The sequence below is a fragment of the Anabrus simplex genome, chromosome X (assembly GCF_040414725.1).
Source record: "Anabrus simplex isolate iqAnaSimp1 chromosome X, ASM4041472v1, whole genome shotgun sequence".
NCBI lineage: Eukaryota > Metazoa > Arthropoda > Insecta > Orthoptera > Tettigoniidae > Anabrus > Anabrus simplex.
The window spans coordinates 89,828,455-89,900,543 of NC_090279.1; positions in this window are offsets into that span (position 1 = coordinate 89,828,455).

Below are 72,089 nucleotides of genomic sequence, written 5' to 3' on the forward strand. Positions count from 1 at the left end.
CTCTGTGTATCACAAATGATGGATTGTCCTTATGCTCAACCGTCTGCTTCCACGTAGAAAATTCTGATTCCGATAGAAATTCGTGACTTTCTGTCTTGATTGTAATATCATGGGCCTCACACACATGCTCCTTGTAAATGTCAAGGTCATACCAATCTTGCTGGCAAATTGCACACTAAAACAGGCATGATACAGTTTCTACTGGATTATATTCACCTCCGGGATGAATATTAGAAATGTGTCTTTTTAAATTGAACGCTCATGGGGAAAGATTTGTCAAAAAATTGACAGCTAAACAGATTAACTGGCGGGTTCATTACAGGCCTAGTTTCTTGTGGATTATATTCCATTCCAGGATGAATTATAGAAATGTCTTCAGATTGTACATTCTGGGAAAAGTTTTGTCACAAATTCGGCAGCTGACGGGAGGTGGCATTTCGTTCACGGAATTTTACCTCAATACAAAGATAAAAATATCCATGCAGACACAATGGAGTGCTGTAAGAAACGCTACTTACCAACCCTGTGTCAAAATACAGAACACAATAAACACACACAGCGTACAAAGCACGAAATAAAAATACTTTCACTGCATTTTCCTACAAAAGAGGGAAAAAACTATGTTCAAAAGTCAGAACACATTGAGTACCTGCAACAGAAGAAAGCATCACTATACGTTAAATTACATAACTGGCACCTAATACGAGGCATTACAATCTCTGGATTTTACCGCAAAAAAGTTAAAACAACCACGCTCAGAACACGTGGAAAGGTGCGAGACGCTACTTCCACCATCTAAAAACAGGGATGATCAGAACACGTGGTGTAAAACTATACTCAAAACTTCACATTTACTTAATTTTACCAAAAATAAAAAAATAGGGCTTATAGTAGAGCACTTTAAATATACGAACCGTTCCTTGGCAAAAAATACGGTATGAAGTCTGCTCCCACTAACTACGAATTAAACACGGAAAACAGCGATATTCGAAAGTCATAACCTGCAACAGAAGAAAGCATCACTATGCGTTAAATTAAATAATGGCAGTAAACACGAGGCGGATTTAAAATAGCCCCGCTCAGAACATGTGGAGTGCAGTGAAACGCTACTGCCGAAAAATAAAAGCACTCGTTAGTACGAACTCTACCCAAAAATACAAAAATGAAAACAGGGATGGTCAGAACACGAGGTGTAAAAGAAATACTTACAAACACACATTTACAGAATTTTACCACAAATAAAATAAAAATTAGGCCTTCGTTCATAGAGCACTTGATCCAAATGAAGAAGCGTTACAGTGGACAAGGTTTCTTCTTCTTTATGATTTAATGCGCTTCGCTTCAGAAAATTTGAATTTTGCTCCCACTACCCCTCCACTACGGTCCACTACTGCGAATTTTGGCTCCTCCCCGTGGTCGGACTCCGCCCAAGTCGTCTTGATTCACTTCCACCAATCACGAACTCTGAAGCCACCCTAGAAGATAAAGACCGGTTATATTGGACTACATCACAGAACTTACATTGCTCGTGGGTAGAGGAGCAGGGGCTGCGAGTAACGTCACGTATCAAGAAGAATAAGAATAAGAATAAGTCTTAAGTAATACATCCTTTCCTAAATTCAGCCTGTTCTACCTTAGCCTACAAGGAATACAAAGCCTGCTCACTCGCAGTGCTCTCTTCAGAAACAGTGTCCGCCTGGCAGTGCGCGCCTTGACCACTGCAGCGCTAGTATACCACCTCAAATCAGCACTCACTAGCATTGCTAACGGGAGTTAAAACCATACTTCCTGTATATTATACACCTTACTGAACAGAATGAAGTAGAAAATAATAAATGTTCACCTTTTACCCCTAGGAGTTCAATTCAGCTGTGTATTTTAATTTCAGATAACACACATAACTGTCGAAATTTATGTCTGGCATTTAAAAGGATATAAGGTCTGCACTAGGTATTTTTACTTCCGCACCGTAGATTTTCACTGAAAAGGAACGACTTTAACCATTTTTCTTGATATTTTCTTCTCATAGATTGTTTTTCTTCTCAAGAAATATTCTCGGCGATACTCATCTGTCATGTCATTATCGTAGTTAGTGACAGAGGGGCCCACAAACTTGTGCAGTATTATTCTGCTTAGTTCCACAGGATGATCACTTTTCCCACACTGTAGAATATGATTTTTAGCAACATGGGGCAACAGTATTTCGGTTAATGTTTGTGCTATTTTTGACCGCCCAGCGTTACCGATATAATTTCGTCCGTTACTTTCCCCAGTTTCATCAGCAGTGAGACAACCCTTGGCTGTGGATACCTGAGACCACCTCTGTCTTTGTTTGTCCAACCCTTGTCCCGTTTCCCTACGGGGTCAGGTATGAGGTGAGATGAATTTGTCGTGGCGGTTTTTTATGACCGGATGCCCTTCCTGACGTCAACCTCATCAGAGGAGTTAATGAGAGATGAAATGAATGACGTGATATATGATAGTAGGGAGAGGGTGAAACCCGGTGCCGGCACATAGCCTACTCCTGTCGAATAGCACCAAGGGGTCTGCTCAAGGCTTAACGTCCCCATCCGACGGACGAATCACCATCAACAGCGTCATATGCCCTCACTCCATATGAGCACTGCGGAGAGGTTTGGAATTTAATCCAGGCTTTTGGCACGCAATCTAGTGATTAGAAATTGTATACCACCACCTCCCCTACCCTGCCGGCCAACATTCTGATGGTGAAAATTTTTTCGACCAACGGGACTCGAACCGGCTAACCTCGGTGTTAGACCGTTTTTAGACTTCAGCGCCTTAACGATCATGGCCACCAGGCGGGCTAAGAGACCACCTCTGTCTTTGATTTTTATTAATGACGTTAGTGGAGCTTGACTCTTGATACTACTAATTTCATCAACACACTCTTGACAAGGCATGTAATCTTTGACGACTTTTGCCAAATACCCTCCAACATATGCCATTGCAGCACTCTACATAGAAACTCATGGTGCTCCTTCGGCTTCCTTTTCGATGCTTTCCAGTTGTGTTTAAAAATATCTTGCTAACTCAGGATTCGTTGCTGCCGGTTCATCCGAGTGTGTGATTTGTTCATTAACTAACGGTTGCAAAAGTTGGAAAAGACACATTTTATTTATTTTGTTCCGAAAAATAAGACGAAAGCCATTTAGAAACTTATAGGATACCATTTATTCCTTTTCTGGTTGTTTTTCACGAAAAACTGAAAGGTAAAAAGGAACTACTTGTACAGTATATTGTGTCACTTTACGTTCCACAACTATTCCTTTCTTCCTCCTGCATAGACGAGCACATTAACTTACGCTCCATGATAAGAATGGGCAGCTGCACACTTCGAATATTCCAAGTTTCAAATCACAGTTTCGACACTGGCAATTCTCAGTGTGAGTTTTATGTAGAGTAAACCACGGAAATAATGGAAGCATGAGAGAGCCTTCAAGTCCGGGGTACCTACTCCAATATTTGTGCCAAATACGATGGCCATGACACCCTAGGAGTTTGGCATTGCTTATACCTTCCCAAATAATATGCTAATCAGGGGCGTATTCTCCTTGAATGCAAGGCATTCATTGCATGCGTTATGATAACACAAAGAACTGTCTGATTTACGATTTTAGGTTGTTTCAGGTCAAATATTAAAGATTTCATCTCTCAGAAGTTCAAAAGGTCCGCGCAACTGTACTAGTTCCGTTGCTTGCTTACGTGTGGTGCTGGTGTAGTCTCGCCGTCTACTCCACTCTCGGAAGAAAGAGACAGCAAATGGAGGAGTTAACGACGTAAGGCATTCAATCTTAAAATTGCATTCAGTGGCAGACGTAGTTCTGAAACCCTCCGAACGATGTCGCTGCAATTGAAACTTGGTCAGAATTTGTCACCCCATACCCGTGCTACCCTCTGCCATCTGTTAGCAACTTGGAGAAAGTCGACATGTTTACAGCGAACGGGACACACAGATTACCCCCTACCGAGAACCCAACGTGACGAAACCGACCAATGCCACTGGGGTGACTTACCTCCAGTGCTTGAGTTGTGGCTAACTAGTGAGTTAATTCATTGTGTGTTTTGCTGATTAGTGAGTTCATTCTGTGTGCGCTGTTCCTGTGGTATTCGTCGTTTTCGTTGTTTTATTATATTTTGCGCAATGTGGTAATAACGATGGATGAGTCTAAAACGGATATAATTGTAAATCAGTTTGAATGCAAATAGTTAAAGCCGCGAGACCTCTACCTTCCCTCGTAAATTTCTTCTTCTTCTTCTTCTTAATCTGCTTACCCTCCAGGGTTGGCTTTTCCCTCGGACTCAGCGAGGGATCCCTCCTCTACCGCCGCAAGGGCAGTGTCCTGGAGCTTCAGACTCTGGGTCGGGGGATACAACTGGGGAGGATGACAGTACCTCGCTCAGGCTGCCTCACCTGCTATGCTGAACAGGGGCCTTGCGGGGGATGGGAAGATTGGAAGGGATAGACAAGGAAGAGGGAAGGAAGCGGCCGTGGCCTGAAGTTAGGTACCATCCCGGCATTTGCCTGGAGTAGAAGTGGGAAAACACGGAAAACCACTTCGAGGATGGCTGAGGTGGGAATCGAACCCACCTCTACTCAGTTGACCTCCCGAGGCTGAGTGGACCCCGTTCCAGCTCTCGTACCACTTTTCAAATTTCGTGGCAGGGCCGGGAATCGAACCCGGGTCTCCGGGGGTGGCAGCTAATTACATTAACTACTACACCACAGAGGCGGACCCTCGTAAATTTAGAAAGAGAAAACAAGAATTGTATACGCACGTTCAATCCAGAAACTTACAGTAAAACTGTTTGGCTCGAGTTCACCTACATGTAATTAGGGTGAGTAGAATTGAAATTTACTTAATACATTGTGTTAACTGCATGGTTACTAGTTGCATGCCTCAGTGGAGATTCCAGGATACGCCACTGATGCTAATGTTGGCGGATCATGTAACTACTAAATACTTTCATTCCTCCCCTGAAGAGGAAGGTGGGCTTCCTAGACGGTGACACTGTCTCTCGAGCCAGGAGATGTATATCGAAGATAATATTATTATCATCAGAACAGGAGCAATAGCCTAATAATAAGTAACCTAACTTTTGCCGTCACATGGTCTGCGTATTTATTGTACCATACCTTGTCTGCTTATTGCTTTAACCCATAATTCCAGGCACTATATTTCTAGAGCCTTGTTTACAAAGCGGTACGCAACAGTACCGGTACACCATTGTCATATAATTGAGGTATTTTATCAATACGACGTCACCAGTAGGCAGACAACATGTAGAAATACCGCCAACCAAGGTATTGATGTGAGGTTGAATTGCGGCGAAGAATTTTTGGATAATTGTAACATTAAACTCTAACTTCTTTTGACTAGAGAGTCTTATGAGCTACTTAACTCGCATCATCCTCTAAATAACTGTAACTCAATCTCTTTGCTGTAACTTATGAAGACGTCACGTTCTCGACCTGTAACCCTAGTGTTTCTTGAGTGTTTCTACAAGTGTTCATCAACTCTATCAGTCATAAGTAAAACTCAGTATAAATTTCTATTGAAGATTAGTGATAAAATAAGTGTTGCGACTGGGTAATGGCTTTTTAGCAGCGCCCAAGAAAATCCCAAGATGTAGTAGAAGAAGAAGAATTGCGGCGACTCTAGCGGCAAATATAGCATCCACAGGGCGGACAGCTATGAGTGGCTATCGGGCAGGCTTTGTATTCCATTGTAGGCTAAGGTTCTACTGACTGTTAGAAATCAAATTTGTACTTCAAGGGTTTGTTTTAAGTGGTTGAACAACATTCAAATATCCGGTTTTGTTTCGAAGTGGCTGGTATGTTGTTATATTAGGCCAATTCTACAGCTTATTCCGTTAAGAAAGTTACGGATTTTCTTCAGTGAGGAATTGTGATTTATGTCTTTTTACACTGCGTCCACAACCTCTAACATATTGTCGGTAATGTTCAAGTTCGATAATGTACATTTGCTAAATGTATAGATCTCAAGTAAGAATATTAGAAGTTAATATTAATCCTTCTCAGTTTCAGCATTCTGCATATTTTTAATATTTAAAGTTATTAGTTTTCTTAAATTTTATTTTTAATTTAGCATTAAAAACGAATACGCATATAACTAGCATGCTTTTTAGAAAACTCCCAGCCTTTGCGTTGCAAGTGCCTGCAAGTTGTGTGTAGTAGCAATCTATCATGTATCTACATTTTGTGGAATGATTATATTTTTTTTTTTCTGAAGAGCATCGCAGATGAAGAAATGCGGATGGTAGTTAGACAAAAAATTGCAATATTTAGTGTGTAATTTTAATTACCGATATTGTTTTGCTGTGGTATTTACCTCTGTGTGCAATTTTATAGTGAGGCTGTGAATGTTGAGTTGTTCATTACTCTGTATGGTGCGACATATGGAAGTAGGGTTCAAATTCCTGAGAGGTTTCCATTTAGGATATCTGTATCTTATTTTATCAGTGTTGTTATGGAGATTTTTCTGTGTCACATCAATACCCCGCAGCAGCAATTTCTGGTATTTTTTTGTGATGTTTTAGGTTACTGTCGGCTGTCTTTCTGATTTATTGCTGTGTAAAAGATTTTCAGGAGTGAGTGGTGGTGAGATTGCGTGGGGTCAAATACTAATATCTGCAGCCCTGAAAAATGTTTCCGTGGTTTCCCCATTTTATCATTAATTAACCTTAATTAATGCCACTGCATACCTAATCTTAACCCTTTACCTTGGAGTTGTTAGTGCATTATTAAACTGCTTTCAGGAATGGAAGAACAATCTTCAGGAATAAATTCTGGCTGTAGAAACTGTAAACGGTAGTCAGAACAAGTAAACACGGCACATTTCAGTATTGTCCCCTACATTAAAATATACAAAATACAAATGATCATAGTTTCCTGAATAGATATGTGTTTACATAGAAATGTATTCCCTGGCAGTGTGTAAGAATCTACAAAATTAGCCACAGGAACGAAGCTTGTATTACCTGTAGGAGAAATTGTAGTATTCATTGTTTGTGCAGTATGTTTACATTTACAGTAAAATATCACAAAGTGACTAATGAGCACTGCAATTGGGTGAAATGAATTCTTTGGGGCACTACTCGAGGTATTCAACATATAAAGTTAAAAATTTCATGATTTTCCCATATTGAATAGAGAAACACACAATATTAAACAGAAGGAAGGATCCACCTTTCAATACTCCGTTGTTAAGTTGTGATCACTGTGTTAGTTTTTTTTAGACACTTATGACTTAATTCTTGCACTGCTTTGCTAATTGGCTGACACTTCAAATGTGTTGAAACCGGTCCCAAACGAACAAGTTGTAACCTCTATTTGGTTCAACTTAAAATTGAGTATTGAAAGGTGGATCCTTCCTTCTGTTTAATATTGTGTGTATTCAACATAGACAATTTTCGTACCACCTGCGAAAAATAAAAACTGCTTAACATTTAAACCACTCATTTGACATGGAACTCCCTACAAGGGGCTCTCTGTTAAACACCACTTGGTTGTGTCATTAGACATGACATGCATAGAAAAATAAAGAAAAGGCACTTAAGTAAAGTTTGCTGGCATTGTTCGAGGAAATGAGCTGATAGCAGTATTGTATAAACTTTTGTCTTCATTTCAACAGAATTTTTTTCATTTTCCATTTACAGTGTTCTGGGTAGAAATGTGAATCAAGAACCTCCTCAGTTTTTCTCTCTCCACCACTCCTTTCCTTCCTTGAATATTTTTTCTAATTTTACTCCACTCTTCTCTGTACTCTCCTTACCGTATCCATTCACCCCTTTCTGGGCATTCTCCGATGTCATTCTCCTATGACTTTCTCTGTAAATACTTACTGTGGAACTCTATTCTCTTCCTTTCTCATCATGTGTCCATACCATTTCAGCTTATGTGTCTCTATCTTGCCTTTCAGTTCAGGGAATCCAATTCACTCCCTCATTTCTATGTTTCTGACTTTATCCCTTTATGCCCTCCCTATTACTTCTCTAAATAATTTCATGTTGGCCTCTTGCATTCTGTGTTCATCATGTATTTTTGTTGTCCATGGTGTGTAATACATTGGGTGCAAAATTTTCTTGCATTCCGTTGGATGTCCCAGTTACATATACATCTCACACATTGGTAAAACTCATTGGCTTGTTCAAGTCTATCCAGTTTCTTAATTTATTTTCCCATCTTCTTCAATTATTCTCCCTGAATACTTGAAGCTTTCCACAACTTCTAATGGTCGTCCATTTACTTCAATATTCCCAATTCCTTCTCTATTACCTCTTGTCACCACTACTATCGTACTCTTTTCCACGCTGATTTTCGTTCCATATTCCTCCATCTCCTGATTCCTTACATTATCTTGTTCTTGTCCTTCCATTTCATCTTCTCCACATATTACTGTCTTATCTGCAAAGAGTGAGGCCTTTGCCTCCTTGGTTCCCATTTTTTTGTTGTATACTCTTATGGATTTCATCAATGATTGTAATTAAGATTGGAGGGGATAAAACACATCCATTTTGAAGTTCTGTTTCTACTTTGAACCAGTTTGTTTGTCCTATCTTAGTATTCATACTACTTACTCACTTTTCGTTCATGGCTTTTATAATATGTTCTTCACCTCTCCCTGCCTTCTTTTTTATCAATACATCCGAGACCACTTGCCATGGTACACTGACATATGCCTTCTCAATATCGATAATTATCATCACTGAATCCAGCCTAAATTCTCATCTGTTCAATATCATGTTCTTTAGGTTGAACAGATTGAAAACTTTTAAAATTATGTTTACACTGAGTAAGGAGTATGACACCGTATGGAAGTGAAACACAGATAATAACTGGTGCCAAGAAAAACAGAGTTTGAAGCGTTTAAATGCCGTGTTATCAGAAGTTCTTGAAGATCATTTTGATAGAACATGTCTCCAATAATGAGATAATGAATAAGCTTAATGAGAGGAGAATGGTTTGAGAGAATTTGATCCTGCGAAGGAAAATTTTGATAGAACACATCTCAAAGAACTGTGAACTTGTTCAGTTAGTTTTGAAGCCGATTGCAAAGGATAAAAATGGTAGGAAGATTCCAGTATATGGACCCCGGTGATCAGAGTGATATGCAAACCGTACAGTCACTGAATTTTCAAGAAAGGTCATCTTGTTGCGGTTTCAGTTGCATATAAAACTGTATGTTAGATAGCTACGATATAAGGTATCATGTAATACTATTTTTTTTTGCTATTGGCTTTACGTTGCACCAACACAGATATGTCTTATGGCAACGATGGGACAGAAAATGGCTGGGAGTGGGAAGGAAGCGGCCGTGGCCTTAATAAAGGTACAGCCCCAGCATTTGCCTGGTGTGAAAATGGGAAACCACGGAAAACCATCTTCAGGACTGCCAACAGTGGGGTTCAAACCCACTATCTCCCGAATACTGGATACTGTCCGCACTTATGCGACTGCAGCTATCAAGCTCGGTCATGTAATACCAGGGGTCCTTTGACTATGATCTTGATATTGACAGATAAGTTATATTATATTTCCTATGAAAGTGATCACTGTTTTAGAAATCATATAAAACTGCAGGTTTGATTGAAGTCCTATAGGTATGATCATAATATCAACTGTCATGTAAAATTTCAGGTTTTTTGGTATGATCATAATATTGATTGTCATATAAAATGACACGATTGTTGCTTAGTCTGTTGACAAACACCATAAGTATCAATGACATCAATAAGGTAATATATTTTTCTGGCTTATGTTTCAGTGTAAGGTCAGTGGAAGTAATCAACCATACCAGTGCCTTCTAACTACTTCAGTTTGCAGTGCAAAATGGACCTGGAAGCAAAGATCAAAGCGGAACCAGCCTGGCTTGAAGGAAAAACAACTGCATCACTTCTAAGTCTCATTCCAGATAACTTCATAGAGGTCAGAAATTAACCCTTAATAGCTGAATAAGTTTGGCAGGGGCATAGTTTTCTATGTGCTTCCTCAGTATTAACACCAGCAGTCACCAATTGCTGAATGAGCATCTATGCGTAGTACAACTCTGTTTTGCTTATTTGTCTGGGAATACACCACAACGCACTACACAAAGCTGCCAACTCTTAGGAACTTAAGGTTGGGCTTGGATTAGTCTGTACTTTTTACTGTCAGTATCGAAATTACTTTGGTTTAGGGGTTGCACTTTTTTATTTTTCCCTTCTGATTAAAATAGAGGATGGTTGGCCAATTGTACTTTAAAAAACTAATATCCTCCTACACTACTGCACCAGTATTAGCACCACATGTTAAAAATTATTACTCCTACCATAATTAGTGTAGAAGAAGTTAAATCACAAATCTTTCATTAGTGTTTTAGAGCCTGGATACACCAGTCTGCTAAACGAAATGTCAATACAGGTGTGATTATTCTGGGTTACCCTCACATCCACAATGTGCTGGAAGATATTATGTGTTTTAAGGAATGAGCAGATTTGCCTATGCCATACGAGGGATGAAATAGCTCAAAATATGAATGTACGTTCTCTCAAAATAAGTATTTTGCTCAGATGTTGAATTCTTCTAGAAATACAGAATAGTGATTAGTTCATTTTATTCCTCAAATACAGGTCAGATTCTATGTTATATAGAGAACCATGTGTAAGGGCTCTAGAATGAATGATTTATTTTATATGCCCCTTCTTAGTGGGCTCTAACACTTTAAGGACTTAAGGCACATTAAACAGATTTTTTTCTTTCCTCTTTGTCATTACTTCCCTGTCCTTTTTGTGCATCCTTTTCATCCATTCGTTAGTTCAGCTACTCTTCTCTTCTGTATTGAATGTGTTAAGTTGGCATATTCTAGAACTTGTTACTTTAATTCACTTTTATTAGTTACTTAATTTACATGAGAACATAAGCTTTTAATCACAGTCCCTCCCCCCTATAATGCTGACAAGGTTTTATGAATCTAAGGGTGAAATTTAAATGTATCGTAGTAGATAATAAAAGATCTTCTGAAACTGCAGATATTAACTCCAACACTGCTGATTCTCCACTGACGGTGTCCTCATCCCCTCAGCTCCTCACAGAACACTAGATAACATGCTTATATTAGTGCAATATTTCATTTCTAGCTGCTTTGACTTTGGGTTACATCACATCTTTCACTGTGATAAGTCTGCTTCTTTCATGTTTATGTTTTTTATTTTACACTTGGAAGCATTGAAATATGCTGTTTCAAACAGAACTGTATTAATGTTTTATGTAGCCCCTGTGATCTCAGCAAAACCATAGTAGAGAATGTGATTCCATTATTTCAAGTAATTTTAATCTGTCTATAAACAAACTCTATGCTGAGAACAAAAAATCATTTAGAAATGTAATTCTTCTAATTGGTTCAGACAACTTTTGTGATTTGATTGATATGATTGAACATATGAAAACAGTTCATACAATTTAGTGTTTATGCCTATGGCTGCGTCCTTCCAAATTCTGTGTGAGATAGCCCCCATTCCATCTCTGGTATTATATCTTCTGGTATGGCTAGAAAACGTTTGGCATTTTATATTTTGTTCTCAGTCTCATCCTTTCTCTGACATAAGGAGTGAGCAAGAATAGTAACACCATTCTCAGTACAGCCTTTGGTTATAACAATCCTCTGCTGGTAGAAATCTTCCTTAAACATTAGTGAAATTCTGAAAGTAACTGTAATACTGGAAATTAATGAATTAAGATGCTCATTTGTTGGTGACTGTATTTGTAGATGCATGTTATGAGCATACCTAATAATTCTTATTTTCCACAGGAAAATTTTGAACATGTATCAGAAGTGATAGCTCTGAAAGAAGAAGTTAAATCAGAGTTAACCGAGCCAGAGTCATCGCAGGAAGACTCTCTTGAGGTAATGTATATAATTTGATAATCCATCGTCAGATAATGGAAATGGGTAGAAAATAGCTCAACAGATACCAGGGTTTGATCCATCTTTTTCGTGCACATGATTGATAGTCCTACCGATAATATACTTTTTTATGAGATTGACTGTTTACATATCTAGTTTTCACTTTTCCTTCAAGTTGTTCCACGATGTTGAGTTATGAATTGTGCAGCAGTTAAGATTATTCCAAAGAACTCTACTCTATGTCATTTGGTAGCTGGTATCATTCCTACTAATACTTTTGAATTCGTTAATTAGTTTTGAACACAAAGTAGCTGTTCTTTTGTTACTGTTACAGAATATTTTACTAGTCGTTTCCAAATGAAACACCTTTGTTATCTTATTGATTATATTAATTATTGTTTTCTAAATAATACAGTAATTTATTGATACAAGTTGCAGGTGATATGCTTGTTTACTGTGATTGTTCACTTGTATACTACACACATTGTAGCCATCTCTTGGCAAGTGAAAAATATTCTTTTTCTCCCTAATGTGGTCTGTGATGGTACTAGTCCAATGTGACTTATAATATTTGTACCGGGAGGTGCACCTCAACCCCACACATTGAAAAGAAGCGCCTTAGGGAACACTATCTATCGAACAAAACTTGAAACCACTAATGCATAAAGTTGGGACATTGATCAGAAGATGTCACTACTGAATAACTGAGTGTGTTATTTTAACGTTTCCTAAACTGACTGGATTTGTTTGTTTTGTTTTGGTGTACATCAAAATGTTTGAATTTTTCTCCATAGATGTCCCCACAAAAAGCTACGGTCATGCACTCTGGTGCAAGGTGGAATAATTACTGATTTAAAGAAGTTTTGGGTTTATAAGTTTTTTCAACTAAATTAACTTTTATTTATTTTGATACTTCAGTGTTTTGCAACACTTCCTTTTCATCTCGCCAGCTTTGAAGTCTGGCCAATCACAAATGTTCTGTATTTATTCTTCAGCCAATCATAAACTTCTTGTAACTTTTTGAGTATCAAATAAAATGAGAGTGTGTGGTCAGATTTTGCCCAGATCTTTCTCGAACCCTCCCCTCGGGTATAAAAGCCGCGACTTTTTCTAGTTACCTTGTTTTATTCTCGTCAAATTTCTGAGTGTGTGTTAAGACAGGAGGCCTAATTCTTTGGCAGGCAGAACGTCAGCCCAGGTAATGGCCACCAGTTTTCTATATCTGTAGCTGTCTCCTTAAACTCACAGGAGGGGAAGCTTCTAATGTTTAACTATGTAACCATCTGTTTTCAAAAATGTAAGCTTCCATTCTGCTAATGTAAAATTTCATACAGACTTAAACTGTAAATTGGGCATAGAGAGTGTGTTACCCACTTGAATTCCCCTTCAGTTTATCTTGAGGTGACTACGATTTTGTAACCTTTTTCTTCTGTAAATCACTCATTAACTTCTCTTTCGAGTCACCTCAGTTGTGTAGAATTAGCCTCTGCATCATCGGGCCACAAGCCCAAGTAGGGTTTCAAAAGTTGGTTTTCAAGGAGTGCAAGTTTATGACTGCATACATTTTGAGTTTGGACCAGTAATATAACCTGTTGTTCTCTTCCATGAAGGTCCAGAAGTATGGGTACTAGATACCGCTGTGTAAAGGAATTGTAGGTTGTGCCTAGAGATGCCAGAAATTGTATAGTTTTGTGTAATGTTTCCTTGAGTAGGCTGTAATGAATTGGGAGCACAGCATCCTTGGTTGAATTTAAAGAGCATGTAAACTCTTGTGTGATATTGGTGCAATTTTCAGTCGGGCCTTTGGAAGGCCGTATGTGTAACGTTTGGAGCAAGGTGCTCTGGAACTGTGTCTTGGGAGATATCTCTCGTTATCTAACCAAACGCAACATTTGTGACGTTGTAAACTTGTAAATTGGAGCTGGAAGCTCAAAACTTGTAATTTCCAACCCTTGGATTTCTATTCTTGTTTGCTATTTTGTACCTGATATTTTGTTCCTTCACCTAGTGAAGAATTTTGTTAAATTTGAGATCTGAAAAGAAATATAACCTTTGTTCTAAAGTTTAAATTAATCTTTGATATCGTAGATAGACCCATTATAGCTGACACCTTCTTTCACCTCTCTGCGTTCCACAGATAATCTCGGAACAATATTACTTAAACATGCAATGAATAAATAAGCCATTGAAGAGTTATATCTTGCCTTTCTGTTTCATACTTCGTAAGTGATAGTGTTTGTGAATAGACCTTGTAAGTTCACCATTACTCACCTGAACATTCGTTACATGAATAATTCATCATTACCAGGATGCACATTTGATCACTGTCATCGTGCACTTCATAGCATGCGTGTCATCTTCTTTTACTATGACTATGTTGCTATGGGGTATTTCATTGCCCATTTATTGAGATATTCATTTCACCATCTCATCCAGGAGTTCTGGGTTAGCTGCTGAAAATATAGCCATGTGGGCAAGGTTGTGATGAGAGAGGAAGTATAATCATGACCAGAGAGTGTAGTAATTGGCTCTCCTATAAGGAATTGGTTGTAGTTAGGTAAGAAGTGTCAAAAGGTTCATCATTTAGCTTTGGTGAGAGGATGTATGTGTTTCAAGAATGGTACATTCTTTGTTGGTGAAGCGATAAGAATCCATTACTTGTCTGGGGCGTTAAATCAGACTCATGACAGCTACTTCCTAGATTCCACCAAAGTGTGGTGTTGCAGGAGGGATGAAATGCCACATCAGTCCCATGCCTGCAGTTGTGCGAAGAGTTGGTTTTCTGAGGGTTATTTTGCAGGAAGGCCTTGATTTCTGTAGCTGCTCCGTTGAAGTTTGTGCCATTATTGCTGTAAATGTTCAGGCGTTGACCTCTATGAGAACTAAGTTGATAAAGTGCGGAGAGAAATGTTGTTGTGGTGAGATCGGGTATCATGTCTAAGTAGAGAGCCTTATTAGCTAGCAGTCTGGTCTTGTTCGATTTCACACAATTTTTTTATTAGATTTGGGCCAGCATAGTCTGTTCTAGTTTTAAGGAAGGGGTATGTCAGGGTTAAAGGCACCATTTGTGTATTTCTCATTAATTATTCTTCTATGTAACACTTTGCATAGAGTAATCAGGATCCTGATTTTTATTCCCCCAGGCGTGAGATCACGGCTGATGATGCATATGCAATGGGCGAAACATAAATTAGTATGACACGTTGTAACACCTGAGATGTGTATGAGTGTGGCTTCTTTCTGTTCCCCTTTCTGAAGAGATCCCAAACTTGTCTCTCAGAGTGTTGAGTGCCAGGATGAAGTGGTCCAAGGTGTTCTGCCATCATAATTTTATTTGTGAGGTGATACAGAATTTCTAATGTGTCCAGTCCGCTAGTATTGGAGTATTGTGCAGTCATCCACTGACAAGAAGATGGCCTCTTGATCTATGATTGGATTAATAGTCTTTATATGAGTTGTTAGTTTCCTGCACAACATTAATATAATATTTGTGTAAAGGGTTCAACTCCGATACAAACAGTGAACTTTAATTTCACTCCGTGGGTTGTTTACAACAATCTCAGATAATTATATGTTACAAATCTCATGACTGGTCCATATTGAAATGTACATTAATTCAACGAGGTTACAAAAGTTTATTGAAATCCTCGTATTCAATACACATTGGGTTCTTAAAATTAAGAATTTCATCTTGTCATACTAATTTAAGGGCATATGTTTCGCCCATTGCATGTGCATCATCAGCCGTGATCTCATGCCTAAGGGATTAAAATCTCGATCCTGATTACTCTAGTCAGTGTTACATAGAGGACCGTGTGTTATAAAAAGGAGGAAACTTAGTCCCATGCCTGCAGTTGTGTGAAGAGTTGGTTTTCTAAAGGTTGTTTTACTGAAAGGTCTTCATTTCTTTAGCTACTCTGAAGAAGTTTGTGCCATTATCGCTGTAAATGTTCAGCCTACAGCCAACAGCGCATAAACTCAATGCTCTGCCCATATCCTCTCCTCCGCCACACCCCCTTCCCTCAATACCACACAGATACAATACAAGAAGTGCAAGTGTCATTTGTTCTGATGCTACAAAGGCAACTAGTTCTTACCAGAAAGGTTGACGGTGTAGGTAAATGTATACACAGTGTTTTTCACAAAATTTAACCCTTTTTTCTCTGATCTAAAATACCGTTCTACCCTCCTCTCCTTACTGATTCTTCATTACACATCCCTCAGTAGTCGATTTCAACATTGAAGCTGTAGCCAACTTCAAGCATGAGCGTCTCCACTTGACTAATTCGACAAAAGGAGGTTACCACATCAACTAGTAAAAACATACACAGCAACACACGGTCATGAACCTTTTTTCACTTCAACGAAAATAAAAAGTGAGTGGCCTCCCCATACAAATATGGGTTTGATGCTGCTTGTTGTTTTAAGGGGCCTAACATCGAAGGCCATCGGCCCAAATAAGGGTTTTACAGGGTGTCCACCTGCATGGAAAACCGCAAATCGGGAATAGCTTCAGTAGCTATATGGGTAGCCTATAGCGCTCTGATTGGTTGATCCAATTTTCAATGTTTTGATTTGCTTACTATTGTATATTCTGTGTTGTTGCTGAATGGAGAGGTCTATATTGCGTTTTCAGCTTTCTAATAGCTTAAATATATGGCTTCCACAGCAAAATATGCACATAGACAACAGATGACTCTGTTTGTTTACTATGTAATGACGTGTGCGATAGTCATTACCTCGTAAAATGTAAAAAGAGACAAAAAACACTGACTGAATGCAGGTAAGTGTGAAAATCACTTGAACTTAATACTCATTCAAGTGCTCATTGCTATTGCGATTATTATTATTATTATTATGATTATTATTATTATTATTACAATTATTAAATGTGCTGATGTAGGTAAACCTTGTGTAAATGCGTAATGCATCGTGACACCATTCGGGTCGCACCATGTTGAGTTTCTTACCTATCTGATGAAATGGTTCGTCACGGACGTGGGTGAGTGAGGCTCCTCAGTAATCAAGTGATTTGGAGGTGTTATACAGCAGTGGAAGTGAAAAAACTTGCGGCAGTGTTACGTTTGTATTTATGAATCGTACCAACACATTTTGTCGTTATTGTTCTTTTTCTTCCAAATTTGCATTGTAAACAAAATGGACAGCCATAACAACAGACTTAGAAGCCCAGCCACTACCAATGATGCCATCGTAGACCACCTCATGAAGTGCACGCTGGACGACTTTATTAACTCGGACAGCTTCCTTAAAAAAATTGTGCAGGCCATTTTGACCTGCATAACAGAAATGGTTATAAGAGAACTTCAAAAAAGTTTAATATTTAATATCGAAGCATTTTCAGAGTTAACTGAAAATCTTGATAAAAAGGAGGTGGAAATCCACAAAATGAAGGAGGATATGGACTCCAAATGTTATTCATTGGAGCAATACAGCAGGAGGAATAATGTAAGATTTTCTGTATCCCCGAATGTTTGAACGAAAACTGGGATGAACTAGTGCTCAGCGTGTGCAAAGCAGTAGGTGCATATGTTACACTTAATGATGTTGATAGGTGTCACAGACTAGGTCCGTGATCACCATGGAAAACAAGACCTATCCTATTCAAATTTGTGACTTATCACTCATGGCAGAATGTCTTCACTAGGAAAAGGAAACTGAAAGGCTCATCCACAACAATCTGTGAAGACCTTACAGCTATCAGAATGTCCACCATGACGACAGAAATCCAGTGTTTTGGTCTTAGAAACACTTGGACTGACTCAGGAGACATCATAATCAAGAAGGCTGACGGGATGAAATTAAAAGTGTGCCAGTTAAAGGAACTTGCTATGGCATAAGCTTCTCTTGCAGTGCTATTTGATCACTTGACTATGTGAGTCCAAACCCATCGTTTACCGTAAGTCACAGCTGAGGAGCTAGCTTTCTTATTTTTTCAAGTAAATTTGTCTATCTATCTGTCTATCCATTTACTGTATTTATCTATCTGTCTAAAATATCTATTCACTTAATCTGTCTTTTATCCTACCACCTGTCGATGTACATACTCTTTAATAAAATTTTCCTAACTCGTTCTCTTTTAAGTCAGGCCTCCATATTACGTGTACATAGCTCTAAGGTCAACACTACATAGAAAAAGCTCCTACTTGAGTATTCTGTATGCCTTATCTGCTGTTGCACATTATCACTATTATTATTACTGACAATTTAATTACCTAAAATATGTTAATTGCTGACCATTAATAGGGTGTAGTCACATGCTGTGTTTTAGTTTCATTTAAGCAGTTGGCAATGCATACCACAAACAGCCGTATTCCCTCTGATCATAGCAATATTTTCCCTTGCCACACTTCCCCTTCCCCAGCTATCCCATCAGCCTGTCTACCTGCTAGTCCATTCACCCTAATCTCCCCCTCCTTGAAGTTACAACTCACATTGTCCAGTCAGCCCTAAATAGACATAAAAGCACACTTCACTTATGTCACCTTAGTGCCAAGAGTTTAGTTTCTCAACTCATATAGATGAACTAAGTATGTCATAGAAAGAAAGAGATCCACCTAATCAATACTAATTTATTAAAATTTTCTTCTTAATAACAGGACCTGTTTTGACTATTCACAAGTCATCCTCAGCTGTCGTGTACATTCACATTAGAATACATTTTTTTAATAGCTGTACCTTGCCCATAAACATTTCATATTTGACTGTCATTAGGTTATATGTTTCAGAGTGAATAATACTGTGTTTTATGTCTAAGTTTAGAAAACTATTATATATTAAAAAGAGACCACTTTTTGAACACATTAAAAGGATCACAATGTATGATAAAACTTTGCTATGTACATATGACCTTGAATTATATCATTAACGTTCAAGTTCTACGAGTAAAACAAGTTCCTAGAATGACTTTGTCATATTGCGTTGTTTTTAGTCTTAAGGTCTATATTACTTAATTTGACAAGGTATAAGCCTAATATAAAGTATATTATAAAAGCATACACAGCTACATTTAAGCACATTTTATAGACCTTAAGACTAAAAACACAGCAGGCACAATTTACCAGTCGGTGTTGCACAGAGATATTGATGTGGACCTGTCTTCAGAACATACTAATGCACATGTCCTATGAATATAGATTTCCTATCTCTAGTCTTTCAAGGTGTTCTGGATTTTATGGACATGAGTGTATTTCAATCATTCACAAAATTTACCAACATCAATAAGTAGATCAGAAGCGATAAGAATCTGCAACAGCAGAAAGTAATAGAAAATATTATTTCAAGAATGAAGTCCCTCTGGAAATGAAATTAATATTTAAAAAAATTACTTAAAAGTTGATTTATTCCTGGCTGGCAACGTCTCACGATTGGTCCCTTTACCACCCTTTAGGGTTTGGTGGGATCTCCCCTTTAAGTTAGACATTCCAGAAGGAATATCCCTTGCAAGGTGCACCATGATGAAAGTAAAGATTCCTCTTGCAAGCAGCGTGATGATTCCCCTTGTTCCTTGTCTTGCAGGCTTCTTGTAAGAGTAGGCTTCCCCCCCCCCCCCCCTCTCTCTCTCTCTCTCTCTGAAGCGGCACATTGATATGTGTTCCAACCATGCCTATTTAAATGTCAGTCGACACTTAACTTGCGGGTTCAGATGATTTATGCCGTGTTCTGGAATTAATATAGTCGTGGTTATGTCTTGTAGAAGACGAAATAAAGTGTTCCCTTTAAGAGACATCAAGCCGGCTCCGTGGTGTAGGGGTAGCGTCCCTGCCTCTTACCCGGAGGCCCCGGGTTCGATTCCCGGCCAGGTCAGGGATTTTTACCTGGACCTGAGGGCTGGTTCGAGGTCCACTCAGCCTACGTGATTAGAATTGAGGAGCTATCTGACGGTGAGATGGCGGCCCCGGTCTAGAAAGCCAAGAATAACAGCCGAGAGGTATCGTCGTGCTGACCACACGACACCTCGTAATCTGCAGGCCTTCGGGCTGAGCAGCGGTCACTTGGTAGGCCAAGGCCCTTCACGGGCTGTAGTGCCATGGGGTTTGGTTTGGTTTTATGAGACATCATGACTAATAAACGTCTCTTGGTGAGGAATATCTTGTAGAATTGTAGTGGGAAAGCGAAGTGGAGTTGTGCTCCAAAGTAGAGCAGTATGAAATCAGTAGTGTAGGAGCTGAGTAAGTTGAGCGTCGATTACACACTGCTTTTATCAGTTCTCGGCCTAGAAAGTGTGATTAGTTGGAAACCAATCATAATTTTTTTCACGTCTTCTTAAAGTATCATGGTTCAGAACTGTTCTTGTGAAGAGTTCTGAAAACTTGCCGGGCGGTGTTAGCCTTAAAAATGTTAACTGTTCATATCTGTCGCATTCTAACCTCCTAACCAATAAGAGAAAAGGAGTGGATCGCCATGCAGCAATGAGCCTAAAGGCGAATTTCTCCAATGTTATCACATCCCTGCCTTCACCACAGCTGTTGTAAATGACCCACTGACCGAATTAAATTAGGCTTTTGCGGCAATCTTAATTTTAACTCCAGTTATGCCATTTTTGGTTACAATATGTTGTAGGTGAAAGATCTCTTTCCACAGTATACACTGCTGTATAAATGATGCAGAAGTATTAAAAGTGTATTATTTCGATATATTGATGCGGAATTAGTAAAATTGGTTTGTAGAAATCCTGTGTGTGGTGTGAAAACTGCATTTGCACTATAAAGTGTAGTGTAGAACTTTAAGGTGAAACTATCTGTAGACTTGTACAGTGCTTATGTACTGTCATTCTACATTGTTAACCGTTAACTTCTCTGAGATGCCCAGCTATCTTTTAGCTGTTAATGTTAATACTATAATTGATTTTACAGTAAAATAATGATAATTGTTACATTTACTATTTCTTAATTGATATTTCACCCAAGTGTCATTGAAATGTGTTTGATCCAACCCTGTCTCCTCACTTTTGGAGATAAATTGACCTGTGAGTATTTCTCTATGCCCAGATTCCTTTGATCTATGATTCCCGTTTACAGCATATACCCTGCAATTTATTAATATTTTCGTACACATCTCTTCCAAATATTCCATGTGATAATTCTGGACTGTTAATAAACTTAACCATGATAGGTTAATATTGTGTTAGGTCCGTATTGACTGGTCTAAATGTACAATATAACTATTTATAATAGTTTATTTAAATCCGCCTTGATCAATACACTCATTAAATGAAAGAAACATTATTTATTAACCATACATGTTTCGGGAAATCTCAACCATTCCCTTCATCAGTGGTTAGATCAAAGAATAACATAATGACACAATCTTTTGTTTTACAATTTGAAGGAGTATTGTTTCCCAATACATCATGTCAAAGAGTAAAGAGAACTTACGAAATATTATAAAAATGATCAATACATATAATTTTGGTTGAACTGAATGAGAAACACTATACAAATTTATGATCTTCAAGTTTTTCTTTTCTTCTTCTTTTTGTTCCTTAAATGAGTATATGCTAGCCTAAACAGTGGGTTATCTTCTGTACTTTTCTCATTTAAACTTGATTCAGAATTACATTTTTGTGTAAGGTAAATTTCTAAATTTTCCAAAACATTCATTAGTTTTCCCTTTTTGGTCGAATGTAATAATTTCATGTCATTGGAAATGTCTGTAAATTTATGATTCATTTCAACCATATGTTCTCCCATTGCCGAATATCTTTTATGTTTGACCGCATTAACGTGTTCTTTGTACCTTATAGCCAAACTTCTTCCGGACTGTCCTATGTATCGTTGTTTACATGTTTGGCATGTTAATTTGTAAATTCCTGATTTATTAAATATACATTTATTCTCTATTTTATCTGAATTGAAAATTATCTTATTAGTATTATTATCCGTTTTGTATGTGACATTGATGTTCTTTTTTCTGAAAATTTTAGCCAGTTGATAAGAGTGCTTATTTCGAAAAGTTAGAACTATGAATTTCTTTTTCTCTTTTCTCTCTTTAATTAAAGTTGTTTTAGGTTCATTTTTCACTTTATTTATCATTCTATTAATAAATCTGTTGGAATATCCGTTGCTACGAGCGATTTGATGGATTATATTTATCTCTCTATTATAATTCTTCTTAGACATAGGTATGTTCATAGCTCTATTAATTAAACTGTAAAATGTTGCCTTTTTATGTTGACCTGGATGATTGGAATCATTTCTGATAATAGTATCTGTTTGAGTAGCTTTTCTGAAAATTTGGAAATCAAAATGACCAGAATTTCTAGTAACTGTCAAATCTAAAAAATTTAAAGTCCTATCATTTTCAGATTCCATCGTAAAATGCACTTGTCTATTCAAAGTATTTAAATACTGTAATATACCATCAGGTTTAACCTTTCGTTCATCGATAATAACAAATATATCATCGACGTATCTCAACCATGTAATCAATCCATCTATTATATCCACTATTTTATTATATTCCATGTAATCCATGAATATGTTAGCTAAAATACCTGAAGCTGGTGAACCCATTGCTAGGCCTTTAGACTGTTTGTAAATTTTGTTGTCAAAAACAAAATAGTTATTTTCCAAAGTAAATTCTAGTAATGTTAAAAATTCTTCAATTTCCACCTTGCTTAATTTGCTGTGTTGCATTAAATTCTTTCTTACTATTTGTATAGTATCTACAATAGGAATGTTGGAGTACATATCTTTGATATCCAAACTATGTATCGTGTAGTAGTCTGTAAGCTCAACCAAAATTATATGTATTCATCATTTTTATAATATTTCGTAAGTTCTCTTTACTCTTTGACATGATGTATTGGGAAACAATACTCCTTCAAATTGTAAAACAAAAGATTGTGTCATTATGTTATTCTTTGATCTAACCACTGATGAAGGGAATGGTTGAGATTTCCCGAAACATGTATGGTTAATAAATAATGTTTCTTTCATTTAATGAGTGTATTGATCAAGGCGGATTTAAATAAACTATTATAAATAGTTATATTGTACATAATTCTGGACGTCGGTTTATCTTCACATATATGTGTACTTTGTTTCTTAATATGGATAGATCTGTGTTGATGTAGGACAATCAGAGATCATAGAACTATTGTGATAAACCTTTTTCTTGATTGTTATTTCTTTTTCTTTGTCCCTCAGTGAGAGACGTTGCTTGTTGTATCGTGTGGTGCCAAATGTTCACATTGTCAAGAAATGTTAGTTGAAGTGAATTGTTTTACTCTAACTGAAGTGCTGTTAGGTTCAAATTGCATTAGCTTGATCACCTCAAGAATCATATCTTTGGCTGTTCTTCTGAGTAAGGTTCTTTCATGGGTTTACTTCGGAATGTGTTGCAAGAATTTAAGCATAAATTTGGAAGCATTGTCTAACGTAATTACAATGGCGATAAGCTTGATAAGTCTCTTAAAGGGATTCTTGGTGAAGGGCATACAGAGAAGCTGCGAAGAAGTAAGGGCCACCTCGATCCTAGATCCGAAGAGCATACGTAGGCAGCCCATCTTGACTTCAAGGGAGGAAGGCATGCTCTGCATAGAATTTTGGGAATCTACTTTACTCTTTACTTTTCCAAAGTAACCCCATGTATCGTAAAATTTTGTACATGTGTATGAAAACTTATGTCCAAATGTGCATGTACATCTGGGGAACTGTGAAAGCTGAATTTCTAAAATAAAAACTTACTTTTTAACGTATTGTTTGAAATTACATATTAATATACTCTCACAGTAAGTATTGGAAGAGAAGGAATTCAAGCAATTGCTTCCTTGTTGTACTTAATAACTGGCCATGTAGCTCTTGGCCTGCATTTATAAGATCCTGGGCTCGAACCCACTGTCGACAGCCCTGAAGTGCATGTTTCACATTTTCACAGCAAACAAATGGTGCGAATGTACCTTAATTAAGGCCACAATTGCTTCCTTCTCATTCCTAGCCAATTTTAGCTCATCATCGGCATATGACCTATCTGTGTCGGTGTGAAAGAGAAATGGTAGAAACCATCAAATAAACAATATGCCGTAGGTTATGTTCAATTAACTTTCATTAATATGGCTTAAATTTATGATTATAACTGGCCACTGTTCTTTGACTGATAATTACATTCAAACTATTCACCTTTTTGTCTCTTTGATGAATCAAGAAAACTAAATTTTATGTACATGGTCAATGAATATTTACATTCTCATAAGTTCCATAAATTCATACTTTAGGAATATTTGTTGCTTCAGTTAAACTATTGTAGTTAGGATACATCTAAATGTGGCTTAGAATTATTGTAGAATAATTATTTTATTAGTAAATATCATTCTTGCTTTATTATTACTTAATCTTTTCATTCTATTGTTCCTGTTAACCTGTTGCAATTTGGATAATGTAAGTCCGGTTTAGAATTGAAGTGTAGCTATGTAATTAGATTTTAAGTTGGTCGCTTTGGAAAGGCCAGAAATCTCATGACATCAAAGATGTCTGTGAACTTATCTGCCAGTGCCAGTTCCAGCAGGAATGGTGTTGATTTCATTGTGTGCACAAGCATGCAAGATTGAGTTGCTGAGGTTCAGTGCTATTCCAATAGCCTTATGTGAATTACATTCAATGTTGCATCCTCTCGAACTTGTGTTTTCTATGTCACAATCTGGCTGTGATGACCTGGATAAGGAAGAGCATTGGCAGGAACTACGAGGTCATGTTGCAGCGTATCCTGAAGATGAGTTTCCACTTCTCTGTGATGACCTTAATGCGCATGATGGTCACTAAGAATTTTTATAGCTGCCATGGTGGTAATACTTTCGGTACCTGATATGATGATGGAGCTCATATTTGAGGTTTCACTTGTGGTGACTGCAGCAAGCAAATTTACCTGATCGTCGTTCAGCACCGTGATCTACGACGAAGAAAGGATGTGAATGTCATATCATCTGACTGTATTCCACCTCTGCATAAGGTAGGCATAGCAGATTTAAGGACCTCTATGCCCCTGAGAACATCAAGTGGTGGAGGCTTAAAGACTAGAAGGAGACCCTAGCAACAACATAAATTTTCCTCTTGTTGATCTTAATGCATTTGACAACATGTAGACACATTCTACAGATCTTTCACTGCAACCATCACAGTAAACTTGGGTACGATATAACCTAGTTCCTCTTGTATTGAATATGTAACGTTCCTGTGGATGATTGCAGTCCAAGAAGAGTTGTAGGATAAGATGAAGGCATACTGTATATAAATCTCAATCGAGACGCACTCACTGTAATGACCTGTGTACAAGCTGTATAAGAACTATACTGACAGAGAAATCAGGGATGCTCTTCGTGGAATGTTGAGAATGATGGTGCAGTCAGATTCTCGGGGAAATGTTTCCTTTTGAGGAAATGAAAGTGACCCTGTTAGTTCCGGTCATGCAGTTCAGATTGATGAACTTGCTCTATTTGCTATGTCAGAGAGTCAGCCGCAGTGCATGAGAAAAGAGAAGGGAGGGGAAGTGAAATTTGGAGAAATAGGTAATTCTCGATGCGAATGCACAAGTTTCTCGTTCTATTCGCATAGTCGCTTCCACACTCTGGTAGGCACTGTACAGTTTGTTCTACATGAATTGACTACTATGTGAACCCTATAGAAAGAGAAGACATCTTGTAACAAGAATACAGGCAGCTTTCCGAACTGTTCGCCGCACACTACACATCCTGGACATAGTCCATAGTCACTCACTACTATGCCATAGTAAACTATACACCAAAGTAGGAGGGGGCCTTATTGAACATACACTGTAATCAAATCACTCGGCGTGTTGATTCCTTCATTCAGTATTTCATTGAGTTTACAATGTTATGAAGGAAGGAATACACAATCTTCGAGCATGTTAATTAATATAGAATATTACTGCGACAAACAGACGAGAGGAGAAACAATCTGGTGCTTTCCTTGACTAACATGTGTGTCTTAAATACAGTGTGTTCTTTAACTGTGTGTGCAGTTACAGCTATTAGATAAATGGACTGTGGATATTGCCTGTTAGAGACAATAATATTGAAGTTGTATGAGGAAGAATTATCTCTGTCTGCGCATACACTCCACAACGCCTCCTTACCCTTATCTTCCCTGAAAGGCGGCAGCAGCTCTTCAAATTCAATCGCGCACCAGGAAGTAACAATTTAACCTCATTTTCTCAAATATATTATTTTTCCCGCCAGTCTGATTGAACCATTGTTCTTAACATAATACGAAGAGCATCCTTGAATTATTGTCAGTGTAGTCCTGATAAACTCTGTACACCTCTGAGCTCAAGGGAAGAAGAAGAGAACTGTTTTCCATCTGATGATAATTGACACAAGAATTGAGCACACTGTCTGCATTAGAGACAAAGATGAGCAGTGATTAGAGGACAAACAATAAATCCTCAATCATTGGCAACAACATTTGTAGATATTTCCTGCATTGAATTACCACATCACCCTATTCCTGATGGTAAGTCCTATCTTATGCATCACATCAAAGGAAGTGGAGTTTGCCATTAGGAGTATGAAGGACCAAAAAGCCCCAGGACCGGATGACCATCCAGCAAACTTCTGGAAGATGAGGCAGTTTAAAGAACTCATTATCAACTGGCTGACAAGCTTATTCAGTGCCAGAGTTGACTCTGGCTCTGTTCCCAGTCATTGGGCTGTAAATATCCTTGTGCCTATTTTTGAGCAAAATGACAATTCAGCAGAATGTGCAAATTACCATCCAAATTGCACCCAATTGTACATGAGAAGATCTTTTAGAGTAGCCTTCATTATTGACTGGGTGAAATCGCCAGCATTATTGCTATACAATGCATCTTCATTAAGGGTGTTGGAACAACTCATGCAATTTTCACTGCCAAAATGCTAATTGAAAAGCACTGAGAGCACCAGCCGGCAGTGTACATTGTCTTCCTTGATACTGGAATTACTTTCAGCCGTGTTACTACGGCTTGTTGCTGTGTACGGTATTGAATGTTGACAGATTTAGAAAGGTATGAAGTAGCAATTACACAACATGGGAATGTGTATACTTCATTAGTCGATGGGCATCGCACCTGTCACTCGTGATGCATAGGATATGTCACCAATGGTTTGATCATGTCCTTTTGCAGTACCTGACGCAGTTGACAATTTCACTTAATCCTTTGAAATTACTTTACAATATCCACTATAAGGAACATTGAATGTGATATACAAAAAAATTTAAACTAGAAATGCTGCTGGGATGGGTAAAATGTCTGGGCATATACGAAAGTCAGTTCTTTGAGATATTGATTCGAGTATGTATGAAACAGCTATACCAGATGAATGAATACTTAGTGTAGTAGCACTCTGTGTATAGAGAAAAAGTGCTAAAATTAAAGCTAGTAAATACACAATAGTCGTCTTGACTTGTGTTGTTTGCAAGCACTTGGAATGCATTCTTTCTGATTATGTTATACACATTTAAGAAATTACCAACTGGCTCGATAGAAGGTAGTTCAGGTTTAGGAAATATTATTCCACTGAAGTTCATCTTGTGGATTCCAGCAGGATATAGCAGATATATTAGATTCAGGAAGTCAAAAGTATCACGATTGACATATCCAAGGATTTTCTTAGGGTAGATCTCGGGAAACTACTGACAAAAAATTAGTGCGTTTGGGATAGATAAAACAATGGCTAAATGGGTGACTATAAAGATATGCCCAAATTATTAAACATTAAAAATTTGAGAATTGAACACATGAGATGTTTCCAATTTTTAAGTTCATGACATTAGTACTTGGTATGCACCCCCTTAGCTTTCATGAGTGACTTGATTAGACTGGGCATACCCTCAAACAGTATTTTACACTGACTCTTTAAATCGTCATCATGACACCACATCTGACCGAGCTTCTCAATCAAGCCAATTTTTGTCGTTATTTTTCTTTGGACTTTTCTTTGCTATCGGCTAAGGATATTCTATGGGGTTCATGTCTGGACTGTTTCTAGGCTTTGTGGCAAGGAGGCCCATCTTGCATAACAATAAATTCACTTTGGCCAAACTACTCTTGCACCTGAGCTACCAAAAGGTTCTTAATACTACACTGTTCACGTCTGATAGTTCCTTCTACAATATATAATCTACTACGGCCATACCAAGAAAACACACTCCAGACCATCACTGAAGTTGGATGCCTCACTCAATCTGGATGGAATGCTTCTCCTTATCTTTTGACATATTGACTTGTCTCTTCTTCGACAGGAAATACCAATTCGTCACTAAAGCAAACCCGAAATAAATAAAGCAAATAAGCCTAGCATTAAATGCAATAAGCTGTAAGGTTTAAGAGAAGAATTTCATACATTTACTGTGCTGTACGGTTACATCACTTAGTTTGGGTTATAATGGAATAATGAATGATAATTTAGGAATTACAGTAATTGTCATGGACTTGCCTGTTTCCATTCATCAGATGACCAATTCTGGAGAGTCTTGGCACACTGGAACCTCTTTGCAGCCATAGCAGGAGTAAACTTTGCTTTGCCTTGAGGTCATCTTGCTTTCATTCCAGCATTAAACAGCTCTCGCCTCAGAGTCCTGGCTAATACAAATGACCCATACTCTTCTAATTTCTTACGTAAATCCAAACTAGTAACCTTGCGGTTGTTTACTGACAAATTAATCAGTTTTGCTTCCTCCTTGGGGTTGGTTTCTTCTTTTGCCCACAGTTTCCAACACGTTGTTGACATTTTGTCTTGGGCCGATGACCTTCGATGTTAGGCCCCTTAAAACAACAATCATCATCATCATCATCATCATATTTTGTCCTCCTGTTATCTTCACATTTTAAAATTCTACTTACAGATTGCTGTGGTATTTGCAATCTAGAATCTATTTCTTGTTGTGAATGACGTTTCTCAAGAAGTAGCTCTCTGACAGTGCCTTTCTTGGCGAAAGGTATCTTCGTCTTCCCATAACCTCAAAATTTGACAGTTCTCTAGAACCACTCTTAAGAAATACAACTGAACTCCTGAATAGTATCAATAATACATGTAATTTACAGAATGCACAGTCTTAACAATAGGTCACATTATTTACTTCCAAACAGCAACAATATGTAGATAATAAAGATAAACAACAGAACATGCTCACTAACAAAAATGACACAAAACCATGTGAATAATGAAATTACATTGTGGTTCTCATTGTAGCCACTGTATGAAAAAATACAATAGTGTGGACCAGGATATCCCAAGTGGAAACTTTGCCTCCAAACAAGTTCAAGGATTAGGCTATAAAGGTCGATAGTTTACATAAAGGTAGAAATATACCTTTTACCATTGAAATTTGGCCACGTCTGGTGTATTTCTACAAAATAGAACTCAGAGCATAAGAGTAGGTGCAGCTTTATTTGATCCTGTAACAATTATGGGATTGGGTCCCACAGGGCAGTATTATGAGACCTTTATTCTCTGATATATATAAACAATATGAATAATGAACTGAAATAAGTGATGAGGCTTTTTGTAATAAATAAGTTTCAGGATTATGAGTAATTGAAAAAGACCTTGTCAATATTGTAAGATGGACATCGGGCAATGCTATATTTGTAAACGTGTTGAAAAGTCAGTTTCTTTGTTTCACAAATAGAAAGAGTCCTCTCCAGTTTTATTATTATATTGATGGGTGAAATTTCTTCATGGGGATCTCTGTAAGTACCTAGCTATTCATAATAAGGATATAGCTTCATTATGGTAATCATTTAAACATATTGAAAATAAAATTTACAGATCTCTTAATATGATTATGAGGTTTTTTAGGGGTTGTAAAGGAGAGGGCATATAAATCTCCAGCAAAGCCACAATGAGAGTGTGAGACCATCACCAGTATTACTTGAGTAGAGAACAGGAAATGATCAACAGAAATAGCTCCATTTCTTGCGGGTGATTTCTAACAAAAGAGTTGTGTTACAGAGATGTTGCAAAGTTTCAGCTGGGGAGACTTGGAGAAAGGAGACAAGTTGTTTGATTAAGCAGTATATTCTGAGATGTCATTGGAGAGATGGCTTGGAATGACATTAGTTGATGAATACATTTAAATCATGTTCTTTAAGTCTAGGAAAGGTTGCAACATGAAGATAAGTTTGAATTCAAGGGGACAAATTTTGGCAAATGTTCACTTATAGGAAGATGATTTAGTGATTGAAATAATTTGTTTCATATATTTCCACAATTTTTTTCTATTTAAACAACCAACAGTCCGAATTGCTGTGGTTTGATTGATTCATTGATTGATTGATTCATTGATTGGGACATTAACTGATTTATGCTTTTGGTCTTAATGTGATGTACAGAGGGGGATGATGGATATTTCTATGCTTATGATATAAGCATTGTCCACTTGTTCGGAAAGTGGTGGGAGTACTGTGGGATTATTTGATATTACAGTGAAGTGTTTTTGGAAAGAAAGTTTATAGGAACATGGAAATGAACAAAGAGGTGACAAGTCAAGTCATATGTAGGAAGATGGGAACAGGGGAATATGAATATAAGAGGATGAAGGAAATGGCTAGTCATTGTGGAATTAGGGATCAACAGAAAGAGAAACAGAAGCAAGGAATGGTATTGGGTAATGATTTGGAGATACTGCTTACTATTCTTTAATTTCCTAAAATTGTACATGTTCACATACACGTATGTGTACATATGCTCTGCTGAATATTCACAAATATGTAGGTGATTTTAAATTTACAAATTTGCAATGTTCCTCCCTTTCTATGCTACTGTGTCTACTGCTGTCCAACAGTGTGTTCCTTTTCATGTTCTTATATCTCATCAATTGTTTGAAAAGCAGTGGCAAAAGGGACTCAGGTTAAAACACAGCAGGTCATTGTGCAAGTTAGGTTCCAAAAAGGGTAAAAATTAAAATAAATAAGTAAATGCAATGTAAATTTTAACCGAATAGAATTTGTATAGTATTATTTGGAGTAGTTGCACAAGTGGTATGTGTGTTGATTATGTTTGTAAAACAGAAAATATTATGAGTAAGAGTTTGTAAATTCTTTGCATTTATTAAGGATGAGCTGTGTGCTTAATAGAAAAAAATAGCAAAAATTGTATAATACTGTTTTTAGGAAATTGTCTCCTCTGTTCTTTTAAAATTTAGTGCTTGATAATAATGTATTTTTGTGTACCATTTGCCACCAAGGTAGACACCTCTCTTGCATTCAATGGGATTTTCATTTGATTGTTCCTTTCCATTGTATATTTTTTAAATGGGAGATAAATTAATCATAGTCTTCTTGTGCCACTATGAAATTTATTTTCTCAGCTGTTTCTATTTTAGGCCTATATATTTTTGTTTCCTTACTTCTTTATTCTACTTTTCTTATTTCTTACTGACAGCCTTCCGAAGATACTAAGGAGGAAATATTCATAGAGGAACAAACTGACGATCAGCTGTTGCATAAAGGTGTGATTATAAACGAATGCTCAGTATCTCATAAAAATTTCAGGAAAAGGCCGGACGTTATGCGCTCTCACACGAGCGAGAACCGATACTGCTGCAACGTCGGTGGTAAATCCTTCTGCCGGAAAAAAGTAGCATGTCACATGGGTATTCACACAGGCAACAAGCCTCATTTTTGCACCTTATGTTGCAAATCATTTGTCAAGAAAAGTAGTTTATCTTATCACAAGGTGACTAGAACAGGAGAGAAGCCATACAGGTGCAATATCTGTAGCAAGTCATTCAGACAGAAAGGCTGTCTCACCGATCATATGCGGACTCATACAGGCGAGAAGCCTTACAGCTGCAATGTCTATGGCAAATCATTCATACAGAAAGGTAAACTATCCGCACATATGCGGACCCATACAGGCGACAAGGCGTACAGTTGCAACGTCTGTAGCAAATCATTCATACTGAAAAGCATTCTTACGGGTCATATGCTGACCCATACACGCGAGAAGCCATACAGGTGCAATGTCTGTGGCAAATCATTCACACAGAGAGGTAAACTAACCGCACATATGTGGAGCCATACGGGCGAGAAGCCGTACAGTTGCAATGTTTGTGGCAAATTATTCATACGGAGAGGTAAACTAACTGAACATATGCGGACCCATACAGGAGAGAAGCCGTACAGTTGCAATGTTTGTGACAAATTATTCATACGGAGAGGTATACTAACTGAACATATGCGGACCCATACAGGAGAGAAGCCGTACAGGTGCAATGTTTGTAGCAAATCATTCATACAGAAAGGGATTTTAACCGGTCAAATGTGGACCCACACAAGCGAGAAACCATACAGTTGCAATGCCCGTGGCAAATCTTTCACAAGAAAAGGCGTTCTGAACGATCATATGCGGATCCATACAGGCGAGAAGCCATACAGGTGCAATGTGTGTGGCAAATCATTCATACTGAGAGTTAGACTAACCGAACATATGCCGACCCATACAGGCGAGAAGCCAAACCGCTGCAATATCTGTGGCAAATCATTCACAAGGAAAGGGAGTCTGACCGTTCATATGCGGATTCATATAGGCGAGAAGCCATACCGCTGCAATGTCTGTGGCAAATCATTCACACAGAAAGGCATTCTAACCGGTCATATGAGGACCCATACAGGCGAGAAGTCATACAGCTGCAATGTCTGCGGCAAATCATTCATAAAGAGAGGCAAACTTACCGAACATATGCGGAGACATACTGGCGAGTCATAAAGAGAGGCAAACTAACCGAACATATGCGGACCAATACAGGCGAGAAACCTTACAGCTGCAATGTCTGTGGCAAATCATTCACGAGGAAAGGCAGTCTGACCGATCATATGCGGACCCATACAGGCGAGAAGCCAACATTTGCAATGTCTGTGGCAAATCATTCAGAAAGAAAGGCAGTCTGACCTAACTGTTCATATGCGGACACAAACAGAAGAGAAGCCATACTGTTGCAAAGTTTATTCCACTGAAGCACAACTTGTAGGATTCCGGCAAGATATAGCAGATATCCTGGATTCAGAAGGTCAATTAGTCTGTATCGCGACTGACCTGTCTAAGGCATTTGATAGGGTAGATCATGAGAGACTACTGGTAAAAATGAGTGCAATTGGACTAGATAGAAGAGTGACTGAATGGGTGGCTCTGTTTTTAGAAAATAGAACTCAGAGAATTAGAGTAGGTGAAGCTTTATCTTGCCCTGTAAAAATTAAGAGGGGAATTCCTGAAGGCAGTGTTATTGGACCTTTATGTTTTCTTATATATATATCAATGATATGTGTAAAGAAGTGGAATCAGAGATAAGGCTTTTCGCAGATGATGTTATTCTGTACAGAGTAATAAATAAGTTACAAGATTGTGAGCAACTGCAAAATGATCTCTATAATGTTCTCGGGTTGTTGCATTTTCAGATTAAAGCTCGCAAATGGGCTGTTTATACACCTTGAGTGCCACGTGAGACCAACGTTGACTCACAGAGCTTAATGCCATTCGGGCCGCGTGAGTCCGCTTTGGACTCACGCGCACTCTCAAAGTCTCAGGCCCCTTGGTGCTATACTGTCATCACATTTGGCATGTAAACGTATGTTAAATGAAAGTAGGTGCCCAGTACGTAATGAATCTATTCTTGGCCTGTTCGATGCGGCACCACGTCACTGTAATATATCAACCTCAATATGATGACATTATTTATGGTTTTCTGATCATGTCACGTGTACAAATAACACAATATTGTACTGTATAGTGTACTCATTGTTCATTGTCTCATATCAGGGTCTAGGCCTATAGGCAAATTGAAAACATAGGACAAAAAGTTACATGAACTTTCAAGAAAAAATATTTGTAACTGTCTCATTCGCAATCGGTACACTTTTTGCATATGAATTTAAAGTATAAGAAATGAGACTTTCTGAAGAAATATGATTCAAACTGTGTTTTACAATCACATTCACACTACAAATCTGTGCACTTTGAAGAAACAGTCCAAACAGAAGAAATTTTCACAGGTTGGTCATTTGAACTTAGACTGTAGAGTCTTCCTCATGGCATATGGCCTTCTTGATTCCTGATGGATCTCTTCATAACAATTACTGCATCTCTGTCTTCCCTGCCAGCCTACATCCTCCAGTCGGTGGGGTAATACCTGTGTCTTTGATACTTGTGAGGGAACGTGAAAATTTTTGATACCGGTACCTGTTAACTGTTCAACAATGTCCTCTTAGAACTGGGTAACAGATATACTCTCATTCCCAAGTTGATTGGAAATATAGATGGCATTTACTATACTTGTGCTGATCAATATCTCTATAGCTATTTTTTGTACCATTTTACTCCGTCTCAGGGAAGTACTATAGCTCTTTTTATGATCTGATAAATCAATGTACGGTTTTCATGTGTTATACTCTATAACACTCCGTGGTTTTTGCTCTTCACCATCCCTCCTCTGAATAGTGACCATCTCACCAGTGTGTTTAGTTGTCAAAATTAAAACGTCTCTTTTATTGTGCCATTTCTGAACAACAACATCAGTGTTACTTTCCTGGGCTCTTGTCTTTCCTCTTGCTAACTTCATTTTAGTAACTTCGGTTGGATTATACTTCCAATTAGATTTCAGTGTTCGAAATATAGGAGTTTTATTCTTTAGTAGTTCATGAGCTAATGAGACAGACGTATACCAGTGTGTCAGGAAGGTGAGAACTGCGCTAGGATACGTGGTGACACATTGGTCTCACGCGGCCTATACAGCTGGAAGGTAGTGTCAGTGACTGCGTGAGACCAATGTGTCACCACAATTTTGACACAATGTTATGACTACAATTTTGGCCCAAGGTGACTAAAAGGTACATTTCTGTAATAAGGTGCACCATATTATACTCTATAGTAAAAAAGAAAGAATGGCCTGGGTGGAATTTTTTTTACTGCATACGTGGCACTTAAGGTGTTAGTTCAGTAATGGCTACTATACTCCACCCATATCCAATCCCTCCTTCAACGCTAACGCCCCTTCCTCCCCAACATCAATAACCGAACCACCGCCGTCTCAATCTATATATGTAGGATTGAGACGGCAGTGAACCGAACTGCCGAACCTTACCCCCACCACTACCACGTGCAAGGGTTTGACAGCGGCATAGATCCTACCCTTCCGAGGGCCCGGCTCAGACTGAATACTTTTGCCCTCCACCCGCGTGGGCGCGCCGTTGTACATCACGTCACTCACCCTAAGCCCACGTGACGAATACGGCAGCTCCTATTGGTAGAAACATCTTCCGATTGCTATTGGTCGATTTGAGTTTGGCAACTTGGACCACGTGGGACGACCACGTTTTTGACGTTTGTGACATTTTGCTTTACTTTGATTTGTATGCGTATATCTGTTATATTCGTTTGCGTGTTTGAAGAAAAAGTACAAGATATTTGAGGTAAGCATCTTTACTGTTCTTGTTTTACTAATCTCCTGAGGCCAGAACATGAAAACATACCACACCAAGGCAAATGAATTTCGGATAATTTGAAACATAAGTGCGGCCAGTATCCAGTATTCGGGAGATAGTAGGTTCGAACCCCACTATCGGCAGCCCGGAAAATGGTTTTCTGTGGTTTCCCATTTTCACACCAGGCAAATGCTGGGGCTGTACCTTAACTAAGGCCACGGCTGCTTCCTTCCCATTCCTATGCCTTTCCTGTCCCATCATCGCCATTAGACCTATCTGTGTCGGTGCAACGTAAAGCAACTAGCCTTATCATATTTGTCCCCCTGTGGGTAGGGCCAGTATAATAACACCCACAGCATCCTCTGTCTGCTGTAAGAGACGACTAAAAGGGGTCGCATGTGGGCTATGCACTTGGGAGCTTGGGTAGGCTACCATGTTGCCCTTAATTGAATTTTGGCACTGCTTCCGCTTACTTGTGCCAGGCTCCCCACTTTCATCTATCCTATTTGATCTACTTCGATCACGACCTGTTCTTTTCTGCCCCCGATTGTATTATGTATGGAGGCCTAGGGAGTCTTATTTTCCCTCCATGGCCCTGGTCCTCCTTAGCTGATACCATCATTTTCCTAGTGTCAACCCCCTTCCATTTATTCTCTCCGATTACTAATATATATAGGGGATGGTTGCCTAGTTGTACTTTCTCTTAAAACAATGAACTAGATTTTAGGCCCTTTTAATCAACAAGCATCATCATCTTAAGCAAGGAGATTTGTGGTGAGGGCAAGATGTTTGGTGGCCATGACATATACTAGGAACTGTCCCATCATTCGCCTTACTGCAGGCGAAAGGAAAAACCATTCTCAGGACAGCCAGTGGTAGGGGAACAGCCCGTTTCTGTGTCCGAAATGCAGAGGTGTAGAAACACGGTAGAACCATAGCCACCCCTCCTCTGCTTGGTTGGCCGGTTGGAGTGCATGCTGTCAGACCACAGATCAGCCTACTCTGCAACCACCAACATAGATTTCTGCCTTCGATATACAGTAGGTACAAATGGCACTGTCTGAAGTGAGTTTCCACTGTCTTCAACTGGCATTTCGTCTAGGTCACAGCAAAGTCCCTTGCACACTGTAATGTTGTGGAAGTAGCAGCATATTGTTCATAATACTGTACTAAATTAGCAAGCAATTCCTTGGACATAGCTCTTAATAGGTGGAGCTATGTTGTGACTTGGCATGGGAATGTTTTGTGCTGGATCAGCTGCCATATTATTGTATGTAGATCCTGATGCTACATATTTCTGTAAATTTATTAGAACTCCTCTCCTGCGGATGGACTGAAAGGAAGCATTATTTGTACCTCCTGCATGTTGTAAGAGGGAGCAATCACAGAATCTGTAAGCTATCTCTTGTCTTTTAAACCCTCAAATATATTCATGATTCCATCCTTTTCCATGTAGCAGAAAAATTTTGATATATCCTACTGTCACATAAAATAGAACATTTTTTATTGTAAATAGTGTAGGTTAATGAATACAAGGAATGCATACAATTTTGTAGCTTGACATTGTTTATCATCTAAATGCAGATGACTGATTGAATGATATTTTGTGTTTTGGTGCAGTATGTAGGAACAGAGTATGTGCTATCATGTCTTGGTTTCTTCAAACACTACTCTGCCAGAGATTTGCCATCCTCTAGTAGATGCAAAAGAAGTACAAATCTCAATATTTTTCAGTGTGTGGCCCTAGGTGCCTCTTTTGACAGACTGAAAGATGTATCATATAGTAAGTTCCTTGGGAAAATACAAATGGTGTTGCTGAAAACTTTTGCAGTGTCAGTGCAACGTTAAACTGCAATAAGAGAGAAAAGTATTATGTTGTACCTTGTCAGTTCCAGTCTCTCTTTCATAAATGAATGATCTTGTATTTGTGTTGTATGAATAGTTTTCTGGCTGATGAATATTAATTGATGATTAACACTGCTGAATATAATGTCATGCGATTATGATATACTATGATCACTAAAACTTTTGTTCAAATTTCTACATGATTTTATACCTGTAACACTGTGGATAGTAGGTAGAATATAGCTCCATAAATCAAAAGATCATGTTTCATTTCAATTTACCTTTGAATCCTACTAACTTCCTCCTTAGCATATGAGTTTCCTTTCATCATTTTGGTTCCTGAGTATGATTTTCTTTCTTACATTGTATTTATATTTTATTTCCTGCATAAGTGGCATATCTTGATACTATTGACTCTTACAGTTGGCTTAAGTAGTGTTAAAGAGGACTGATGTACGAGGGGATGTTAGTGTCTATTTCTGTCATAGGTCTTAATCTGAGATAAGTATTGCCAATCCCACTCACCTTCAGGTCACTTCCTTCCTCCCTTTGTGAGTTAGCTTCCTTTTTCCTCAGCAGCACAGGCAAGGCCAGTCACTCCGATCCTTCAAGGCTTTGTGGATTAGTAAAAATAAAATATAGCTCCATAATTGAAATAATTATAATAAGCAGCACAAGTGGTAAGCTTCTTTTCTCCAGCAAAAAAATTATTAATAATAATAATAATGCACAGGCCAACCTCCAGGTGTATTGTTGTTCAGAATGCAGTATTTCAGGAAAAGGTAACAGAAAGAAGGAAAGAAAGAAAAATGAAAGAAAAATATAAGAGAAATAAAAAAAGAAAAAATATATTTAATGTAATATTTAAGTGTGGTGAGGGGACGAGAACCTGGGGACCCTCCGCGCGCTAAACGATTTAAATCACCCGCCCGGTAATTTTAGTTCAGCCCTGTTTACACTAGAGGCGCTGGTGTGCAATTCCTGGCGATCTTTGCGCAGCCGTTGCGTTCAGAAGTGAAAAATAACGTTGAGAGTCATCTCTTACTCATTCTCTTTGACCACGTGTAAAGCCCACTAGAGCAGGACTGTATTGATAGTTGATAGTTAGAAATATAACGGGACATTGCACCCAGTGCTGTTTTCAAGAAGTGTCGTGTACTCTGGAGTTGTCACTGGTAATTCATCCTTTCCTAAATTCAGCCCGTTCTACTGACTGATACAAATCAAATCCGTTCTTTAAGTGTTTGTTTTAAGTGATTACACTGAATTAAAATATCAGGTTTTGTCTCTAGGTGTGAGGTATGTGTAACATAAGACGCGTATTAGCCATTTGTACAGCCTATTCCGTTAATTTATTGTGCTACAGATTTTCTTCATTGAGAAATTGGGATTCCTATCATTTACACTGTGTCCACAAATTTATAGATCTCAATTGGGAACAGTAAGAAGTTAATACTAATCTTTCTCAGTTTCAGCATTCTACATATTTTTAACATTTAATATTTTTAATTTTCTTAAATTTTATTTCTACTTAAGCATTAAAACTGTATACGCATATAACTGGCATTCTTTTTGAAAACTCCTGGCCTTTGTGTCACAAGTGCCAGCAAATCTGTTCCTCGTGTGTTGTAGCCATATAACGTAACTTACCTTACCTATCGAAATTTTTTGGAGTGAAGAATATTTCTGAAGGGCTACGCAGGTGAAGAATCGCGGATATTAGTTTCAGAAAGAAATTACAATATGTAGTGCATAATTTTAATTATTGCGTTGCTGTGTTATTTACCTATGTTTGCAATTTAATAGTGACGCTGTGAATGTTGAGTTGTTCTTTACACTGTAGGCTGCGACATATGGTGGTAGGGTTCGAAATTTTGAGAAGTTTCCGTTTAGGATATCATATGTAGAATTCTTGTTATGGTTATCAGTGTTGTTATGGAGATTCTTCTGCATTGTATCAGTCATAGAAAACTTGAGGTCCAATAGGTATGATCACAATATTAACAGTCATGTAAAATTTTGAGTCTTTTTGGTATGTTCATAATTTGGCGGTCATGTAAAATTTCAAGCAAAATGCTTAGTCTATTGACAGATAACCCAAGTAGCAATGACATAAATAAGGTAATATGTATCTCTGGCCTATGTTTTAGTGTAAAATCATTGGAAGTAATCAAGAACCCCAGTACCTTCTAACTACTTCAGTTGCAGTGTGAAATGGACCTGCAAGTAAAAATCAAAGAGGAACCAGCCTGGCTTGAAAGAACAACAAATGCATCACTTGTGAGTCTCATGGCAAATAACTTTATAGAGGTCAGAATTTAACCCTTAGTAGCTGAATAAGTTTGGCAGGGGCATAATTTACTATGTGCTTCCCCAGTATTAACCCCAGCAGTCGCCATTTGCTACATGGGCATCTAGGAAAAGTATGTCTCTCTTTTGTTTCTTTGTCTGGGAGTATGTAATAATGTACTACGCAAGGCAGCCAACTCTTAGGAAGTACAAACAACAGTATTTATATACATCTATAGGTCCAACTAGTGACAGAAACTTTGTTCATGGGGCAAGGAAAGGGGTTCTGGTGGCACATGCCCCCAGATGATGGTCGCCAAGTGGACAATTGGCCTCTAGCATTTACTAGGGAGATGGCAGTGCATGCTATGTTTGATAGTGGCAAAAAGCTGAATTAAAGTTGTGGACTTGATAGTGAAGGAACCTTGGTTAGGTCCAGCTACCCATGAAGTTGTGACAGGCAGCGTTTCAAGATCGAGGCATCAGGACATTTCATGAGCTAAGTACCCATCAAATGATGTTTATTGTTTATTGATTACCTCTGGCGTTTATTGAAATGGATTTCTGTAGGTTGTATGGTTATGTTTTTATTCTCCATGGTTTGGTAATGGTATTGTTGTGGGATTGACATCATCTCCTATCTTACATTATCCAATTTTAGTGCTAGTAGCTGCTGAAATGGACAATTGTGGGTGCTGGATTTAATTCGGTTATGGCCAGTAGGTCTTTGAATCTCATAGTGAACATATTTTTCCTCCAAAAGAAATTCCAGGTAAGATTTGCATCATTTAAACTTCTTTACAATGTTACTAATGTTGGGTGATCTCATAGTAAAACTCTGCCTTGGCGGAGAAGCGGTGAAATAATTTTGGAGAAGAAGCGACTTATTGTCATCATCTTTCCTTGCTCTGTCTGTTGCTGCTGTAAACACAGTCCATTGTAATCTTCTGAAGGTTTGGCTTACAGTTCAGTCGCTCTTCATCTGATAGCTTATATGGTGATGTGATTTCATTCTACTTTCATGTTGGGGAGTGTAATTTGGGTCCATTCTAGAGGTATTTGATGAAGCTGAATATCCCAGCACATGTCTGTAGTTATACTGGCATAAAAGTGAATTCCTGCACATCATTCTTGCACCTCAGAGTCTTTGAAAACCTTGAGAGTTGGAAGAGGGATATTCAATGAATAATTGTGACTCGGCAGCAAAAATCTACTCCCAACACTGTGAACTGCTAATTTATAGATGTGATATTGTCCAGGAGTTGCTTAAAGGTGAAATTCTGCAGCTTATGCACACTGTTCTCTGAATAAATGTTTGCTGGTTGAGTTCTAAATTATAGACACCACAGAAGAGAACGGTGTCTGAACATATCTGAGATGCGAGTGCACTGCTATTCAAGATCTATACTCTTGACACTTCTTGTTATGTTCTATTCTTGGGTATATAGAAAAAAACAATAGCTGTCATCAACAACAACGGAATTCAAGAACTACAATGTGACCCTACAAATAAATTTCAAAACAAAATAAAACAAGCTATCCTGCAAACAGACTTTATTCTCACAGAACAAGAAAAGGAAAGCCTCACTATCAAAAAATCCCAAACTCCCCACAGTAAGAGCCATCCCCAAAATACACAAAAGCTCATGTCCCATTAGACCAATAGTAAATTATGATGTGCCAAGTTACAATTTAAGCTAACAACTGAAAAAATCCTGAAAGAGAAAATCTCACTTAAAGAAGACAGATAAATTAAAACCAGCCTATAACTAATCAACCCCTTCCCGCCCGAAAGCGCCCGACTGTTCACTTTGCCTTACGGTCCATATTGCCCGAAAACACCCAGCTGCATTATCTGCATGCGTGTGCAATCTATGCAATAGTTTTGTATTTTTTGGTAGTGAATTGTTTATTAGGCTTTGATGAACATGCAGTACAATATACAAGGCTTAGGAAATAAAAGAAGAGTGAGAATTCGTCTTGAAGTTGTCTAGGCAACGGACTTGAACTTCCGCGAGTGCTGGTCAGCTGTTTAGTTCGTAAACATGACGGGATTGAATACTGCGGATATTGAGACTGAGCTGAATAACGGCATAAGAAATGACACAGAATTGTTGAGCAGGGGTGGAGGTAAATTTTTAGTGAGTAAATAACATATCAACAAAGATAATTTTACTGATAACTGTGATATAAGTGAAAACGGATATCTAGAAATCGGAGCTGATGATGATGCGGCTGCAATTCAGGTAACACAAACATTTTGTTTCATTACTCAATGATTATATGGATGATGTTGAACCTATCAATAATTTCAAAAGAGTATAATGAGAAATAGGTTATATTTTTACATATGTTAGGCAGAGACAATCTATTCAGTGACATTACCGATTGCGTATATATCAATGCAGCAATCAAACAGGCGCATTTCAGTAAAATAGAAACAGAATGGGAAGACACTTGCTAGAGGAAATGAAAGTTGATGTACGATGTTACCATTACACTTCCAGAATCTCATCTTTATTGGCTTAGGGGGATTTAGACGACATGAGAATATGACAAATACAGCCTACCACAGTGTTGAGTATCTCCAGCACGGGTGGGGGTATGAACCGACAAACTTATGACTCAATGAATAGAGAAATGGACATGATGGTATGTTAAATGTTGTAAATGATGGCATGTTTTCTGATATTATTGAAAATGAAACGGTGTGTTCTGCTTGTATGTTTCCTAATTAATAGGTTGAAACCTGGGGATAACCGGAGCAAAAATGTAGGTGGTAAAAGGTTAAAGATACCCTTTGACATCACTAACATGTACACCAACGTAACAATAGATGAATCCATTAAAATTATCGAAAATCATCATAAAGAAAATACTTCACTGCAGGAAACCAAATAAATAATTAGCCTTATTAGAACAATGCTACACCAAAATTGCTTTGCATTCACTGACAAGATCTATTGCACAAAGAAGGGTTAGCCATGGGCTCACCATTATAAGGTATAATAGCAAACATTTTTTTAATAACTTTGAAAACATCTTCTGAACGTATCAGCATTCAAAAGGAATATTATACTGGAGCAGGTATGTAGGCGACATCATGTGCATATGATAATGACTTCACTAATGCACACCAGTTATTAAACACACTAAACTATTTACAAAATTCCACCAGCTTCACAATGGAGCAAGAATGTAATAAGAAAATAACACCACAATCAGCAGGAATAATGGCAACCTGTCTTACAAAGTGTACAGAAAGCCCACTCAGGTGTTGCATGCTATTGACGAGTCTAACCATGCATACACACTAAAAATAGCTGGATTGAATACAATGATACACAGAGCTGTTTCCATACCAATGAGCACAATGGAGTTCAATGAAGAGGCACAAATTGTTAAACAAATCATGAAAGAAGACAACCACCCTCCAGGCACAGTAGATAAAATATTAAACAAACAAAAGAAAAGTCCCTGGAAAACCACCACACTTGGTTCTCAACTACATTAATAATAACACATTAAAAGTAGGTTATATCTTTAGGAAACAGGGTTTTAATTAACCTTTAGGATGAACAACACACTGCAGAGACACATCAACAAGTGCACCTAAACAAAAAAGACCCTTTCTCAAAGTCACGAGTCTATGAATTCAAGTGCCAAGAACTTAACTGCAATGCCACCTATATAGGTCATACAAAACAAAATTTCCACACAAGATTCAAAGAACACAATAAACGATCAGATATAATCAGCATTCAGCCTTTGGGGAGCACATATACGACAGTTCACACTATTTCACAGACATCAACACAGATCTAAAAATTTTACACATTGAAAATAAAATAAAATCTTCGAATATGAGGGAAGCAATCGAGATCTACATCGCAAAAAGTGCTAACGTAACCAACTTAAATGACCATACACACTTAAAAAATTCCCCGCACATCGCTTTACTCACATAATATCTGGACCATACTTACTCATTAAAATGGCATTTATCACAATAATATCCTATAGATATTCTCTATTTCAGTTGCATACATTATTCATCTAAAATCATTCAGTTGCATTCATCCATCTTACATAAAAGTACATTATAACATGAAGTAGGTTATAAACCTTCTCTCCCCTCTCCAGTGTGGAAAGAGTATTCCACAGTGCTCCACTCGTTCCATCCTACTTCCCCCTCTCCTCTCCATGGTACAGTGTACTAGATTTTAACATCCAGTAGGAGGGATCCACAATGTTCGGCACTCCCCTCTCATGCTTCCCTTCCCCTCTCTGTAAGGTTTGTGCTACACTCAAAACTTTCCATTTACCTGAAATAGTATTTGGTGACAACAAAGTTGACATTGGCAGTCTAGATAAGTTTAGGAGATTTCTCGATATATTCATACTTGTAAATTTCTTATTTGTCAGTACTGGCTCATATTATCACTGAACTCTCTATCATTGACAAGTTTATGCAACGTAAACAATGCTGTACATATATGCATATTTTGTGTGATTTCATAGAGCCTGAGGATGTTCTTGTAGAATGAAACATGTCATTCTTTGTATAATAGAGTGTTTATTTTTTACGGGTATGTTCATAGTGTAATAATTTATGTTAAAATCGTATGTTTGACAAACTATAAAGTTTTTTGTTACATTTAACTATGTCTACAATGGAAAGTATGGCTTCATCTTTAACAAACTCTCCATTTTGTGCGTCATTTTATCTTCCTTTCCTTAGTTCAGCTACTGTTCGATTTCTTCTGTATTAAATGGGATAAGTGAGTATATTCTGGAATTTTATACTTTAATTCGCTTTTATTAGTAAACTAACTTGTAATAGAATGTAAGCTTTTGATCACAGTCCCTCCTGCACCCCTGTAGTGTCAAAATGTTTCATGAATCCAAGTGAAAAATTTAAAGGTCTCGTAGTATGAGGGCCATCCGGTAAATAGGTTTCCCTATTTTACAAAAAATACAAGCAGGCTATTTACACTTGTGCTGGCCCTGCAGTGTGGGGGTAGCATGCCTGCCTCTTACCCAGAGGCCCCAGGTTCAATTCCTGGCCAAGTCAGGGATTTTTACCTGCATCTGAGGGCTGGTTGGAGGTCTACTCAGCCTATGTGATTAAAATTGAGGAGCTGTCTGACAGTGAGATGGTGGCCCTGGTCTAAGAAGTCTAGAATAACGACGGAGAGGATTGTTCGTACTCACCACATGACACCTCGTAATCTGTAGGCCTTTGGGCTGAGCAGTGGTCACTTGGTAAGCCATGGCCCTACGGGGGCTGTTGCCCCATGGTGATTGGTTTTATTTACCTTTGAGAAATATTTAATTTTCATTCTACAACTCGTACACTACTTTTCCACATAGTCACTATTTCAGTCCAAACATTTTGTTATCTTGGCAGCAGTTTCTTGATACCTTCATCATACCGGGTCGGGTCCCATCTCTGTAGACAGCGGTGCACTTCCTCATCCACCTCATCATCAGCTGCAAACCGCTTACCTCCAAGGTGCAACTTGAGTTGTGGATAGAGATGGAAATCACTCGGGGCAAGTTCCGCAGAATAAGGTGGATGGGGAAAAAGGTCCCTTTTGAAGTTCTGCAGCAAATCCTGTGTCCTTTGAGCTGAATGGGCAATATTTTCTGAGACAAGACCAGAACGTTTTCGTTGGATTTCAACTCTGAGCTTCGTGAGGACCGTGCAGGGCCTCTCATGTGTGACCACAGTGCATTGGGGCAGTCAGTCAACCAATACAACATCATTACAGTCCCAAAAGGGAGTAGCCAAAACTATGCCTACAGAGGCTGAGTTCTAACCGGGCAAGTTGGCCATGCGGTTAAGGCCGCGTAGCCGTGAGATTGCATCTGGGAGATAGTGCGTTCGAACCCCACTGTCGGCAGCCCTGTTGATGGTTTTCCGTGGTTTCCCATTTTCATACCAGGTAAGTATTGGGGATGTACCTTAATTGATGCCACAGCTGCTTCCTTCCCACTCCTAGGCTCTTCCTCTCCAATTGTCAACATAAGACCTATTTGTGTCGGTGCGATGTAAAGTAAATTGTAAAAAAGAGTCTGAGGTCTTGGCCCTTTTTTATGAGCATGTTCGCCAAGTTTCTTCCATAGCATGCTTTGTGGTTTTGTTTTTAGAGTTGAATAATGCACCCTGCTTTCATCTCCAGTAACAATGCAGGAAAACATTTGATCTCCCTCTCTTTGAAGCATTTTCAGGAAAGCTCAGGCTACTTCGTTCTGTTATTGCTTGTGAGCATCAGTAAGAAAACTTGGGACCCATCTTGCACAGACTTTTCAACACTGCAAGACATACAACAATATCATTGCAATAAAGGACTGCCCAGTTTCCGTGCCGGGAGGCAGTAGATTCATTATCTCATCAGTGCTGACGCATTAATCTTTGTCCACCACATTCTGACCAACAGTGGCTGTAATGGGCCTGGCGCTGCGCTGTCATCATGTACATCTTGCTGCCATTCCAGGAACCATGAATGCCAGCATGCATCTTTCACTATAAACTCACACCAAATGGCAATGAATATTGGTAGCCATTTCGTTTTTTGCCGTGGAAAAGCGAATAACAGAACAGTGTTCACAAGTGGACACGCTATCAAGTGGTAGCTCCATGGCAGGTAGCGCCGTACTGGTGAACACAGAGCAAGCACGTGCGGTTGAAGATCACCTTACCCCAGCCATACGCCAGTGGAAGTTCCTACAGTACCAACTTAATTCTAAAACATGTGGTTTGCAGAGAGAAAACAAGGAAAATTATTTATTGGATGACCTTCGTAGATCATGAAGGAGCTTCTGTAACTGCTGATGTACACTCCAACACTGATGGTGTTCTCATCCCCACAGTTCTTCACCGAACACTGTATAACATCCTTGTAGTAGTAAAACATTTCATTTGTAATTGCTTTATGTTTGACCTGCATCACATCTTTCCCTGGTCTATGACTGTGATAAGCCTGCTTCTTTCATGTTCGTTTTTTATTTTTACACTTGGATGAACAGAACTGTCTCAATGCAGTGTTTATCCCCTGTGAGCTTGGCAAAACCAGATTATAGAATGTGATTAAAATGTTTCAAGGGATTTTGATCTGTCTGTCTAAACAAAATGTATGTTAAGAGCATAGTATTAATATTTCTCACTGTATGGCAAAAGATTTAGAACAGTTTTAATACTTGGATGTGATTCAAACAACCTCAATGATTTGATAGACGTAATTGGATACATAAAATCAATTAATATAATTTAGTGTTTATGTCTGTGGCAGATTCCTTCCAAAATTTTGTGCGAGATGGTCCCAATTCCATCTCTGGTAGGATATCTTCTGATATGGCTAGAAAATGCTTCTCATTTTATATTTGGTTCTCGGTCTCATGCTTTCTCTGACATTAGATTTGAACAAGGATGATAACACCATTCTCAGTGCAGCCTTTGGTTTTGAAATCCTCTGCTGGTAGAAATCTCTCTTAAACAGTAGTAAAATTTTGAAAGTAACTGTAATACTTGGAAGTAGTAAATTATCATGCTCATTTGTTGGTGACAGTATTTGTAGATGTGTGTTACGTGCATAACTTATGTATCTTATTTTCCACAGGAAAATATTGAAAATGTATCAGAAATGATACCACTGAAAAAAGAAGCCAAATCAGAGTTAACAGAGCCAGGGCCAATGCAGGAAAACTCACTTGAGGTAATGTACATAATTTGATAAGCCATTGTTAGGTACTGAAAATAAAAAATTGCTGAACAGATATCAGTGGTTGACCCTTCAATTCAATACATATGATTGATACACTTTTTTATGAGATTGACTGTTTACTTACCTAATTTTCACCTTTCCTTCATGCTCTTTAAGATCTTGCATTATGTATCACGCAGCAGTTGGGATAGATCCAAAGACCTCTACTGTATATCATTTTGGGGGTGGTATCATTGCTACTAATATTTTTGACTTAGTGAATATTTTCAAACACGGAGTTGCTATAAGGAGCACTTTATTGTTACTGTTCCTGGGTAATTTACTAGTTGTTCCAAATGAAACACCATTGTAATCTTGTTGATTATATTATTGACTTCTAGATAATACAATTATTTGTAGATACAAGTTGCAGGTGATTGCTTGCTTACTGTCAGAATTCACTTGTGGCAAGTAGAAAACATTCTTATCCTTCCTAATGGGGTCTGTGATGATACTAGTCTATGGTGACTTATAATATTACTTAAACTTTCAATGAATAAATGAGCCCTTCAAGAGTGATCTTGCCTTTCTGTTTCATATGTGGTAAAGGACAGTGTTTGTGAATAGGCTTTGTATGTTCCCCATTTCTCACCTGAACATTTGTTACATGAATTAGGATCACTGCCATCGTCCACTGCATAGCATGTGTTTCTTTCAGTGTGACTGTGTTGTTATGGGGTATTTATTGGGATATTTAATTGACAATCTCTTTCAGGAATTCTGGGTTGGCTGCTCAATATACAGCCATCTGGATAATGAGAGAGGAAGTATAATCATGATCAGGGAGTGTAGTATTTTTCTCTCCTACAAGGAAATTGGATGTAGTTAGGTAAGAAGTGTCAAAAGGGTCGTCATTTAACTTTAGTGAGGAGATGTGAGTATGTGTTGTAAGAGTGGTCCATTCTTTGTTGGTCAAGAAATAAGAATTCATCACTCTTCTAAGGTGATATATCAGACTGTTGACAGCTGCTTCTCGTTTTCTATCAAAGTGTAGTGCTGCAGGAGGGATGGAATGCTGTATCAGTCCCACGCCTGCAGTTGCAGGGAAGAGCTGGTTTTTCTCAGGATTGTTTTTCAGAAAGGCCTTGATTTCCTTAGCTGCTCTGAAGAAGTTTGTGCCATTATCACTGTAAATGTTCAGGGGGTGACCTCTGTAAAAATAAGTGAACAAAGAGAGGCGAGCAATTTAGTTGTTGTGAGATCAGGTATCATGTCTATGTAGAGAGACTTGGTAGCTAGGCAGTCTGGTCTTGTTTCATCTCACGCCAATGTTTATGAGAATTGAGCCAGCATAGTCTATTCTAGTGTTAAGAAATGGGTACACGCACACTTTGTGTATTTTGTGTTAATTGTTCAGAAATATCTGCATTCAACTTACGACCCTTGAGACGTGCATAAATGTTGCTTCTTTACCGCCCCCCTTGCTGATGGGATCCGAAACTTGCCTCTCAGAGATGTGATTAAGGGTTGAGTGCCATGATGAAGTAGTCGAAGTTGTTCCGCAATGATAATTAGATTAGTGAGATGATGATATATATACAGAATGATCTAATATTTCCTCCCCACTATGATTAAGGTATTGTGCAGTCTTCTGCCGACAAGGGGATGGCTTCTTGATCTATGATTATGGTTATAATCAATATGATTTAATATTTTCCACAGAACATTAATGCAACATTTGAGTGGAGGGTTCAACTCCGATATGAACAGTGGACTTGAATTTCACTCTTGTTTATAACAATCTGAGATAAATCAAAAACAATATGCTGCTACTCTCTGTACCTTTTTTAATCTTGAAACTTTTGTTATGAATAAGTCATCATCAAGTCTCTAAGAAGCATTTGTAGCATTTTTTGAACTGGGAGATTAATTCGAACATCACGTTTTCATTTATTCCTACTCAAAGGATCTTGATTCAACCATCCAGAACTATGCCAACAAACTGTATTGTTGACAATTGTGTTCATTTGTGGTCGTCTGGACACTAAGTCAGCGGGTTTCTCTTTGGAAGGCACATGGTGCCACTCATTTGTATCTTTAGCAACTTCAAACTGGGAGCCTTTAACCCATTTATGCCCAGGTGGGTCGTTTTCGACCCATCACATTATGCTATACTACTTTAAGCTATCACATTGTTGACACTTGTAAGATCGATTAAGTTAACCATTATATATTTCGTCACACGTTTAGGCGGGAATTTGATTCATTGTTGGCGTTATTCTTGATCTGGAGTCGACAGAAGAAAGATGGATTGTCAGCCCTCTGCACGTGGGAGAAGAATGTAAGTAGAACTGATAACTATTCTCAATGGCAGATTATTCATTGCATTATTTACTATTTAAAACTTCAATAACATACATACATAACTTGATATCCGCGTAACTTGCTTAGAATTTTCGGTATTTTCAATGGAACCTAGTGTGGGTCGCTAACGACCCGCTGGGCAGTTACCCGAGAACTATCACTGACTTTCCCATTCACTCAATAATGACCATATGTTCAGTTTAAACCTTACATAAGTAGTCTTAGTATTCCTAATTGCTCTGTAATTTATTGCAGAGTACAGCAACTGACAGTTGCAGAAATACTGGATGAGCTCGAAGCGGCTGATCCTTCAGATATCCCTGACTCAGGTGTTGATATCTTTATTGGGCTGTCTGAAGATGGAGGAGAAGAAACAGATGCTGACTCTGGTGATGAAGATTGTTCAGATCCTGACAGACTAAATCGTGCTCAGCTTCAAGCTCCAGCAGAGTTAGTGATGCAGGTACCAATAAACAGTAACTTCAATTCAGAACTTGCCCCCGAATTCAGTGATGAACCTGAACCACTGCCGGAAAATGAACAGGTTGACGGTAGTGACTTGGATACAAATTGTACTAATGGGACAGCTAAATCCTACTCTTTCAATTGGAAAATAGGTGATATGAAATTCCCACCTTCTTCTTCGTCCAATGTTTGTCATCCAGATAAAAGGAATTTCACGATCCAATCACAGCCTATAGACTTTTTGGAAGCATTTCTCGATGAAAATACAGTTCTTCAAATATTGAAATATACCGTTGGTTATGCCTGTTACACCAATAATCCACAGTTTCAATTATCGTTGGAAGAGATGTACTCTTTTCTCGGCATACTATTTCTGAGTGGGTATGTACCCCTACCACGAAGAAGGATGTTTTGGGAGAATTCAGATGATGTTAGAAACGAACTTGTTCAGAACAGCATGCGTAGGAATAGGTTTGAGGAAATATTCAGATTTCTTCATGTTTGTGATAATTTGGATCTCCCGGCAGGTGACAAAATGGGTAAAGTGAGGAATTTTATAGATCATCTAAACAAGTCATTTCTTATAAATGCTCCCAATGAAGAGAAAGTATCTATTGATGAGTCTATGATACCATATTTCGGGCGCCACGGGTGTAAGCAATACATCCGCGGCAAACCTATTCGTTTCGGCTTCAAAGGCTGGGTGGCCGCTCAGCGGACAGGCTACTGTCTCCAGGCTGACATTTACCAAGGATATAAAGGAGGAGAAAAGAGGGAGAAAGGAGTGGGATTAGGTGAAGCAGTAGTGATGACATTTGTGAATATTCTTTCCGAAGTATTTCCTGGAACTGCTTTTTCTTTCTATTTCGACAACTTTTTCACGTCAGCTAAGCTTCTGTGTAGGATCTCTGAAAAAGGCCATCATGCTACAGGGACTCTCAGAAGCAACAGAATGCTAAAGTGTCCTATTTCTGCTAAGCCTGTCATTGAAAAGAAAGAGCGTGGTTACTTTGAATCTTGTTTTGATAAAGTGCACGGTGTGATAGGTGTGTCTTGGAAAGACAATGGTGTAGTGAACATTATGTCAAATCAGTTCGGTGTAGCTCCCATTCAAGAGGTCACAAGATACTCAGTCAGCCAACAGGGGAAAATAAAAGTCAAACAGCCAAATGTTTTCCGTAAGTACAACCAAAGCATGGGTGGAGTTAATCTCATGAACCATAACGTGTCAGATCTGCGAATTTCAATTCGTGGCAAAAAATGGTACATTCCTATTTTGTTTTGGTTGCTCGATTTATGCATGAACAATGTCTGGATTCTTAGCAGGAGCTACGGTATGTCTTTTGATGCCCTAACTTTCCGCCGGGTAGCAACCAAGGCAATTCTCTACAAATATGGGACAGCTCCTAAGGGAAGAGGTCGACTTACATCGCTTGACGGTATCAAGGAACGCCAGAGGAAGGACCATCGAGGGCACCTGCTGATAAGTCAACAACCTAGGCGCCGATGCAAGATTTGTCGCAATAAAACAGTGAAGGCCTGTGCGAGGTGTAATGTTCCCCTTCATGACAGATGTTTTGTAAATTACCATGAGTGAGTTTCAGTTCCACTGTCAGTTATGGAATCTGAAGTTACGTGTTTTGGGTACGAAATATTATTATAATTAAACAGAACAATGACAACTATTGCTCTTTGTGTCATTATAACTCTAATTTCTGAAGGTAAGTGAACTGTAAGTCTGTAGAAATAAATTGTTGCTAAGATTGATGTTCAGAATATTCTCACTCCCTGTTTCCCGAGCAAGTGCTTAGCGGGTCGTTAACGACCCATGTGTTTATATGGGTTCTAGACAAGTAAATATGGTTTTGTTTATTTGTACATGAATAATGGGTCATATTAAGTGTTTATATATACAAGTTATCAATATCGGAAGAAAAAAATAATTTGGGCATATATGGGTTAATGTTTTCTTTGAGTAGTCTTGTCAAGAGGAAGGCTCTGCAAATCTCAGACTTTCAAGGGAGAGTTATGAAAAACCAATTTTTTTGTAAAGCTTTGCTGCCTTGCATTTTACACAGAACAACATTTTATTGCTAAACAATCTGACATACACACGTAAATGCTATTTGTTGAGCCCGCAGTCAGATGATTATAAAGAAGAGATGTTCTTGAGTGGATGACCCTTCATTGTGTATGTAGTTGAGACTAATGCCATTGTCAGTCTTGACTGAAGCGTTGATTTTAACAAGTGTTTTTGCTGTTTTACTTGAATGATTTATGACAGGATAGTGATTTTCTTCCTGCAGGTTTTCACATTCCTCTCATGTTATCAAGTGATTTGAATTCTCACATGAATTTAATATATTCCTGGCAAAACTTCTTATTTTTCAGACTTTTTTTTCCAGGGACTGGACATGCTTAATTTCCATTTGTTTAGATCAACCAAGTTTTAAAGCATTTCTTCACAGGGAGTTATACAGTGTATCTAACTGACGTGTCTGTCATCATGTGTTGCTGGAAGTTTGCTTCATGCTGTTTTTCCATTGGTGTTGTTCTCTTATGTTATCCAAAATAGTGAATTTTGTTTTGTATTTTGCATACGAGTAGAGATTGATGAGGCATAGGTTTTATCTTGTCAACTCACCTCTGCCGCATTCGTCATTTACCACTGCTTTCTTCCTGGCATTTGACATGTGCACACCGCTGCAGTTACGGGACTGCAGTCATCCGATTACCTGCATCAAACATGGATGGCATCATCGGTTTTAGATTGTACACTCTACACTCTTCATGGATGTTTTCGGTGTTTCTAGTGCCATGTGTCATGACTTTTCCTCTACCTCCCCTCTTCATGTCGTCTTTACCTGTTACCTTGATGCACTCTTTGGCTGTTGGACAGAGGGCAAAATCTTTGTGTTATGCTGGTGTAAATTTTCACACTGGTATGGGACTTATTCTTGACCATAAGGTTTTGTAAACTGCGCTTGATTCTCAAGTGAGCTGATGACCGTAGATGTTAGGCCCCTTTAAACAACAAGCATCGTCGTCATCATCATCATCATCATCACCATCATCATCATCATCATCATCATCATCATCAAGACGAGTGGTAATATTTGATTATGTATCCATAAAGGTGCAGCTGTATGTCTAATTCCTTTATTTGGAACGCTTTTGGAATTTATGTGAAAATGAACTTTCTGTGTGTCAATTCTCTCAAAAATCCTGGAATTAAAAATTTGTTTACATTCCTGAACTGCATAATAGTCTTATCTTGAACTTGCTTTCGCTTATATTTTCTAGTTATTTCAATTCTTACTGTATGCCAGGATTTTGTAATTGAAAATGCTGATCTTTCATTCAGTCACCTGTTCTTATTTTTTTTCTATTTGTTACATATTATTCCTTTATTTCTCATTGTACAGTTGGTTAGGAAATGTCTGTTCCGTTTAATGAAACTAATTGTAAATGTTAGTGACACTCTCACTGACCTTTGTAGTATTTCCTTTGTGTTTGGTTGTGAATTACCTTTTGATTTTTTTTTTTGTGTTGTACTGTTTGTAAGTTGCTGTGCCTTGTCTTTCAATACATCCGAAGTAGCCAGTTCTTGTTCATGCACTAGTGTCCTTGTATTTTCCTGACTGCTTTTGCATTATTTATATCTTACCCCTGTGTACAATCCATAGTATAACCTTTCTTGGCCAGCCCATGCATATGTCTCTTTGATGTTCACCTTTTATCTGTCGTAAGTAACACTTTCAGCACTATGCCCGTACGGGATACGGGCGCGCTGCTTTCCTGCTTCTGGACGGCGCCCGTATATGATACGGGCGTGATTTTCTTGTGTGTTAATATCCATCTGCACGTATTACGTACGGTACCCGTCCCTTGGTTGGAGGTAATAGTTCATCTAGTGATCACTAGAATGCAGCAGTTTTCGGTAATTTCGAAATGAAACGATAAACAGGGTATTACTCCTTGCCGTGACCTCTACCGAAGCACTCGGTGCGCCGTGTGCTGCGCGCGCCAAATCTGTCATGCTGTCAGCTGTGTTACTCTGTGTAAACATGTCTTCACACCGGCTCAATGATTGTGATATTTTATCGGGAGAAGCGGGTTTAGAGATGGATGAAAGTGATTACGAACCAGATAACGTATCAAGCGATAGTTCAGGTAAGATTTGTATTTATTACGTCACTTTGGAACGTAAATGTTTAGCTGTATTATTTTACTCCGAATACAAACAATAGAAATACTTCGCCTACAGAAATTTGGGTTTATCTTTTTCGTTTAGACGAAGAGACGCAGGTTAATGATTCACCTGTGCCGGGAACATCTGCTAGATCATCTGAAACTGATGATGAATGGTCAGAAACAGATGACCAACTACAGCTACCTGTCTTCCAGGCGGCATCTGGTTCTACTCAGTTTGACGAAATGGATTGTTTCAGTAATTTTTTTAGTGACGATTTGATCAAAAATATAAAAACAGAAACTAACAGATATGCAGGTACGACAATTGCAGCAATGAAACGTCAGGGCAAATTGAAGGAAAATTCCATGTGGCACCGGTGGTCTGCAGTAAAACTTCAAAACATTTATTGGTTTTTTGCAACAATTTTGCATATGTGTGAAAGCTACTCATTATTGCAAGCTATGTTCAGACAAGGGCAAGAAGGAAAGTGGTAAGCACGTCAGAAAAGAGAGTAGATGGTGGTGCAAGAAGTGCAAAGTTGGACTGTGTATAGTCCGATGTTTTCAGGACTACCATAACAAAACAAATTATTCCTAAATAGGTAAATATTTTATTCCATTGCATTTGTGTTTATTTGTGGCCTAAGTAGTCACATTAAATGATTATTTTTTATTGTTTGAGCAAGCTTATTGGTATAACCTCAATGTAAAAAAAATTTCTGTACTATTTTTTCATGTTTTTCATAAGACTAGTATAATTAAATTACTTCAGATATTCACTTGTTGATTAACATCTTCATTTTGGATGGTTGACACCTTCATATGGTACAAAAATCAGGCATGTAATATGTTTCGCTGTTCCATAATAACGCGTTAAAAATTAGCAAAAAGACCCAGTTCACAGCCAGGATCCATGTTAAAATACGGTAGTGTTGAAAGTGGTAATTTTACTAACCTGTCCATCAGAGATTCATCTCAATTTTGTGTTTTGGAGAACTGGTTAGTTTTTATGAGTTTGCTGATACATTATTAAACGGTGTATGAAAATTTGAGTTCTTGGGAATAGGTCCATTTGAGGAGTATGCAAAATGGGATCAGCAAGTGTTAACCCGTTAAGTGGGGAGCGAGCTCTTCCTCTTTACACACTACGGTGGGGAGGTGTTTTCATCATTATTTATTTTTTTAAATACTTGGATTTATGCAACCCGACATGTATCTATCTAATATTACTTGTATATTGTGACAATAAGACCCATTAATTTCGATACTGCACCGCATATTCACGATAAAGAATGATTTTTAAACACTACGTTTTTTAGTGCAACAAACGCATAAGTCTCATATTTCCCGTTTTTTCTCTTATGGGCATTGTAATAATTACTTTCTGAAACTTGTACATAAGCAGTAAACATTTACGAATCAAACTGTCATTGTAGTCCCACAAGCACTATAATATATTGTTATACTTTACTATTATTACACTATTGAAGAATATAAAAATGATCAGAGAAAAATGTACTCACCGAATATCTACTTTCTTCTCTTGTTCTGGATATGAAACTGCCGAGTCACTAATTTCACTCATAGATTTTAACTAGTCTATATATCCACACACGCAGTGGCGGTGACAATGGGGGGGAGGGGGTTAGCGGTTAAGGGTAGTGCTCCTCCACATTTTGGGGAAAAATAACATTTTTATTGCATTTTAGCCGTATAAAAAAGAAATCAAATTTGCAGTTCAAATGTAGGTCCCACCCTTTTGTTTCTAATTTCTTTATCCGCTAGTCGCCGTCACTGTCTACACGCACGCACACACACGAGTAATTTGTTGGAAATCTTGCTCGCTTACAACCCCGCACATCCCATTCGCCCTGTACAGCAGCAGGATTACCGTCATTCGCAGTTTCAGTTTCACTGCTTTCACTGGAACTCGAACTCCGCACCGATTGAACCAGTCTTGGAACACTACTAGAAAAGCTACTTCCTGGAATATTTACTTATAACGGAGATTCATCGTCACTTTCCGAGCTGAAGTCACTACAACTTTCATCTTCGCTATTTTCAAGGATATCACGAATAGTACAATCACTTGGAATATCCCCCGCCCTTTTAAACATACTGTATTATGATATAAAAAAAAATAAACATTTCAAAAATGCAAAAGGAACACATTGAAGCTTCTATTTATCGTGAACTTAGTACAGCGCAGGGCCAGTCATGCGGCCTACTGACGAATGCACGGGCTGAATGTGATGCGGCGCTTAAGCGATTTTTGCACTGAACAAATACGAACGAAACAGAAAGGGGATTCCCTGTCGCAATACCGTTCTTACTACATAGTTCGAAAAAAATCGTCAAGATGGCAGCACCTTCCAAAGCATGTGAGGAAAGTTTCAAGGCTCGCGCCTGATATTGAAGATAAGAAAAAAATAAAAACAGTCCCACGTCTGGAGCCGCATCGCCCACCCTAGCGCAGAGTTTGAAGTGCGGATGGAGACACAAGCCCCGCTCTACGGGTTAAGTCTCTAGGAACGTTCCAGTAGGAAATTGTCATTGTTGAAATTGAGGTTCTTTTTCAGAAGCTCACTAACCAGGGTAAAGTCGGTGATGAAATTGTCTGTAGTGACGTTTCTCCCTGTTCCCTCAATATCTTTGACAAGTCTCAATACCACATTCCTTCCATTGTTCATTTCTCTCTCTCTGTTTACTGGTGTAGCATTGTCAACTGCAGAGGCGCACACATAAACCGTCCAAATCCGAGAGGAGCCATAATTTTGTTCCATACTTTCCTCTTGGTTTGGTAGATAAATACTGCTTAAAGAGGCATTTTACCTAAAGGAAGCCAGCTGTTCATCCACAGTATTATTTTCATATGGAACAAACACTTTAGGTAGTTGTGAAACGAACATGTCATGAACATCTCTTGTTGCTGTTAACTTGCCATTACATCTATGGGCTGGTCTCTCTTCCTTATTATCGAAGCTCAAAACTGGGTTATCATTTGGGACCGTTGAAGAGATATTGTAGCTCGAAGGATAGGGTGACCGTCTGCTTCATTCCATACTTCTCGAAGTGATTTGCCCACTGATTTGTAGACTCCAGCAAAATCAAGCCTGCAAATATAGATAACTGCATGTTATTGTTAATTGTGATTATTAGCAGTTAACAAAAGACAGAAACTGCTATTGTTTCCAAATTGTGTAAATCGTACATATCTAGAAATGCTTCAAACTCTATCAAACAAATGGGCTTGTAGCTTTCCCTTTATCTGCAAAAACCCTCTTCATGTCAAAATTTGTTTCCCATAAAGTGGTTTCCAGCATTTTATCAATGATGAATAACTTCATTGCCAACATCTGGGATCACCTGTCCTCTGAAGAGCATATCTCGTGGGTCCAGGTGCAATTCTCATTATGTTACTCAATCTGGAATACGCATAATTGAAATTTACGTTTCTCTGAAGTATTATTGATATAAACAACTAAAATATTGAAGAGCATATAGGCCTATAGATATAGGTCCATGATGTAAATGAAGCAATAGCATTGTTCATATTACAGTGCAACCCCAGTTTTGTGTGACCTCGATTTAACATACACCTGCATTTAATGGAAGAAATTTCAGGTCCTGAAAATTATTCCATAAGAGCAATGCAATTTTATATTCAATTTTACATAATTCAAAATACTGTAGGGCAAAACTCGCATTTAGCATTAAGGAAATGATAAAATTTTCCTATATTTCTATTCATTTTGGTTATGGGACATTAAGAACCACTGCAAAAGACGTCATAAGCTTGCTAAGGATGATTCAAGGCAGAAGAGGAATTTGGAGCATGGGCACTTAGAGCTAAAGTGAGATGTCTGACTCTGATTGACATCTGTTCGCGGCCGATGTAGTAGAACAGAACCCCCGTTTTAATGACAATGTTATTATTATCTATGAAAATTCCTGTATTAATGTGTGCAATATCCTTTAGTTACAATACAGTGAGAATCCTTTTACCGTTTCATCCATTATCACAAGCAAATTCAGGCATGTTAGTTTTCATCCATTACCAGTATTCATACACTCTACTCCAGGGTTTATATTGAATGTGATCAATCGTCTTCTGTGTTGATTCATTGCTACGCATGAGTGAATTGATCTTGAGTGAGTCTGAGGTCTTCTCACAACACAGACTGGTGTATGAAACATCGGGATAACATATTTTTGCAGTAAGTGCAATGACAGCACTTATTAACTCTTAGAAATAAAAGCTGAAGTAAATGATTGCTTAATTTACTATGTTCTGAAATAAAATTAAAATGTGATACTTCTCAAGATGCAGTGGTGTGCATAACTAATTTCAGAGGTTAGGTTATGTACTTTCGCATCTTGTTAAATTTCAGAATAGCTTTTCCCATGTATATTTATAGTAAAATTGTTATTATTCTACAGGGAGCTTGAAATTTATTTTTATAAAATGTGCGCGGTAAACCTATGTTACAGAGAAACAATAACAGTAAAAATGTCCACCTATTTGATACTTATATTTGCATTAAGCAAATCAATTAATCATACACAGTACATGTTTCATTCTATTTTGGAACATTTTCAGCTGTATTAGTGTGCTTAGGTGAAAACACTAAGTATTTATCTTTTTAAGAATATCTCAAACAGGTACCTTGTTTTTCTTAAAATCTACGTAAATTTAAAATTTACAATAAATTATAATGAATGAGGATGGTTGAATGGGGTCGAAGGATGTATTAGCTGTGCTCCTCCAAGGACATAGTAGATTTTAGCAACAAGATTATGGGGAAGTAAAACAGCAATCAGCTTCAGGGATATTTTTGTAAATTTAAAACAAATAGCAATCACGTTTGAAGGAGCAAACGAAGAGAACACCTTGTAATATTCAGAACAGTGACAAAGAAAAGTTATATTTTCAAAAAACTTTTTATTAGAAGACAAGCAGAATATTTTGGTGATAAAAGTACTGGAAACATTATTTACAACATCTGTTCAAGTGAATAGATTTTTTAAATAGGCTAACCATAAGCAGATCTATTTCCCTCTCATTTCACCACCCCATTCAACCATCCACATTGATTTTAATCTATTTCAAATTTTAAATTTATGTAGATTTTAAGAAAAACAAGGTACCTGTTTGAGATGTTCTTAAAAAGATAAATACTTAATGTTTTCACCTAAGCAATATAATACAGCTGAAGATGTTTCAAAATGGAATGAAACATGTACTGTGTGTGATTAATTGATTTGCTTAATGCAAATATAAGTATCAAACAGGTGGAAATTTTTACTGTTACTGTTTCTTTGCAAATAGGATTTGATACGGGAAATGAAGCTGATTTCTTGCAATTGAAACCTAGGTTAGGTGATGCCGCTTGAAATGGGAAACTGGCAATGTTTGCAACAATCCTCTGGACTGATGCTATTGCAGTTCTTAAGAAGGAAGTGTATAATGGGTGTTCAGTCTATTGGAATTAGAAAATACATGCTAATGAGTCAGCTGCTCCTTGGAAAACATCCGCAATAATGTTTAAACAAACTGATTGCTGTTCTGTAGTAATTTTAATAGGTTTGTGTGAGTTCAGTATCTTTCCTGCCTTTTATGAAAAATCATGCATAACCTTATAAGAAAAACCTTAAACTGAAGAGATTTGCATTCACCAACAAAAAATTGTCAAAATGAAGCACAAACTGTAACTACAGTACAGTGTATAATGTAGATATCTCCTTCTTTTATTGCTGTCATTGTGTAAATAATGTATGATGGCACAATTTATGTTAACCCCCATTTAACAATAAAAATTCAGGTGTCTGTAAAACCGTTAAATAAGGGTTCTGCTGAATGTGCAACGTACCTTACACCTGATTGTCAGTATGGTTGTTTTCTCCGTTCCGTCCCATTTTGAGATATGTACACTTCTTTTTGTACAGAGTCAGTCTCATCTTGTAGTTTATAACCAGATACTTGGAGCTCGTCATTTTCTTCTCCCTCCAGAGAAACGTGATCGTCATCAGTTTTTTGGAAAACACACATTCAGGATCAGCCAATGCATCATCAGCTTCCTCTTCATGTTTACTCTCACTAATTTCGTATAATATATTTCATATAGATTTCTCATTAACCGCTGATGACCAGCCATATTTGATCACAGAAACAATGCAGCACTCCCTAGTCGTGGAGGTAGTCGAACATTGTTTGTGTAGTGACCAGCAGGTAGGGCAGCATTGATATTAATGGATATGTCCATTTGATCCATTCATCATATATGTAATTTTTTGAACTGGTAGAGTAGTCAGCAACTGAAAAATATTTTTAAATCATGTCAATACCTACTAAAGGAGATGAACAAATACACAAGTTTTTTGGCATATACAGTTCATATTTTGTCAGTTACAAGCAATTGAATATTAAATCTGGGTCGATGCAACCCATTCAGATTAGAAGGATTAAATGGGGTAGAGACGAGCCTTAATGAACATGTCGAGATGCTGATAATAATGTCTAACTTCATTATAATGCTACAAGTGGGGCAGAGCTTATTTGTACATTCAAAGATGTGCTTCGCATACTCCAATGCAATCAGCTTAGGGCAGTGGTAGTGGTTATGAATTAAGTTCTACAGTATGGTTATATTTGGTTCAATCATGGCAATGTTTTTCGAGGGTTTTCTTTGTCTAAACATTCAGGGACAAGGTGATATTTTGAAACTTTTGATTCCAGTTAGGCCTTAATTTCTAGTGATCTTATTTCAAAAATTGCCCTTGAAGTATAGTCACAACATTATGTCTCTGTCGAAACTTGGTAATTTTAATTTTTGGAAGGCATTTTGTCTGTTTGACCAATTCTCTTGATTTAAATAAATATTTGCTTCAGTTTCATTATAATTAGCTACTGGTTTTAGGGAGGTTATCATTTTTGATTCCAGTAAGTCTTAAAAGACTTTGAAACCTTTTTCATATGTGTCATGTCCATGTCAGTGAAACACTCCCTCTTTTAGAGAATGGTTATATAGTTGTACTTAAATAGAGATTTTCTTGATACCGAAACGTTATTTGGGGTATATTCCAAGGAGCTCCCACAAGGAAGGGTGGAATATTACGATCAATTTTCCAAGAATTAGTTTACCCCAAAATAATAATAATAACGTCCACGACACAGGGTAGGAAAATATGCGAACAGGGAGACAAAAATGCCAAAATTAATTAAAAGAAAAACAGGTTAAACAACTCACAATACTCAATTCATAATAGGGAAATCAATTCATTTCCACCAACATCCATCAACAATCAGCATCACCATCAATTAACATAATATTCCCATGGCAACGAAAACACGCTAGGTAGTTAAGGAAAATGGCCAATCACAGGCCACCAAACAATAGGCATGTACATATTAAGAGACAAAAGAAAAACTGGACGTCGAAAAATCACGAAAATACTAAACAAATTAATTTAATAATATAACCCAGAAGTAGGAAAATTAAGATGGAAAACGAACGTTTGTTCCACATCCTTGCAGCAACTCGCTTGGTTAATAACCCTGCCAAAACATTGCATTAACCCCTACTTATTAGGGCTAAAAAGCCGCTACCAAACATTGAGTATTAAATTTACAATTTCCAAGAATAAGAATTAATATTAATTCACAGCAGGTGCAAGTCCCTGGTAAACAAAAGTAGTTTATATATACGTTTTTGACTCGAAAAGTGTTCAAACACCGCAGGGCTAAAACGTACAGTTAAGTTGATGCAAAGTTACATCCTGTCGTGGTACGCACTTCACATTTTGAAATATTCAGTTCACCAGTTGGAACACATTAAAGATGAGTTAAAAAACACTTACAGTGTAGTATCTTGCCATAGTCATGAGTTCGCTTCAGCGTCATATCCTTACTTACGTATGGTAAAGGTAATCCTTAGAGTGCACTCCAAAATTCCAGGCGAGGTACATTAAATGGTAATAAAGCTTAAAATTAACTTTCACAGTTCACGAGTGCATAAGCCGTATCAAGCGAACGTCACCCTGGGTCCATGATAATCGCTCTATCCATCCCGGTAAGTGGAGAAGCACGCCGTCCTTCCATCACAGCTCACTAGCAAAACCTTAATGGCGACTGGCCAGAAGCCTACATGTCAGACCACAGTCGCAATGTTTACGTGCGCATACTCGCTCGGTGGAGGGGAAGAGTGGCGAGATGGTTTATACCGACGACACTAGAATGCAGGAGAATACTGGAAAAGGCACTGTCTGGCCATACACCACAGATGGGCATATTAATAACTTTAAAGCCGGTGGAAGTTAATGTTTATAAATATTGAAAACCATGGTATCTGTGACCATGAATCACTTGATGAATAACGCAGCGGCAAACCACATTAAAGACACGAATTTCAATGACCATGCAGCCAGCACTAAAGTATTCACAGAGAGGTATCAATTCTTAATCCGGTAATAGTCATCCTCCCCGAAGCTCCACTTATACAACATATGACGACTTTCATAAGGTGGTGGTCTGGATACAAGCTGAGTTTTTGATGGAATAGTCCGAAGAAGAAAATGACCACCAATCACATGTCCCAGTTTATGCACCACCAGCAAGATGAATCCAATAGTCAATTAAGAACCAAAACATATATGAATTGAGTAAAAAACAATTGAGTGCATTTAAATGACACTAGCTGTCCAGTTACCTTCAATCATTAAGGAGTCCCATGCATTAAAGTGGTGCTACACGCAAGTCGCAGGTAAAGCTGTTAATGTTCTAGATAAATGGTGACACTGACACTCATGCTCCAGATCATTTGCTAAGTTTTAATTCCAATAAACAAGTCTCGCAAGTTCATATGTATCAACTGTTCAAAGATTTCGTTACTTTGTGGTACACACACACAACTGAAAAACTTCCTAAATGTTAACTGGTAGAATAATAAACCTTCTTAGATTTAAATGCACGCGATTATACACCCAAATTGAGATTATCACATGTTAGACATTCATTTTAGTATTGTTTATCTGACTTGCGTAAGTTAAGAAACGCCTTCATTTGGTTTCCATTTTATTATTATTGCCAGGGTGGCATAAACCAATTTAACAAATGAAAAACGCCCAGAAGGGCAAGGAAAAGAAATGAACAAATATAGGAAAACAAAATTGGTGACCATGTAATAAGATCACAAGATCCAACAGGTAAATTCTTCACATAATCTTAAACTGGATTAACTTGACTTAAGACTACAGTATGACATTGGATACAACAACTAGTAAAAACAAAAGGAGAACAGGATTACAATAGAATACAATAATTACCTAAACAACCCTTGACCAGGTACTAGGAAATATATAACCATAAATATATCATGCTAAATTAAATATATCAGCAGAAATTTTATGCACAACATATAAGGAAAAGAATTAACTTGAAAATTAAAGATAGTCATCTCCTCAAATTAGTTTTCTGTGCACGTCAGCAAACCTATCGGAATGCCACATAATAAAGGCACCACCAGCAACAATGAAAACGAGAAGCTACTACGACATACAACTTCAAACATACACAATACACAGAAATAAGTTAAGCTTAGGAAAGAAAATACTGACAGAATAGGACAAACCACAAACATGGTAAGTTCAATAAGTCCAGGCATCAATCAAGTAAGAACATGCTACAGATCATATCACCTTATCCAGCAATGCATGATAACACAGCAAGAAACACATGAAATTATCGATCACAGCCACACCGACAGTACTCTTCATATAGATAACCTTCCCAGAGATGTCAAATCATTTCCAGAATTGAAATACTAAGAGAACAGCAATCCATACATAATTTCAAAATAACCAGACGTTGACCAAGGGAGAACATGTTGCGAAGCAATAACACATTACACAGTAATCCAAGTTAATTAAAATTATAATTAATTTTTTAAATCAGTGGAGTAGAACCACTAATCAGTGAGCCAATAAATAAATTTTTAAACCCATTAAATACACGACCAAAATCTAGAAATTATATTTTGCAATTAATCAATTGTAATGCTACGTATACACTCCATGCATAACCCGTCTAAAGAAGAGATAAGATCAGATATAGTTATACTCACAAATAAGAGAAACACTGAGAAACTGGATATGAGAAAAGATCAAAATCCATGGGTTACGGTAAATAATTACTCAAGGCAAGATGAATATAGTTAGTTTGCAGTTTGAGACTTCAAGATCTTTCAGATGGTAGATATGCGTATCAGCAACGAGCTATCAGCAACACCAAGTCAAGAATAGTATTAGGATATAGGAACTCATAATAACACCATGGTGGAGCAGGACAGAAAATGGCAGAAAGAAATTCAGAAGTGTCACCCAATCTTAAATTATATTCCTCACAACTTCACCGAATTTTCAAACATATACATCAACAATGGAATACTCATTTAAATAAATGGTTTAGAAATACCCCTCAATTAAGTGGTCAATTTGGAAATGAGAGCAGAGACCTGACACGATTCCCTACCGCTTATCCACAAGGGATCTCGGACAAATCCGGACTAGTAACAAGTGACATCCGTAGACTCACACTGTAGCCACACAGCCACAGGTACCGTGCGAAATATATATGAAACAAGGTAAATAACATATAAATGGTAGATCATGAACTAGGACGACGGAAAACGCTCAATACAACGGTGAAGAAGGAGAAAACACCACGAAAAGACCCGATCATCGAATAGTGGGAGGCTTCAATACCACGTATGAAGCACTAGTTAATCCCATACTCAACTGGCGCCCTGCAGAACGGCAAGATGACCAAAAATTAATAGCAACGGATACTAACACTCTGGAGAGAAAAGGACCAATAGACTGGCAGGTTAATCCAGAATGAACTTTATAATACAGGATAAATACGTGATGACGTCAGATTACCTGGGTATGCAGAGAATTAAAACAAAAAAATAATAGACCAGGTCATACAGGAATCACAAATTACATGGAAGCAGACCAGGTTTTTCTAAGAAGAGCAGTAAACCCATGCCAGAATTTATTTCCCAATCTACGGGCACACAGGGGTAAATTAAATGCAATACCGACCATACCGAAGTGTTATAACCATTTAATTATATAACACAATAACAATACAACCTTAATGAATATCAACGGACATGCGTTAGCAAAAAAGGGGGGAAGGGAGCACTAACCATCCTCAACGACATGCCGTCAAGCCATCATGCCACCTCAGAATGCAAGCTTAAAACAAAATCACGTACCGTTACAACATAACTAACTCAGGACCAAAACCATTACCTACTAGTTTCGAAAGTAGATGACCCATTGGTGCAATTTGTGAAAAATAACACCACCATAACAAGTAGACGAGGTAGGACGACATGGACGTTACAACTCAATAGTTTAACACACTTCATGAATAATACACCAACAGAAACCAGAATACACAAACCAGGCAAGTAAGTTCTGTAGAAGAGTGCAGAATTAATACCACATGCGCCCCAAAAATACAAGAAGTAACAACGTAGTTAACCACCATTACCAGAAAGGAAAACCCAGATGCCTAATTTTGAGAAGGTAGATAGGGTAAAATTTTACTCACTCCAGAAAATCAAAAGGACAGGAACGTCTAGATATACATCACTCAGTTAACGGGTAATTCACAACTGATTACAGAAATGATTAAAAGGTGGGTATGAGACCAATCGGAAATTAGGAAATCGTACCACCAGAAGTTGGAGACCGAAAACAGTGAAGACAGTTAAGTCCATGCCGTAAAGGCAAACAGCCAACCACCACCAAGTCCGATCGACAGAGTTCCCCAATAATCAATATCCACAGGCAAATCCAAAACTCAACAAATAGGATCTAACATCGGGTAGTAACCAGTTCCTAGTCAACCCCCCAAATAAAGAAACTAACCTAACAGATTACTCGGTTCGTTTAATGCACACCTAACAATACCACAACCGGAATAGACAGTAGTTATATCACCAAAATAAAGTCGGATAACAAGACATAGACAATAGAATACTAGAACAGTTAAAGATAAATACAGGTTAGGACACCTTAACAGTTTTCATGCCAGTGAACAACAATGCACAGACCTAATATTATATACAATTTTTCAAAATTTGCTACAAGACAAAGGCTACTACATAATACGTAATTAAATTTTTGCTAGTTGCTTTACGTCGCACCGACACAGATAGGTCTTATGGCGACGATGGGACAGGAAAGGCCTAGGAGTTGGAAGGAAGCGGCCGTGGCCTTAATTAAGGTACAGCCCCAGCATTTGCCTGGTGTGAAAATGGGAAACCACGGAAAACCATCTTCAGGGCTGCCGACCGTGGGGCTCGAACCCACGATCTCCCGGATGCAAGCTCACAGCCGCGTGCCTCTACGCGCACGGCCAACTCGCCCGGTCATAATTAAATTAATGAACAAAATTTAGTAATCTTCAATGATCAGGATAGAATCAATTAATGATGGACAGAGCAGGCATGCACCCAAACCAAAGGAGCAATGAGATATTAACGATTAAATAAATAGGTGCCAATAGCGCAAGTGAAAGGATCCACACGCCACGAACCACAATCACATGTTAAAATGCAATGGTAACAAGTACACGGTAGTAAGCTACTACACAGTGATATTAAGATTCACATGAGACATGAATGCAGAAGATTTGGTGCAGAAAATCTTAACACGTTGTAATTAATTCGCACACTACTAAACGACAATTTCTGGAGAGGAAAAGGTCATACGGTCAGGAAGCAGTACTCAAAACAAAAATAGTATACATGGAAAAGTTACTAAATAAAATTCACACGCAACGAGAATAGTTACAAAATAATCTAAAGATAATTAAACAAATTTTCTCACTGAAATGTAACCCTCATCCGCAGATCCAAACTACGTACCATACGTATTATCAAGAAGCCCTTAAGAGAGAAGAGGAATCACACATTAACCTGATTTTAACTGGGAAAAGTGAACTCGCCTAATCCTCTTGGTGATGGGGTCACTCCCCAGTACCGATACTGGAGACAAAAACTGTAAAATAGTACAGGGACTTTGATACCTAGGAGCAAGCTTAGCATAAAATTTGTTAATTACTTTACTAATGGGACAGGACCTGACAAAAACTTGATCACCAACTTTCAACCTAGTTGACTTTCTACATTCGTTATACTTACCTCTGCCTGTCTTACAGGATACCGACAATTTCTTCTTCTGAACATCGTTGGGTTTAGACAGGTCGGGAAGATCATCAATACAAAGTTCGTTGGACATAGAAGAATACGGGGTGTAACAGAACATAAGGAACATGGGAGTTTTACTATGAGATTCGTGTGTGGCAGAACTGAAGGCATGGGCTAACCAGTGTTGGCAAGAATCCCACATGGATTGGTTATTGTGATGATATGCAATCAGGGAAGAATTCAGGTTCCTGTTCATTCTCTCGGCGTAAGATGGGTTTGGATAGTTTGGATTTGTAGTAGCATGGGAAATGCTCAACTCGAATAGGTACTTCTTAAACAAGTGGCTAGTGAATGCACTGGCATTGTCATAAACCAGAAACTTGGGAGGACCAAAGGATGCGAAGATAGAATTAAGGAAACTTATAGACGTACGAGAAGTCATAGATCTAGTGGGAATAATCCCGGAAAACCGAGAGAACGCATCAATACACACAAAGATATGAATGTTTCCCAAGGTAGAGTGAGGGTTCGGACCTACAAAATCGATGAATGACCTTTCCATCTCCCGATAGGCTTCTGAAGATGAAAATAAACCAACACGGTTCTTCAGGTTGGGTTTACTGATAGCACAAGTTTTACAGCACTTAACCATGTTTCGGATATCACTATCCATCTTTTTGCAAATGAAGAATTTTATAATTTTCTGCCTAGTTTTAAATGTGCCCAAGTGACCACCAATGCGTCAACAGTGACAATACTTGAAGATGATTGGCACTAGGACCTTGGGAACAACAATAATGAAATTAGCATCAATTCGACCTTTTCAACATAGAACACCCTTCACCAGAGAATAAGGTTTTACTACCATTCCGTCACTAATCTTGTCGCTGATTTCATTCAACTCAGGATCAGCTTTTTGATCTCCAAACTCATGGTATAACAAAGGTAGATCCGGAAGAATGGCGCCCACACTAACATTAGTTTCATCAATTTCTTCAACTTCAGATTTTACATCAAGGCCAAAGCTCCCGTCAAACATTCTACTTAAGCAGTCAGCGGTGACATTCTCCGAACCTCTGATACGCTTAACCTGAAAACTAAAAGCGGATATCCTAAGTGCCCATCTAGTGATTCTGCCCGTTCTTTTGGGTCGGTTCAAGGTCGAAATTTACATGTCCAATAAATGGTCGGAATTTCTCAAGTGCAAACAGCACACCTAAACATTCCAACTCATAGATTGAGTACTTACTCTCCAGATTATTGAGTATCCTAAACACATAGGCAACGAGTCTACGACCGTCCTCATGTTCCTGAAAGAGTGCACCAGCAACAGCTTCTCCAGAGGCATCAGTTTGTGCAATGAAACGTTTACTAAAGTCGGGTATGGCCAACACAGGAGCATTCGATAAGGCAAGTTTCAGAGTTTCAAAGGCTTCTTGCTGGGAGGGACCTAGATGAACTCGACATCCTTACGCCTCTGATAGTTAAGGGGAGAGGTACCACAGCAAAATTCGGGATAAACTTGCGGAAGAAATTTACCGTGCCCACAAAGCGTGCAACACCTTTTACGTCCTTAGGTGGTTGGAATTCCCTGATAGCCTGGGTCCTAGATTGATCAACGGAGACTCCGTCGGGCGACACGACATGGCCAAGAAAGGATATACTTAGCTTGGCGAAGGTTACTTTGGATAATTTCACAGTAAGACCAGCCTTTTTCAAACGCTCAAGGACTTCTGTGACATGATCCACGTGTTCTTCAAAGGTATTCGAGAAGATCACAAGTCATCAAGGTAATTGAAAACAAACTTAAACTTGATATCCCCTAGAATAGAATTCAGAAATCTAGTTAAAACAGCTGCTCCGCAAGATAGTCCGAACGTCAACCTGAGGTACTGATAAATATTCCAGTCTGTGATGAAGGCGGTTCAGCGAAATATAAGTTTTAGAGAGAGGAATCTGAAAATAGGATTGATTTAGATCTAACACGGTAAAGAACTTGGGCGGATAACCACCCAAAACATGTAAATCTGGCGAAGGAATAGATTGCAGGGTGATTGTGCGATTCAGGGATCTGTAATCGATAACGGCATGGTATCCTCCAGAGGGTTTAGGTACCAGATAAACCAGAGAGGCATAAGGAGAAATGGACGGTCTGATGACACCATCGGCAAGCATTTGGTCGATAATCCTTTAGAGTTCTAGCATGCGAGGAGGTGAAAGAGGTAACGAGGAGTTCTAACAAGTTGGTTGTCAGACAGTTCAGTATCGTACTCCAATACATCCGTCAGTCCTAACTTGTTGGTAAATACCTCAGGAAATTGATGGCACAAGTTACGGACTTTATTAGCTTGTTGATAATCCAAATGATCAAGATCCAACTGGTCGATTTCATTGTTCTTCCCTGGTAGCGGCCTGCCTACACAAGAAATTCTGAAGGTACCCAAAGGAGCATCAATAATATCGACGTTACAATTTCAGGAAAATTTAAAGTAGAATTTTCTAGCCTGGAGGTCTAAAACGAATCCGGTCCTTGACAAGAAGTCAATGCCTAAAATAATGCTACAAGCCAACTTCGGAGACACCAAGCAATGAACCTTCCAAGTAAAATTACCAATACGCAATATCACGTCAACAGATCCAAAAATCTCCATATTATCCTTATTAGCCGTGACACATGCAATTTTGACTTTCTAAAACTGAGGCAGTTTACAAGAGGACCTTATTTCATCATACCAACTGGCATCAATTAAAGGGGGCCGTTGGCCTTCGATGTGAGGAGGTGAAAGACGGTAAGCACCGAGCTCGATAGCTGCAGTTGCTTAAGTGCGGCCAGTATCCAGTAATCGGGAGATAGTGGGTTCGAGCCCCACTGTCGGCAGCCCTGAAGATTGTTTTCCGTGGTTTCCTGTTTTCACACCAGGCAAATGCTGGAGCTGTACCTTAAATAAAGCCACGGCCTCTTCCACGTCCTAGACCTTTCCTAATCTATCGTCTCCATAAGACATATCTCTGTCGGTGCGACGTTAAGCAAATAGAAAAAAACAACAAGCATCATCATATATTAAAGTGACAACGTTACGCGAGTCCTTTAAAGCAACAATCGGTTCATTATTCACCTCTGCCTTCGCGAAGGTACTTTTAGACTCAACCAAATCGGAGATTTTATTACATTCCTGCCGACAAATAACTTTCTGAATCCACAGAAAATTCAGGGGCAAGATTCACAAGTATTACTATTACCCTTTAGTCATTGATTGGGTTTTTTGAAAGAAGTTAGGCAATTATTCTTAATATGCTGCCTCGACCCACACAAATAAGAGCAAGGACCAGTACTACGCTTTATTGACGGGCGAGCATTCCGAAGGTGGTCACGTAATCCACAATTATACCATTTTTAAGATTTCCACTATCCCTAGATTGAGGCGAGGCCGGGTTAAACGGAGGAGGGTGGCAGATGGGTCTGTCCGCGTCCCCGTGCTTCACATATTCAGCAAAGGTACAAGCAACCTCTAATTCCAGAAAATTAGTCGGGCTCTTCCTGAGGAAGAGGTAGGATCGGTTGTAGGGAGGAAAACCTTTCAGAATATATGCCACCATTTCTTCTTCTGGCACCGAAATTCGAAATACCATGCAATAAAACCTCGAGTCTAAGATATAGTTGAGTCCTAAAACAATATTGAGGAAACAAATTTTGCAGTGCTAAAGAAGGAATAAATGTTGATAGTACAAGCTCATGAAATTCCGTAATCTTTATATTCTTCGAAATAGCTTCAGAAATTTCCCGTTTCAAGATTCCCTCACAATGGGGGAACAAGGCATTTAGAAATATTCAGTTCACCATTTGGAACAAGTTAAAGATGAGTTGAAAAAACCACTTACGGTGTAGTATCTTGCCGTAGTCGTCAGTACGCTTCAGCATAATATCCTTACTTACGTATGGTAAAGGTAACCCTTAGGGTGCACTGAAAAATTCCAGGCGAGGTGCATTAAATGATAACAAAATTTGAAATTAAATTGCAAAGTTGACGAGGGCGTAAGCCCTATCAAACCAACTTCACCCTGGGTCTATCCACCCCGTCAAGCGAGAAGCACGCCGTCCTTCCATCACAGAACCTTATTGGCGACAACCCAGAAGCCAGAAGTCAGACCACAGTCGCAATGTTTACGTGCGCATACTCGCTCGGTGGAGGGGGAGAGTGGCGAGATGGTTCATACCGACGACACTAGAATGCAGAAGAATACTGGAAAAGGCACTGTCTGGCTATACATCACAATTGGGCTCAATAATAACTTTAAAGCCGGTGAAAGTTAATGTTTATAAATATTGAAAACCATAGTATCTGTGACCATGAATCACTTGATGAATAACGCAGCGGCAAACCACATTAAAGACACGAATTTCAATGGCCATACCGCCAGCACTGAAGTATTCACAGAGAGGATATACATTATTACTCCGGTAATAAGAGGATAAATAAAATAGCTGGTCATTGTTGAAATAGGGATCAGCAGAAAGGAAAAAGGAAGCAAGGAATAGTATTGGGTACTATTTTGGAGATAGTATTTATTATTAATACTATTATTTATTTATTTTCCTAAAATTGTACATGTACAAATACACGGAAGTGCCTCCATCCCCGTATGTATGT